Genomic DNA, 68,983 nt, shown 5'->3' on the forward strand with positions numbered 1-68,983 from the left:
TCGGGCTCTCTGCTCAGCGGGGAGCCTGCTTCCCTCTCTCTCTCTCTCTCTGCCTGCCTCTCTGTCTACTGTGATCTCTCTCTGTCAAATAAATAAATAAAATCTTTAAAAAAAAAGATAGAGAGAGAGACTGAAAGGCAACCCACAGAGTGAGAGAAAATATTTGCAGAGCATAATTCTGATAAGGGTTTAGTATCCAGAATATATAAAGAACTCCTGTAATTCAATAATCAAACTACAGATAATGCAATTAAAAATGGGCAAAGCACTTTGATAGACATTTATCTAAAGAAAATATTCAAATAGCCAATAAGCACTTGAAAGGAACTCCAATACCATCGGTCATGAGGGGAATGTAAATCAAAACCACAATAAGACGCCACTTCATACCCACAAGGGTGGCCACCATTTAAAAAAAATAAATAAATAAAAGAACAGAAGCAGTGCTGGGGAGCATGTGGAGAAAATTCTGGAAATGTAAAATGCTGCAGGTGCTGTGAAAGCAGTCTGGCAGTTCCTCAAAAGTTACACATAGAATTGCCACCTGACCCAGCCATGCCACTGCTGGGTATACACCCGGAAGAACTGAAAAGAGGCACTGAAACAAAAACTTGTACACAAATGTCCGTAGCGGCCTGATTTGCAACAGCCAAGAGGCGGAAACAACCCAAATGTCTGCTGACTGGGGAACAGAGAAACAAAATGTGGTGAACGCATTTCCTGGAATATTACTGAGCCAGGAACAGGAGTGACACACAAGCACACGCTACAACACAGATGAGCCTGGAAAACATCACACTCAGTGACCGGAGTCAGACATAAGAGGCCATGAACTGTGTGATTCCTTAACATGTGAAAGGTGTGGAATAGGCAAATCCATAGGGACAGAAAGCAGATTAGTGACTGACGGGGACTGCAGAGGGACTCCTTCCTAGTTCAGGATTTCCTTCTGGAGGGACAAGAATGTTCTGGATTTAGCTGGTGATCACGGTTGCACAACATTGTGGCTTTGCTAGACGTCACTGACTTGTACGCTTTTAAATGAATGGAATTATACATGTTTTATATATTATGGGCTCAATCTGTAAAAATCATGCCTGCTGGGGGTTTCCGGGAGTGAGGTCTCCATACTCAGCAGCACTGGAAACTATTAACATGGTAAATTTTGGTTGATCTCGTGAGATACTTATGTTTTAATTTGAGAACAGTTGGTCATTAATGAGCTCAAGTAGCTTTCCATGTGCTTATGGGAATTCTGAATGTTTATGTTTTGAATTTTCTATTTGATTCTTTTGTACCCTCTCCGCTTTAGTCATGGGGACTTTCGTATTTTCATATTCACCTTTCAACCATCACACATATTGCCAATATTTTCTGGTAGTTCAATATTCTCAATTTGTATTCCAAAAAGATTCCCTTTCGGTTTTGAAATAAAACGATGGATTGTCCCCAAATCACCCCCCCTCCATGCCCACCTCCTCCAGATTAAACCTCAGCCCACCCACAGGGCCCCATCAGGGACCTGCCTCTGCCAGGACCACTGACCATAGGCTCCAAGGAAGGAGCATTAGGACCCAAAGGTCAGTCCTTGAATCCGGTCCTCCTAATGACCTACGGAGTGAGGCCTCACTGGGACATTGTGGCTTCTTCTGGGGGAGGGGATATCCAGTCCTTGCGACGGGCATCCTCCTCCTGGTCACTGACATTGGCTGACACCGAGACCACGGAAATTCATTAGTCCGTCCAGGAAGAATCAGCCCCACATTGCCTGTGCCCTAAAATATGCACTTCTGTCCTCTTTCCTCCCAATCAGAGGCCAGACCAGCTGTTCCAAGTGAGGTCCTGCACACCCAGGCAGGGTACACACGGAGCAGTCCCATGAGCCCATGGCCATCACCCAGAGCCCCAGCACATGAACTGCCAGGTGGAAGCCACAGAGGTAGCCACAGGGAGCCCACACCTTCCCAACAAGTGTCCGGGGAAACCAGGCTCACACCACGGACAGCCAGCCCTGCCCGGAACTGTCCAAGGTTTACAAGCTGAGCAAGATCATGTCCTGACAACAGAACAGGCGCTAATGATGGTCCTCACAACCCAAAACACCAACAAGCAAGGGGGCGTGGTGAGCCTTCACCTGGACAACATAAACATCCGGGAGGGTATAAAATCCGCCAGCCCAACACCTCATACTCACACTCACACTCACACTCACACACACTCACACACTCACAGCCTCCTCCAGCCCCACTGCCCCACCATGGCCGCATCCACCCTGTCCGTCTGCTCCAGCGACCGGAGCTACGGCAGCCGCGTCTGCCTGCCCGGCTCCTGTGACACCTGCTCCGACTCCTGGCAGGTGGACGACTGCCCAGAGAGCTGCTGCGAGCCCCCCTGCTGTGCACCCACCTGCTGTGCCCCCACCTGCTGTGTCCCTACCTGCTGTGATTCCAGCTGCTGTGCACCCACCTGCTGTGAGCTCTCCTGCTGTGCCCCCACCTGCTGTGCCCCCTCCTGCCTGACCCTCATCTGCACCCCTGCGAGCTGCGGGTCCAGCCCCTGCCAGTCAGCCTGCACCAGCTCCTGCCAGCCCTCCTGCTGCAGCTCCTCCCCCTGCCAGGAAGACTGCTGTGTGTCTGTCTGCTGCAAGCCGGTCTGCTGCACCCCTGTTTGCTGCCAGGCCTCACCCTGCTCAGCCTCCTCATGCTGCCAGCAGTCTAGCTGCCAGCCCTCCTGCTGCAGCTCCTCTCCCTGCCAGGAAGACTGCTGCAAACCTGTCTGCTGCACCCCTGTCTGCTGCAAACCTGTCTGCTGCACCCCTGTCTGCTGCAAGCCCGTCTGCTGCACCCCTGTCTGCTGTAAGCCCGTCTGCTGCACCCCTGTCTGCTGCAAGCCCGTCTGCTGCACCCCTGTCTGCTGCAAGCCCGTCTGCTGCACCCCTGTCTGCTCCGGGCCCTCCTCCTGCTGCCAGCCCAGCCCCTGCTCCTCGTCCTGCTTTGGACCGTCCTCCTGTGTGTCCCTGCTCTGCCGCCCCGTGTGCAAGCCCGCCTGCTGTGTGCCCGCCTCCTCCTGCTGTGCCCCCGCCTCCTCCTGCCAGCCCAGCTGCTGCCGCCGAGCCTCCTGCGTGTCCCTGCTCTGCCGCCCCACGTGCTCCCGCCAGGCTTGCTGCGTGCCTGCCTCGGCCCAGAAGTCCTGCTGCTGACCAGCTTGAACTTCTGCATCTGGCACTGCTGTCTTTGCTCCTGGGCACAAATGTCCTCTCTCAGGAGCTCTTACGTCCAAGACCATCCCTCTGCCCGTTGGTGGACACACAGCTGCTGTCTACTGGGGACCTGAACATGCCGCCCATCCTTTCCTGAGAAGAGGTGCCCACCAGTCCCTCAGTGGGGGTGGACTGCGGCTCCCCGGGAACCCTCTTCTGTGGGGCCGGTTGCTCGTGTTCCACGTGACAAAGGCCAATCGCTATAATTAATAAAATGTTTGTGTCATGACCTAGAGACTAGTGTTTGTTTTCTCCTCCTCCTCGGACCCCAGAGACCACTCCAGACTGGAGCTCTTTCTGGTGGAAGCCAACAATAAAGACATATTCTCAAACTCCAAGTTCAAAGCCCCTGAGAGATGATGAGGTCTGAATGTGGCTCTGCACACTCCGTGTCCCTTCTCCACCTGTGGCCCTGCCCTCCCCGCAGTGACGAGCCCTCCAAGCCTGGGCCAGGGGAGGGGGTGGGCGTGGTTGCACAAGGGTTAGACCCTGAGGGGACTTTGGGGTCTAGCCCATGCCTGGCCCCCTACCCATGCAGGTTAAAGGTGAGCTGAGGAGCAGCACGACCTAACTGGTGGGAACTCAAGGGTCAAGTACCTAGCACCACGCCGACTCCCTCGGAGAGAGGTGCCGCCCAGAGGAATGCCTGCATACTGGTCTGGGCACAAGGGCTGCCGCCCTGAAGCACCAGCAAATCCTTGTAGGCCCCCAGAGGGGTGCAAGGGTCGGTTCAGACATCATTCATTCTACTCAAGACTTCAAGGTCTGATTGGGGAGACAGGGAGAAAAAGATGCCTTGATGACAAATCCTCAGAAGAGTGGAAGATGATGAGCCTGCAGTCTCAGTGGACCACAAGTGCTAGAGAGTAAAGCAGCACCAGTCAGACCAGCCAGGTCAGTATCAGGCTTCCTACTCATCCCTTGTGCCAGGAACAGATGGAAGAGGCCCCCAGGAGCAGAGCAGCAGAGGCCCGCCAGGCGGGAGGAGGAACAGAAGGTATCTACCTCTCCACAGCAGCTGGCTCCATCCCAAGTTAGCTCTACCCCAGGGAGGTGGAGACAGAGCAAAAACCTCAGGGGGCCTTTAAAGAGAAAGGGGCTGGGTTGAAAACCCACCTTGACTCTTAAATCCCTCGGTCTGCCTGAACTTACTGAAAACCTGTACCCATTACTTGCTCGTTTGCAGGGAAATGTGACCACCTGCGCAGGTAAATGAACAGGGACCTCGATGGATTCTTCACGGCACAGAGTTAAAGACGTGGAGGAAGCTCCCACCGCATCCGTAACCAAAGACTGAAGTGCAGGGATGTAGGCTCCCGTGGACACCAGCAAAGCACAGTGTAGCCAAAATAGTGCGTGGGAGGGATGGGGGGCCTGCAGGACGCTCCCTGGCTCTGAGAGTCCCTCTGAATTTCCCATCACGTATCCCGTGATCTCACGATAATGGACATTTCCAGAACATCTAGGACCTTCTGACGGCTCCTGCAGGAAAGTCGGTCACAGCTGGAAAAGGCATGGCCGGCCACTGGTGGCCAGGCTGCTCCTAGCCAGGGCGTTTACATGGTCGGCTGCACTGCTCACAGACGGGGTGTCTACATGGTCAGACTGCTCACAGACAGTGTCTACTTGGTCAGCTGAACTGCTCACAGACGAGGTGTCTGCAAGGTCAGCCAGGCTGTTTACTAACGAGCATCTACACAGTCAGCCACACTACTCACTGACGGGGTATCTACACAGTCAGCCAGACTGCACGCAGATGGGGTGTCTACATGGTCAGTTAGTCTGCTCACAGATATGGCGTCTATATGGTCAGCCAGATGATTCCCGGCTTGGGCATCTACACAATAAACTGTCTGCTCACAGATGGGGCGTCTACACGATCAGTCTCAGAGTTCACAGATGGGGCGTCTACACAGTCAGACAGACTATTCCTGGCTGGGGCGTCTACACAGTAAACTGTCTGCTCACAGGCAGGGAGTCTACACGGTCAATCTGACTGCTCACAGATGGGGTGTCTACATGGTTAGTCAGAGTGCCCACAGACTGGGCATCTATGCAGTCAGCCAGACTGCTCACGGAAGGGGTGTCTACACAGTCAGTCTGACTGATCGGAGTCTGACCACACGGTTAGCCAGGCGCCACTGCCCAGCGGTGGCGGGGTGGGGGAGTCGGAGGTGACAGGAGTCTTTACCTCGGGAGGCTTCTTTAACACGTGTACACAGTGCAGGGACAATGCCCGATGCTCTGAGACCCTCCAGATCTCGGGGAGCCCTTCTGCGGGCAGCTCCCTGGCCCCGGACACCCCATCACTGTCATGCCTCCGACCCAGACGGTCACTGCCCTCAAAAGCATCACTGAGGACCCGGGGCAGGCCTCCCCCGCTGTCTGGCGGATGGCGCCGTGGCTGCCGGGTGCCTGCGAGGTGAGGGCCTGACTCGCAGGGGCTGGACACCCGGGACGGTGACAGGCGGCCGGCGTGGGGTCTGCAGGGACCAAGGATGAGGCAGAGCTGTGCACAGTAGGTGCTCTGAGAGTCCCTCTGAATTTCCCATCACGTATCCCATGACCTCACGGTAATGGACATTTCCAGATCCATGGATCCGTGATCCCGCCGCAGGAAGGACCCCCCCCACCCAGTGCTCTTCTTAGACTACTTCTCGGTTCTCAGACAGCTCCCCTCTGGCACCCCGGTGTGCCCTGGCTCCCTCGTGCGGATGACCGTGCACACTCTGGGCGTCCCCCACCTCCCGCCCAGGGCGGCCCCAGCATCCTTGCTCTTGGGTGGCCCGGGGTCCGACCACAGGGGCTGAGCCCACGCTGTCAGGGGCAGGATCTGGGCCAGGTGTCCCGACCCGGTACAGTGCAGGCTCCACGCAGGGGCACACAGGAGGGCAGCCACCCGAGGCTGTGCCACGGAGAGGCTCTGTCAGTGCCGTGGCCCCCAAGACAGACTGCACACAAGCCACTCCTCCCGGAACACCTGCTCGACCCGGTCCCGGTCCCTTCCAGCCACTAGCGGCACCGCCTGCTCCCTGGGCATCTACACAGCCAGCAGAACTGCTCACAGGCGGGGCGTCTACACCGTCGCGGGCTACCATTGCCCGCGGAGAGAAGGAGTCGGAGGCGACGGGGCTCCGAGCCCGCAGCCCAGTGCCCCTCTTCCCGCGGCCTCCTCCTCCGCGGCCGCCCTTCCTCTCCCTTCTCCCACGTCCCTGGGCTGACGTGAGCCCCCGAACCAATCCAGGATGGCTCCTGGGGCAAGACTCTCAGTTCGCCCCACCTGGGGAGCTGCCGGGCCTGCAGGGCTGTGTTCACCGGTTCTGGGGATGACGGTGTGGACATCTCCGGGAGCTACGAAAGTCACCCACAAAGCCCTGTCCCCCCGAATGGGAGAAGGAGCCCTACTTGTCTGTAGGGCGTACACTTTAATTTTGAGACTGGGTTGGCTCTGCATATTGGTTGCTGAGCAGGGGGCCTTTTTACCTAAAAAGGGTCAAACCTCAAAGTTAGGGATTCGCCCTCAGTCCCCCCAGCAGAGTAAGAAATAACCTCGCTGCTTCAAGGGACCAAGGGGGACCAAAGGAAGCCCAGGGCCCAGGAGCCCTGAGCTAGGGGCGTCCACTCGCCCAAGAGGCCACCCCTGAGTGGCCGGTCCCCCAGGGTACAGACATCTGGTAACCTGTGGCCTCTCCGCAGAGGGAGCGTTCCTGGATTCTGGGAGCCACGACCAGAGGAAGCAGTTCAGGGACAGGCGTAAAGGAAAGACGGTGCACACACTCGGTGGGCTTCAGATCACTCTGGAATTTATTAGACTTTTGTGCGGGGGCTGCAGAGCTGGGCACCCTGCACCAGCCAGAGACACTGGGGGCGACTCTCCGCCTGGGTACCGGGGATCAAGTGGCTTTGCTGTAAGCTGGTCTAGTCGGGTCCGGAAGGTCTGAAGTGGGTGATGTCTGGGCTGCCTGGTAGGAGCTGGGAGAGCAGCTACCCCTGACCGCATGGAGGAGGGGTCCTAGGAGGCCGTGGGCTCAGCAGCAGGTAGGGGTGCCGCAGGGGGCAGGTCTGCAGAGCAGGGTGGAGCAGGAGGGCTGGCAGCCCCCAGAGGACTGGCAGGAGGGAGCCACATACACAACGGGCTTGCAGCTCACGGGCACGCACACGGCTGGCTTGCAGCTCATGGGCACACACACGGCTGGCTTGCAGCTCATGGGCACACACACGGCTGGCTTGCAGCTCATGGGCACGCAGCAGGACGTCTGGCAGGAGCTGGGCACACAGCAGGACGTCTGGCAGGGGCTGGACATGCAGCAGGACGTCTGGCAGGAGCTGGGCACACAGCAGGACGTCTGGCAGGGGCTGGACATGCAGCAGGACGTCTGGCAGGGGCTGAGCACATAGCAGGACATCTGGCAGGAGCTGGGCACGCAGCAGGCCGGCTGGCAGCCCGTGGAGCAGCTGGACTGGCACATGGTGGCGTGGGGCGGGAGTGGAGTCAGGGTGGAGGACGGGGCTGGTCTGGAGGCTCCTGCCCCAGGCAGCCTTTATACCCGGGCTGTGGCATCCTGGCAACAAGCCACACGGGGGCCTTCCTCCTGGTGGCCTGATTGTTTTCCTCCTCCTCCTCCTCCCCTGTGCGTCTCTTCCTGGAGTTTCCTGGTGGAAGCGACTCTGTTCAGGAGACTCTGTGACAGCTGGAGGCTCAGCGTGACCCAGCAGCCCCGTGATTTCTCAGCCCAGGTAGGATGGTGAGGGACCATCGGCTGGGGACAAGGACCCCCATATCAGGATGCTCCAGGTCCTCCCCGAGCTCATGTACCCTGCCCTCTGTCCACACAAGCACCGTCCTGCTCGCCAGACCGGGGATCCCTGTTTTGATTTGGAAACTCCATAACCCAAAAGGTCTTCCCAAAGGACCAGAGCCCAGCGGCTGGGCTCCTCACTGGGGACAGCTGTGGCCGTGGTATCCACCATGTCATCTGGTCCCGGCTTTGTGCCAGGTGCCACGTTATCTCTCGTCACTGACTAGTCACCAGTCCTTGCCACAATCCTAGGGGTAGGGGTAGCCCACGTACACGGATGCGCGACTGGATTCCGTGATGCGTGCGCGCTCTCCCACTGCGGCCAAGAAGCAGGCGTCTGAAGCTCAGTTTCACTCTGGGGTCTGCGGTCATTACCATTGCGCCAAATTATGCTGGGGTTTTAGGGGTTTTCTGAGACTCTTGGATCTGTAAGTTAGAATTATTTTTAAAAAATCTAATTTGGGAGGTTGCCTGAATGACTCAGCTGGTTGAGCATCTGATTCTTGATCCCAGCTCAGGTCTGGATCTCAGGGTCATGAGTTCAAGCCCTGCATTGGGCTCCAACTGGGCATGGCGCCTAGTTGAAAAAGCAGGGAGAATTGTCTATTATTTATGCTTCAGTATAATTCTCTTCTTCTCCATGGGTTGAAATTGATTCTTGTTGGACTGCCTGATATTGTCCATAGACCCCTTCATGATTCTTAATTCTGTTCTCTCTTCCTCCGATTGGGTGATTCCTACTGATGCGTCATCACATCGACAGTCTTTCTTATTCTATCGGCCGGGACCGCGAGGCCTGGACTCACGCTGTGCGGTCTGCACTTGTGCACCTGCGCCTGCTGCCCGGTGCCCGCACTGCAGGATTTCCCAGTGCTTCGGGAACGTGCGCATCTCTGCCCGGGTGTCCTCACACCCCCACAGCTGCTTCTGCTTGGAACCCCGCCCCTCCCCCCACCCTGACATCCCCCACGTCGTGCCTACTCAGCATCGCCTCCGCACACAGGTCCCCAAACCACTCGCCAGCACCCCCATTCCTGTCCACCTACTGAGCCCGTTTTCCTTCCTGGGGCTCAGCCCACCGTGGCATCACTTCATGCGTTAACTTCCATGTTCTCGCTTATTCATTGCCCCACGAGGCTCACGAGGCTAGGACGTCTCTATAGCCAGCACACAATATACATTTGTTGCATGATCAAATCAATGATTGATAGATTACTAGAAGGCAGAAGTTGGTCAACTTTCTATACAGGAAAGAGAGTAAGTATTTCAGGCTTTGCGGGGGCATGGTCTCGCTCATAACCGCTCCACATTATAGTGCAAGCCCTAGACAGCATGTAAGCAAATGAGCGTGGCTGTTTCCAATAAAGCTTTATTTACAAAGCAAGGAGAGGGCCAGATTTGTCCCACAGACTGCCCTGGTTCCCAGTTTGCAGATCCCCAGTCTAATGTTTTCCTGTGCCAAATAGAGGCTCAAGAAGCATTACTGCCTCAAAGCCAGCACCGACGGCTGTGAGACAAAAAGAATAAAGGATCCCATACCCAGTGGGGCCAGCGGTGCTGTGTGCACAGTACTGGTCTGGAGAAACGGCACGAGCCCCACGTAAAGCCAAACCAGAACATCCTGTTTACAGAAGAAGGAATCAGCCTCTCGGCCAAACTCATTATAGTGGAGCAAAACACAGGGAGCGCATCCCACGACAAGATGTTGGGGAACAACTATGAGGAAGTCAACAGCTGTGCTTCTGTGTTGCCGGGACGCCTACTGCCCGGGTATAAAGGCCGCCCCGGGCAGGAGCCTCCAGAACTCACCGCCCTCCTCCCTGACTCCACTCCAGCCCCACCATGTGCCACACCAGCTGCTCCACGGGCTGCCAGCCGGCCTCCTGCTCCCCCAGCTCCTGCCAGACGTCCTGCTACGTGCCCGTGAGCTGCAGGCCCGCCCTGTCCGTGAGCTGCAAGCCCGCCGTGTACGTCGTCCCCTCCTGCCAGTCCTCTGTGTGTGTGCCCGTGAGCTGCAAGCCCCTCGTGCTCATGGCCTCCTCCTGCCAGTCCTCCGGGGGCTGCCAGCCCTCCCGCCCCACCCTGCTCTACAGACCCGTCTCCTGTAGCACCCCGTCCTGCTTCTGACCGGGATCGCCCCCCACCCCCAGCTGCTCCCAGGGCACAGGGAGCCACATCTGCGACCCTCCTGGGGCAAGTCTTCAGTGGCCTCTGGGTTCTGCACAGGCAGATGAAGAACGTGCCCAGCGGACCCTCAGAAGCCCATGGCGAGGATGTGGCGGAATGACCCGGGCCCCTCTGTGACCCAGCGTAGGCCCTTGGGAGGCCTAGTTTCCGGGGTTCTCTGCCTCCAGCGGGAACCAGCCCTGTGTGATCCAAATAAATCATGCTTTCCTGATGCAGCTTGTCCCTGGTTTATCTTCATGTATTTCCAAGTTCTTTTCTCGAAGATGTATACAGCTATGAGCACAGCAGCCCCTCCTCAAAGAGCCCTCCCTCCAACAGCTCAGCTGGAGGTGGGGAGAGGGTCCATGGAGGGTGCAGGGGGAGGTGCCGTTCCCACGTCCAGCACCTGAGACTCACCTAGTAGATGGGGGAGGGCAGCGGAAAAGCTACCCCCATGGACTAGGGGACGGGAATCAGAGTGTGACCACAGGGAGGGCAGGGAAAGCTCACATAAACCCACCCCAACTACAGAGTGAAGTCTGGCCATTGCAGAGAAGAGCGGCAGGAAGGGAGAAAGCCTCACCTCACAAGACCCAGGCACATAGGGCCCGCTCAAGACTGACCTTGGACTAGGACAATGGAGCCCTCCTGGCTCCCACTCAGCCTGGCTGGACTGCTGCAGGAGCAACAGCAGTCATGGAGTGGGGGTGTGGTAGGGAGGAGGCAGGCATGTGGAGAGGTCCCTCACGCAGGGACAGCTGAAAACTTAGGGCAGAGCAGGAATGCTGTGCCTCCATCCCTTGCCCTAAGCACATGGCACTGGAAGCCCACCACAAAGGAATCCAAAGTCTTAGGTACCTTGAAGGTCATCGCAATAATGACAAAACCCAAACTAAGGTCAGCATCTGAGCAGATTGATCCAAACTTCTCCCCACCACACAGATGACCTGACAGAAGAAACTCACCCATTTCCCAGAAGAAACACTTTTTAATGTCCATTTCAATTAATACATGATATCTGATGTTCAATAAAAAATTAGAAGACATACAAAAAAAGTAAGGAAATCCATCCACTGTCAGGGACAAAGCAATCAACAAAACTGGACTCAAAAATGACCCAGATATTGGAACTATCAGACAGAAACAGTAAAATAACTATGAGGAGTGAAGTAAGTCAGAGAAAGACAAATACTGTATGATCTCACTTACATGTGGAATTTAAAAAATAAAATAAAACAAGGTCATAAATACAGAGAACAAGACTGGTGGTTTTCAGAGGTAAGGGGTGGGAGAGTGAAATGGTGAGGGTTATCAAAAGACACAAACTTGCATTCACAAAATAAGTAAGTCCTCATGATGTAATGTACAGTCTAGTGACTGTAAAAGAAAACATGTTATTATATTTAAAGAAATAAAGGAGAGAAATGTAAATAGAAGAACAGAGTGTTTATTAAAATAGAAGAAAGAAATGGACTTGAAGGAACCAAAGATAACTTCTAGAACTGAAAAAAAAAAAAAAAGTCAAGCAATGGAAATTAGAAACAGTGGACAACTTAAACAGAATATTAAACATAGCTGAAGAGAGAATTAGAAAAATCGGAAGGCAGGTCCAAAGAAAGTATCCAGAATGCAGCAAAAAGAGTCTAAGAAGTGGCAAATACATAAGAGATATAAATATTTATGGAGGACACATGGTAAATGTGTAGATAAAAGCATGAGAATGACAAATATTAAATTTAGTATCATAGTTACCTATGGGATGGAATGAAACATTGAATCATGTGGGACAAAGAAGGCTTTTAATTAATTAACTGTGCTTAATACATAAATTGGGTTCTTAGACCCAATTTTCATACCGTACCTCCAACAAACAGTGCTTTGGGATACCACTTGGTGTCCTAAAATTCAACTCAGTTCTGCCACTATCTACTTGGAGACACCATCAGACCCCCCCCCCCAGGTCAATGGCTCAACCTAAAAGACTGACCCCACACCACTTTAGATGCCAACTGCAAGCTTAGCTTGTCACCTGTGTTTCTGACCAACCAGCTCTAGATCTAAGGTCCTAAGGTTCAGTTGATTTGTTAGAGTGGATCACAGTACCCAGAGAAACTTTTACTTACTAGATCACCAGTTCATTATGAAAGGATACAGTTCAGACCCAGCAAGTTGGAAGAGATACAGAAGGCAAAGCATGCATGGGGAGAGAGTGTGACGCTTCCGTGACTCTCCAGGCTCACAATATCACAATATATAAAAGGATAGAGTATAAAACACAGACTACATATATGAGCAGATGGGGAATTTCAGAAGAGATGGAAATTATAAGAGCCAAACAGATCATATAAAATTCAAAATAGGTAGGAGACAAGATGGCGGAGAAGTAGGAGGAGATGCTGTTTCAACCTGTCCCCTAAAGTGAGCTGATTACCTACCAAAGAACTCTGATCACCCATGAAATCAGCCTGAGATCAGAATTATACAAGTCTGGATCCCTACGGGGGCAGAAGACACCAGTGGACAGATAAAGCGGAGGGGGAACATTGGACTGATATCGGAACATAAACAAAAGGGGGAGGGAGCCACCAGAAGCGACCCATTGGAAAGTAATACTCCAGTACGAGAGTGCTCTGTGGTTGGGGACCAGCATTAACTTGGAGTCTGCTTGAAAGCACTCAAAAAGAGCAAAAGATCTTAAGGGGAAATTGGTGGAATTGGGTGATTAGGGACAGGGGATTAAGTCCAAGGACCCAGGATGGCCCCACTACTGGCAGGGAACCAGAGAGAGCAGTGAAGAAGCCAGGCCTTGGTCCCTCAGACACCAGTGCACCTGAGAGCATCTGGGTGGCAGCATCCATGAGGGTGAAGGAGCCTGCTGTGGATGCCAGCCGGCAGAACCACAGCCTTTTGCACTCTGCACATGCACTGTGCGACTGGGGTCTGAGTCGCGCCCCACACCCTCCCCTGAGTGCGTGCAGGCGCCAGCCGGCACCCTCTCAGACCCGGAGAGTCTGAGCACTCTCAGCCCGGCCAGCGTGAAAATCTCAGTGCGCTATCGCTGCTTGGGACCTCTTTGGCGGTCTGGAGCTGCCCAGACAGCTGCGGCTAGTATTTCTCGTGGTTTTGGGTACAAGTGGGAATTCCTGTGACCCCAGAGACCGTGACTGGGGATGTGCTCTGCCAGTGGCAGAGGTGGAATTTATGTGCTCTGGAGCACCCAGAGGGGAATAGACTGAGGCCTCTTTCTCGGAGAGGGAGGTCTGGGTGCAGCTTGCTTTCCTCTAAACCTCCACAGAACCACTGAGAGCGGCTAAGGGGAGAAACAACAAACAAACAAACAAACAAACAAACAAAAACCTCCAGAGAACAAAAGCCTGAAAAACTAGTTTCCTCAGAGCCCAGGCCCTTGATGGGGGAAGGGGACTCAGTTCTAGCCAGACTCCCTGAAAACCATGCGGCAGGCCCCTCCCCCAGAAAGCCAGCCAAAAACAAAAAACAAAAAACAAAAACAACCACCACTACTTCATACATACAACTTTTATTTTTAATTTGTTCCCACTATTGTGGTTCTCTTCATTTTTTTTTCATATAAATTTTTAACCTATTTACCATCACAATGAGATGTTCAGTACATCAAATTCCATAATAACCTTTTAACCTGAACTTTTCTGATACATATACCTGTGTTTTTCTTTTCCTTTTCTATTTTTAATTTATTTTATTTTATTATTATTTTTTAAATATTCATATAGAGATAAGCTTCAAGGTAATCCCTTTCCCCAATCAATGCTACCCCTATAGATAAACCAGTTTTAATCCCCCTTTATCTCAGGAAAGTTAAGTCCTTTAACAAAGATGTCAATATACATCCAGGAGGAATCAAAATAACCTCCCTTGCACACACAGAATTTATAACCTCCCTCCCATCTTTTTCTTCTGCCAGTGTTTTGGTGTATTTGTTTTTGTTCTGGTAGTATATAAATCTTATACTTGGTGTTCATTTTGACGGTGTTCTTTTATTTATTTTTCTTCTTGTCATCTACTTTTGTCGATCTTTTTGTTTGTCTGTTTTTGTTTGCATACTTCATAAATCTTACCGTGGGGCCCATTTGGGTTGGGCCTTCTCTTTTATTTTACCTTTCTTTTTTCCTTTCTCTCTCTCTCTCTTTTTCTTTTTTCTTTCTTTTTGGTGGGGACTCTTGATTGCTCAGAAGTGTTCCAGGGTGCACCTTGCCTGCATCATGGTTGATACATTCAGATACACATCTGTTCAGCCATCTCTCACCAAAATGACTAGGAGGAGGAATGCCCAACAGAAGAAAAATTCAGAGACTGGGCCCTCTCCATCAGAGCTAGTGGATATGGACATAAACAGTGTGTTGGAAAGGGAATTCAAGCTAACAATCATCCAGGCAATAGCTAGGTTGGAGAAAGTCTTTGATGACAAAATGGAATTGATTAGGCAGAAGTGAAAGCCACCAGGGATGGTGTTAACAATGCTCTCAATAAGTTCCAATCAAATCTAAATTCTCTAAAAGCTAGGGTAACTGAGGCAGAAGATATATTTAGTGATCTGGAGGACAAACAGATAGAGAGAAAGGATCAGGAGGAAGCCTGGAACAAACAGCTTAGAAGCCATTAAAACAGAATTAGGGAAATAAATGACACCAAGAAATGTTCCAACGTCAGAATTATTGGAATCCCTGAGGGGGAGGAGAAAGAAAGAAGGCTAGAGGATATAGTTTAACTAATTCTCCATGAAAATTTTCCCAGTCTGGCAAATGGAACCAGCATTTGTGTACTAGAGGCAGAATGGTCTCCCCCCAATATCACAGAATCTAGAAGGACCTCGAGACACCTGATTGTGAAAATGATGAATCATAATTTTAGACAGGAGCTCTTGAAAGCAGCTAGGGGGGAGAAATCCCTTATGTACAGAGGAAAGCCCTTCAGAATAATGTCAGACCTGTCCACAGAAACCTTGCAAGCCAGAAAGGGCTGGCAAGATATATTCAGGCCACTAAATGAGAAGAACATTCAGCAAAGAATACTTTATCCAGCAAGACTGACATTCAAAATGGATGGAGAGACAACTAGCTTCCAAGACTGGCAAGGTTTAAAAGAGTATGTGACCACCAAGCCAACACTGCAAGAAATATTAAGGGGGGTTCTATAAAAGAGGAAAAAAACCAAGAATATCATTGAACAGAAATATATGGAAGCAATCTATAGAAACAAAGACTTCACTGGTAACACAATGTCAATAGAAACGTATCTCTCAGTAATCACTCTCAATGTGAATGGCCTAAACGTGACCATAAAACAACACAGGGTTGCAGATTGGAAAAAAGGACAGGACCCATCCATATGTTGTCTACGAGAGACCCATTTTGAACCTAAGGATACATCCAGACTGGAAGTAAAGGGATTGAGAAGCATCTTTCATGTCAGTGGGCCTCAAAAGAAGGCTAGGGTAGCAATTCTCATATCAGATAAATTATATTTTAAACTAAAGACTGTAGTCAGAGATACAGAAGGACACTACACAATTCTTAAAGGGACTATCCACCAAGAAGATCTAATGATTGTAAATATTTATGCCCCCAATATGGGAGCAGCCAATTACATAAGAAAACTGTTAATCAAGATAAAGAGTCATATTGATATGAATATATTAATAGTAGGAGATCTTAACACACCATTCTCAGTAATAGACAGAGCATCCCAGCAGAAAATCAATAAAGAAACAAGAGGATTGAATGACACATTGGACCAGATGGACCTCATAGATATATACCCAACATTCCACCCTAAAACAACAGAATACTCATTCTTCTTGAGTGCACATGGAACCTTCTCCAGAATGGACCACAAATCAGGGCTCAACTGATACCAAAAGATTGAGATTATTCCCTGAATATTCTCAGATCACAGTGCTTTGAAACTGAAGCTCAGCCACAAGAAAATTTTGGAAGGAATTCAAACACCTGGAAGCTAAAGACCACCCTGCTTAAGAATGCTTGGATCAACCAGGAGATCAAAGAAGAACTGAAACAATTCATGGAAACCAATGAGAATGAAGACACTTCAGTCCAAAACCTATGGGATAGAGCAAAGGCTGTCCTAAAGGCGAAATACATAACCATCCAAGCCTCCCTCAAAAGAACTGAAAAATCCAGAATACACCAGCTGCCTCTACACCTTAAAGAACTGGAGAATCAACAACAAATTAAGCCAACTCCACATACAAGAGGGAAATAATCAAGATTAGAGCAGAGATCAATGAGATAGAAACTAGAGATACAGTAGAACCATCAATGAAACTAGAAGCTGTTTTTTTGAAAGAATCAATAAGATCAATAAACTGTTAGCCAAACTAACCCAAAAGAAAAGAGAGAAGGCCCAAATTAATAAAATTATGAATGAAAAGGGAGAGATCACAACTAACACCAAAGAAATAGAGACCATCCTCAGAAATTATTATCAACAGTTATATGCCAGTAAGTTAAGAAACCTAGATGAAATGGATGCACTCCTGGAAAACTATAAACTTCCAAAATTGAACCAGGAAGAAATTAACAACCTGAATAGACTGATATTTTGTAATGAGATTGAAGCAGTGATCAAAAACCTCCCAAAAAACAAGAGCCCAGGACTTGATGGATTCTCTGGGGAATTCTACCAAACTTTCAAAGAAGAAATAACACCTCTTCTCCTGAAGCTGTTTCAAAAAATTAGAGCAGAAGGAAAACTTCCAGTCTCTTTTTATGAAGCCAGCCTTACCCCGATCCCCAATCCAGGCAAAGACCCCAGCAAAAAGGAGAATTTCAGACCCATATCCCTGATGAATATGGACGCTAAGATTCTCAACAAGATCCTAGCAAATAGGATCCAACAGCACATTAAATAGATTATCCACCATGACCAGGTGGAATTCATCCCTGGGTTTCAAGGATGGTTCAACATTTACAAATCAATCAATGTGATAGAACAAATCAATAAGAGAAGAGAGAAGAACCACATGGTCCTCTCAATTGATGCGGAAAAAGCATTTGACAAAATCCAGCATCCGTTCCTGATTAAAACGCTCCAAAGTATAGGAAGAGAGGGAACATTCTTCAAATTCATAAAGTCTATCTATGAAAAACCCATAGCAAATATTATCCCCAATGGGAAAAAGCTCACAGCCTTCCCATTGAGATCAGGAACACGACAAGGATGCCCACTCTCACCACTCTTGTTCAACATAGTATTAGAAGTCCTAGCAACAGCAATCAGACGACAAAGAGAAATAAAATGTATTCAAATTGGCAATGAAGAAGTCAAACTCTCTCTCTTCGCAGATGACATGATACTTTATACGGAAAACCCAAAAGACTCCACCCCCAAACTACTAGAACTCATACAGCAATTCAATAATGTGGCAGGATACAAAGTCAAAGTACAGAAATCAGTTGCTTTCGTATACACTAATAATGAAAATACAGAAAAGGAAATTAGAGAATCGATCCCATTTTCTATAGCACCAAGAACCATAAGATACCTGGGAATAAACCTAACCAAAGAAGTAAAGGATCTGTACTCAAGGAACTACAGAAAACTCATGAAAGAAATCAAAGAAGACACAAAAAGATGGAAGACCATTTCATGCTCATGGATCGGAAAAATAAACATTATTAAAATTTCTATACTGCCTAGAGCAATCTATACTTTCAATGCCATTCCAATCAAAATTTCACCGGCATTTTTCAAAGAGCTGGAGCAAACAATCTTAAATTTGTATGGAATCAGAAGAGACCCTGAATTGCTAAGGAAATGTTGAAAAACAAAAACAAAATTGGGGCATCACGTTGCGTGATTTCAAGCTTTACTACAAAGCTATGATCACCAAGACAGCATGGTACTGGCATAAAAACAGACACATAGACCAGTGGAACAGAGTACAGAGCCCAGATGTGGACCCTCAACTCTATGGTCAAATAATCTTCGACAAAGCGGGAAAAAATATACAGTGGAAAAAAGATAGTCTCTTCAATAAATGGTGCTGGGAAAATTGGACAGCTACCTGTAGAAGAATGAAACTCAACCATTCTCTTACACCATACACAAAGTTAAACCCAAAATGGATAAAAGACCTCAACCTGTGACAGGAATCCATCAGAATCATAGAGGATAACATAGGCAGTAACCTCTTTGATATCAGCCACAGCAACTTCTTTCAAGATATGTCTCCAAAGGCAAAGGAAACAAAAGCAAAAATGAATTTTTGGAACTTCATTAAGATCAAAATCTTCTGCGCAGCAAAGGAAACAGTCAACAAAACAAAGAGGCAACCCACAGAATGGGAGAAGATATTCGCAAATGACAGTACAGACAACAGACTGATATCCAGGATCTATAAAGAACTTCTCAAACTCAACACACACAAAACAGATAATCATGTCAAAAACAGGGCAAAAGACATGAACAGACACTTCTCCAATGAAGACATACACATGGCTAACAGACATATGAAAAAAATGTTCATTATCATTAGCCATCAGGGAGATTCAAATCAAAACCACACCAGTTAGAATGGCCAAAATTAGCAAGACAGTAAACAACATGTGTTGGAGAGGATGAGGAGAAAGGGGAAGCCTCTTCCACTGTTGGTGGGAATGCAAGTTGGTGCAGCCACTTTGGAAAACAGTGTGGAGATTCCTTAAGAAATTAAAAATAGAGCTTCCCTATGACCCTGCAATTGCACTACTGGGTATTTACCACCAAAGATACAGATGTATTTAAAAGAAGGGCTGTATGCACCCCAATGTTTATAGCAGCAATGGCCATGGTCACCAAACTGTGGAAAGAACCAAGATGCCCTTCAACAGACAAATGGATAAGGAAGATGTGGTCCATATACACTATGGAGTATTATGCCTCCATCAGAAAGGATGAATCCCCGTCCCACATGGACGGGACTGGAAGAGATGATGCTGAGTGAAATAAGTCAAGCAGAGAGAGTCAATTATCATATGGTTTCACTCATTTGTGGAGCATAAGAAATAACACAGAGGACATGGGGAGATAGAGAGGAGAAGGGAGTTGGGGGAAATTGGAGGGGGAGATGAAATATGAGAGACAATGGACTCTGAAAAACAATCTGAGGGTTTTGAAGGGGCGGGGGGTGGGACGTTGAGTGAGCCTGGTGGTGGGTATTATGGAGGGCACGTATTGCATGGAGCACTGGCTGTGCTGCATAAACAATGAATTCTGGTACACTGAAAAGAAATTTTAAAAATTAAAAAAAAGTTCAAAATACACTGACAGAGATTAATTCCTACCATGAGCTCATGAATATACTTCCCACAGCCAAATGTGGAATCATTCAATTTAAAGATAAGTAAATAGAAATTTCCCATACTAAAACAAAGAGGGGCACCTGGCTGGCTCAGTCAGTGGAGCATGCAACTCTTGATCTCAGGGTTGTAAGTTCTAGCCCCACATTGGGTGTAGAGATTACTTTTAAAAAATATTTAAGCACACACAAAGAGAAAGTGGGAGGTAAAACAAGAACAAAACATCAAAGAGCTCTAGGAAAACATCAAGGCATCACTAATGCGTGTAATTAAAGTCCCAGAAAGGGGCATCTGGGTGGCTCAGTGGTTTAAAACCTCTACCTTCAACTCAGGTCATGATCCCGGGGTCCTGGGATCAAGCCCCAAATCGGGCTCTCTGCTGGGTGGGGAGCCTGCTTCCTCCTCTCTCTCTGCCTGCTTCTCTCTGCCTACTTGTGATCTCTGTCTGTCAAATAAATAAACTTTTTTTAAAAAAATGAAGTCCCAGAAAAGCAGGAGAGAGAGAGAAGGCAGAAGGCAGAAGAAATATTTGAAGAGATAAGAGCTGAGAAACTTTCTAAAAATAATGAAATACATAAAACTATAGATGCAAAAAGTTCATAGTACCTCAAGTCGGATAAATATACCCCCAACCCCTATAAAATAGAATGACCTAGGCACATCATTAAAAGTCTGACTATAAAACTGAAAGAGAAGAGGAAATCTTGAAGGCATCTGCATGAAAAAGACATGCTCTTACAAAACAAAGATCATAAATTCTTCAGAGTCTAATTACAAAGCATAAAATTCAAAAGACAACAGAATGACATCTTTAAAATACTAGAAGAGGGTCTCCTCTTCATGCTCCTGGCCGCAGCTCCTTTGGGGACAGAGAGGAGAAGGAACACCAGGTCCTTCTCTGACCCCTGACACTAATTTTGCTCTTCCCCAAGCACCACCATGGGGCCCAGGGTGGTTGCTGGTGAACCAGCACAGGCAGGGTGGGGACGGCCACGCAGGTCCCCTGAAGGTGCTCCTCCGGCCAGAACACAGGAAGGTGCGGAGGGACGCACACATGCACCTGCTGTGCTCTCACCACGGCTCCCTGTTCTCAGCTTTTCTGATCTGGCCGGGCTGCCATCCCCTTCCCCACACACAAAGGGCAGCTTAGTACCCCTGTCTCCAGAGGCTTGGCTGCGGCTAAGAGCCCGTGCTGCACAGCTGGGTGTAGCTGGGTTAGAGTCACAGCTCTGCCATCTACAAACTCTGCCATCTGGAGCAGCCTCTCTGTAACCTCGGTGTCCCCATCTATAAAATGGGTACTGGCCAGCGCCTGAAACAGGAGGCTGGCATGAGTGCTCAGTGGGAATCTCTTCACACTGAGTTTAATGCCATTCCCCGCGCATGCTTTCCAGAGGCAAACACTTGCAGTCTGGGCTTTTCAGAGTCCACACAACGAAGCCGCTTGAGCATGACCACAGTCCCAGACACAAAACACATGAGTGCACACATCCACACATGCAGCCATAGAAACACAGACCCTGAGTAGCCCCGGCTGCACGATTCCTATTACACACGGGACATAGTGTGTTTGAAACATGGGTGCAACAAAAAGGCGAGATGAGAAGCATGGAAATGGAATAAGGCACTATCCTGTTAAAGGTATGTGTATTTGGGAGAACCAAATACAACTTCTAAAGCTAAAACCTGTGACATCCCTGATCTAAAAGCCTGCTCACAGAGACACAGCAGAGTGGATGGGATGCCAAGGGTCGACACAAAGAGGCCAACCTGCAAAGATCCTGCAAGAACCAAATGTGGCCAAGAGAATTGGAAGATAGAAGGGGAAGGTCTGATCTTCAATTATTTGATCTTCCAGAGGGAGAGACCAGAGAGAACTGGTTGAGGCAGCCCCAGGGGGAGGGGCTGTTTTCTACAGATGCTGAAGCCCAGCTGCAGACTCACAAAGTGCGGCACAGGTGAGTGAAAGAGACACGTGCCTCTGTCCAGGTAGTGGGCACTGGGGGCTCTCAGGAGAGAATATGCTGGAAGCAGCCAGAGAAAAGCTTGGTTTGCCCATAGGGGGTGGCTGGAGTGGACCCCAGAGCCACACGCGAGGAGGCAGTGAGGGAGACAGAAAGGTCAGCGTGCCACGATGTGTTCATCTTCACCCTCCAGCTGCGTTCTGCAGTAAGCTCACTCAGGGGAAGCACTCACTCAGCACAGGAGCAACTGCTGGACACACCCAGGAAGGACAATATCAGGGGCCATCTGAGAGGCAGACAGGGACAGTGACTTAAGAAGCTGGTAGACACATAGATGAACAAATCTTAACTGAGTAGAATTGCAGCAATGTGTACTAATTAGTGTGCTTAGAAAACTAATTAAGGTAAAACTAGAGCCCTGGACAGACAATGCCTGTATGTTGCAGGGAATCTGCTTTTATCTTCAAGGCAAGAAGGGACGTGACCAACACCAAACCACTGAAATTCTGAGGACCACTGATAAAAGACTAGAAGCCTAAGAATGTCACAACCGGGGAAGGTAGAAAACAAAACAAGACTTGTAAAATGTGAATGCAAACACAAGTAGAAAAAGACTTTTAAAAACAGCACGGAAAGGGAGGACAAAGAGAATCCCAAATAAGATGACAGAAATAAATTCAAATATATTCATGACCATAATAAATATAATTAGATTAAAATCTCCAGTTAAAAAGCAGGGATTGAATTTTTTTTTTAAATAAAATTCAGCTCTGCACTGTTGTAGTCTAAGTCAGGGTGTCAAGCCACAGCCCTCATTCAGGGTGCCCAGCATCTGCCCAGGTGTCAGTGTGGTTTCAATGGACACGACCACACTCCTTTGCTTGCACACAGTCTATGGCTATTTGTGCTGCTTCAGGGCTGCTTCAGGGCTTCATGGCTGTGGCAGAAACCAGGAGTCCACAAGCTGGAGAGATCTGCCGACTAGTCATTTACCCAAAGGGTATCAACCCCTGGTCTAAAACAGAACAGAAAGACCAAAAGTAAAAAAGTGCACCTAGCAAGCATTAACCAAAAACATCTAGTGAAAGTATTTTAATAGATGAAATATACCTTAAGATAGAAGGTGCTGTTATTAATGAAATGATGTCTTATTAGTGATAACAAAATTCAACTCAGTGGGAAGATATAATGATCCTCAACTTCTACATACCACAAAGAACAGCCTCAAATCACAAAATCTGGTGCATTCTAAAGAGGAGCCACAGTCCTTCCATTGTAGGGAAAGACTGTGACGCACATTGCATCAAACATGTCCTGTTTGACATGACAGGACAAGCAGAAAAATGATGGTAACAATCAATTTACTCAAAATTTGAAAAGTTGAACTTTTCTTTAGCTTATTTTTTAAAATTTTTTCTTTAGTTTAAGATAAATTGTGATGAAGTGAGACACTGGCAATTAGTGTTTTGTCTTGAAAATCTTCAAATATATGACATGCCATCATGTGCTTCATTTGGGGGCCATATAGATATAGATGTACATATACATATTAGATAGATCACCATGGCCTGAAACACTGAGCTCATGGTACATATGCATAGACTCTTCCACATCTATCATTGAAGAATTTCAACAAGATCAAAACAAACTGGTTTCTATCACAACAAATGATGCCCAGCCATGACAGGTTGAAAGCCTGAGTTTATCATCCGTGTAAAACAAGGGACTTCGATTTCCCTTTTTTCTTTGTTCCACTCTATGACCTATGGAAAGCATTTGTGCTTAGCCTTCTGAAGTTTTTCTATGGAAAGTGCTATGGAAGTGCACTTAAAGTGATCCCATGTAGAAATAGCAAAAGCACAGGCAGAAATTAATGAACTTGGAAAGAGTTACACCATGAAGATCAACAGAGTCAAGGATGACTCTATGAAAAAATAACTATTTTGATAAGACTGGCTGGTGGAATAAATAAGAAGGCACAAATAAAGACTATCAGGAAACCAGGAATAAAAATGTGGCAGGACTACAGATGAAATGGAGATTTTAAAATCAGCAATGACTATTACGAACAACCTAACCCCAATAAATTCTATAACAACATATAACTTTCCAAAATGAATGATTTAGAGCTTGACTAGCCTATAACCATTACAGAAACTGAGCCAGGAGTCAGAATCCCCAACAAAACAACACCAGACCCAGAGGGTCTATAAGTGTCTGCTGGCAACATTCAAGGAGAAAACATCTCCAAGCTTGTACAAGCTCTCACAGAGAGGACAAAATGAGACCACTCCCTTTCTTTTATTTATGAGCTAGATGAACCTGAACACCAGAAACTAACTATAGGTTAGCAGGAAATCCCACTCGTACAAGTTTAGAGACAAGGGAAAGTCCTCAAACATGCGGAGGTCAGGGTGGCAGCCACCCTAGGAAGATGGGGATGGATGGTGGGGGAGGAACCAGAAGGTCCGGACATGGGGTGTGCCCACTCCCTGGACCTGGTGGCAGTTACAGGGAACACTGTCCATCAAGCTGTGCCTTATGTTTTCTGTACTTTATGTAGGCATGTTGTCCTAATTAAAAAATTGAAAATAAAACTCCCAAGATGTGTATCACAACTACCAGACTGCCAACATGTGGATCATGTGACTGTAGTGGCCATGGTATAAGATGTGGACTATATCCCAGGACAGAGCTGGGCAGAATGACAAGATGGAAACACTCACTTCAAGAAAGAGAACAAGAGGCAATACTGACTGCCAGGGACCTAATCAATTTGGACATTAGTAAGATGTCAGAACTAGAGTTCAGAACAATGATTATAAAGATACTAGCTGGGCTTGAAAAAAGCATAGAAGATACTAGAGAATCCCTTACTGGAGAAGTAAAAGAAACTAAAATCTAATGAGATCAAAATTTAAAAGGCTATTATTGAGATGCAATAAAAAATGGAGGCTCTGCTGGACATATAAAGCAGAAGAGTCAGTGATCTAGAAGACAAAATGATGGAGAATAAGGAAGCTGAGAAAAAGAGAGAGAAACAACTACTGGATCATGAGGGAAGGATTTGAAAGAGCAGTGATTCCATAAAGTGAAAAAAATATTAGAATAATTGGAGTCCCAGAGGACAAGGGAAAGAAAGAATGGGACAGAAGGATTATTTGAATAAATTATAGCTGAGAAGTTCCCTAATCTGGAGAAGGAAACAGGCATTCAAGTCCAGGAGGCACAAAGAACCCCCCTTAAAATCAATAAAAATAGGTCAACATCTCCACATATAATAGTGAAGCTTGCAAATTTCAGAGATAAAGAGAAAATCCTGAAAGCAGCTCAGGACAAGAGGTTCTTAACCTACATGGCTAGAAACATAAGGTTTGCAGCAGACCGGTCCACGAGACCTGGCAGACACAAAGGACTGGCATGATATACTCAGGGTGCTAAATGAGAAAAATATGCAGCCAAGAATACTTTCTCCAGCTAGGATGATATTCAGAATAGAAGGAGAGATAGAGAGCATCCAGGACAAACAGAAACTAAAAGAATTTATGATCACTAAACCAGGCCAGAAAAACTGTTAAAAGAGATCCTTTAAGAGAAGAGAGAGCTCAAAAGTTACATAGACCAGAAAGGAACAGAAACAATATACAGAAACAGTGACTTTACAGGTAATACAATGGCAGCAAGTTCATATCTTTTGACAGTTACTCTGATGTAAATGGGCTAAATGCTCCAATCAAAAGACACAGTGTATCAGATTGGATAAAAAAGCAAGACCCTGGAGCACCTGGGTGGCTCAGTGGGTTAAAGCCTCTGTCTTCAGTTCAGGTCATGATCCCAGGGTCCTGAGATTGAGCCCCGTATTGGGCTCTCCACTCAGCAGGGAGCCTGCTTCCCCATCTCTCTCTCTGCCTGACTCTCTGCCTACTTGTGATCTCTGTCTGTCAAATAAATAAATAAGATCTTTTTTTAAAAAAAGGAAGCAAGACCCATCAATATGCTATCTACAAAGATGCCTCCAGATTGAATGTGAGGGGATGGAAAACCATTTATCATGCTATTGAGCATAAAGAAAGCTGAGGTAGCAATCCTTCTATCAGATGAATTAGATTTTAAACCAAAGATTGTAATAAGAGATGACAAAGGACATTATACCATAATTAAAGATCTAGCCAAAAAGAAGATCTAACAATTGTAAATATTTATGCCCTAACATGGGAGCAGTCAATTATATAACCCAATTAATAATAAAATTAAAGGAACACATAATAATACAGTAATAGAAGGGAATTTTAACATCCCACTCACTGCAGTGGACAGATCATCTGAGTAGAAGATCTACAAGAAGGGCTTTGAATGACACACTGATGGACCAGATGGGCCAGATGGACTTCACAGATATATTCAGAACATTCCATCCTAAAGCAACAGAATACACATTCTTCTTGAGTGCACATGAACCATTCTCCAGAATAGCTCACATCCTGGGCCACAAATCAGGTCTCAACTTGTACCAAAAGACTGGGATCATTCCCTGCATATTTTCAGAGCACAATGCTTTGAAACTGGAACTCAATCATGAGAGGAAATTTGGAAAGAACTCAAATACATGGAGGTTAAAGAGCATCCTACTAAAGAATGAGTGGGTCAGCCAGGAAATTAAAGAGGAATTGAAAAATTCATGGAAACAAATGAAAATGAAAACACAACCATTCAAAACCTTTGGGATGCAGCAAAGGTGGTCACGAGAGGAAAGTGTACAGTGATACAAGCCTTTCTCAAGAAACAAGAAGTTTTCAAGTACACAACCTAACCCTATACCTAAAGGAGCTGGAGAAAGAACAGCAAAGAAAACCTAAACCCAGCAGGAGAAGAGAAATAATAAAGATCAGAGCAGAAATCAATGAAATAGAAACCAAAAGAACAGTAGAACAAATCAACAAAACTAGGAGCTGGTTCTTTGAAAGAATTAATAAGATGATAAATCCCTGACCAGACTTATCAAAGAGAAAAGAGAAAGGACCCAAATAAATAAAATTATGAATGAAAGAGGAGAGATCACAACCAAAACCAAAGAAATGCAAACAATTATCAGAATATATTATGAGCAACTATAAATCAGCAAATTTGACAATCTGGAAGAAATGGATGCATTCCTAGAAACTTATAAACCACTAAAATTGAACCAGAAAGAAATAGAAAACCTGAACAGACCCATACTAGTAAGGAATTGAAGCAGTCATCAAAAATCTCCCAATAAACAAGAGCCCAGGGCCAGAGAGCTTCCCAGGGGAATTTCACCAAACATTTAAAGAAAAATGAATACCTGTTCTTCTGAAGCTGTTTCAAAAATTAGAAATGCCTCTCTGCCTGTGTTTGGAAGAAAAACTTCCAGACTTTTCTGAGGCCGTCACTACCTTGATTCCAAAACCAGACAAAGACTCCACCAAAAAAGAGAATTACAGACCAATATCCCTGATGAATATGGATGCAAAAATTCTCACCAAGATACTAGCTAAGAGGATCCAACAGTATTTTAAAAGGACTCTTCATTATGCTGAGTGAAATAAGTCAAGCAGAGAGAGTCAATTATCATATGGTTTCACTTACTTGTGGAGCATAAGGAATAACACGGAGGACATGGGGAGATGGAGAGGAGAAGGGAGCTGCGGGAAACTGGAGGGGCAGACGAACCATGAGAAACTGGACTCTGAAAAACAAACAGGGTTTTGGAGGGGTGGGGGGTGGCAAGTTGGGTGAGCCTGGTGGTGCGTATTGTGGAGGGCACGTATTGCATGGAGCACTGGGTGTGGTGCATAAACAATGAATTCTGGAACACTGAAAAAGAATTTAAAAAATAAATAAAAAATTTAAAAAATAAACATAATAAAAAAATAAAAATAAAAGGACTGTTCACGGGGCGCCTGGGTGGCTCAATGGGTTAAAGTCTCTACCTTTGGCTTGGCTCATGATTCCAGGGTTCTGGGATCGAGCCCCGCATTGGGCTCTCTGCTCAGCAGGGAGCCTGCTTCTCCCTCTCTCTCTGCCTGCTTCTCTGCCTACTTGTGATCTCTGCCTATCAAATAAATAAATAAGTAATCTTAAAAAAATTTAAAAAAGAACTATCCACCATGACTAAGTGGTATTTGGTCCTGGGCTGCCAGGTGGTTCAACATCCACAAATCAATCAATATGATACGCCACATTAAAAAAAGAAAGGGCAAGAACCATAACATCCTCTCAATAGATGCAGGAAAAGCATTGGACAAAGCACAGCATCCAGCGTTTTTTTATTAAAACGTCAGTGTAGGGATAGGGGAACATACCTCAATATCATCTAAGCCATATACAAAAAGCCCACAGCAAATATCATTCTCAATGGGAAAAAAACTGAGAGCTTTCCCCCTAAGGTCAGGCATCCAGCAGGGATGCCTACTGTCATCACTGCCGTTCAGCGTAGTACTGGAAGTCCTAGCCTCAGCAATCACACAACGAAAAGAAACAAAGTCATCTGAATCAGCAAAGAAGTCAAACTCTCACTCTTTGCAGAGGACATGATAATCTATGTAGAAACCCCAAAAGACTTCACCCCAAAATTGCTAGAACTCATACAGGAATTCATTAAGTGGCAAGATATGAAATCAATGCGCAGAAATCAGTTGCATTTTTATACACTGAGAAATCAGAAAGGAGACAAAGCATAAGAGACGCTAAATCATAGGAAACAAACTGAGGGTTGCTGGAGGGAAAGGGGTGGGGGTGGGCATTGAGGAGGGCACGCGACGGAATGAACACGGATGAGTCACTGACCTCTACTTCTGAAAATAATTATACGCTATATGTTAGTTAACTGAATTTAAATAAAAAAAATTTTAAAGACAGGGTATCCGATGCCATGGCAGCTGGGGTGTGAGGTGAGGACAGCCACTCTTCACAGTGGTTTCCACACTCCAGTGTAGGCGACGGCCGTGCATGAGCAGGAGCACTTCTGAAGAGAGGAGCACTGGTCACATGCACCAGAAACGTTAGAGGAAGGGAAACTGGCAGCATCCGAGGCAGTAGCTAAAAATTACGTACAACCTAAAGCCCATGAAGGAGAATCAGCAGACGCAGCAGATGCGTGCAGTGGAGTACTAGACAGCCGAGAACAGAGATGGCAAGGGCTACGGGTGTTGTCTGGGATGGATTGCTCCAACACAACGTTTAAGGGGAGAAAAGCATGTTACAAAAGGATGCAGGGCTTATGATGCCATTTAAATGCTTTATAAAAAAATGCCAGAATACACTGCTTTATTTCAGAACATGGGTGAAGACGTGCACTGGGTTAGCAACCCCAATCTCAAGCGGGTTCCTGCAAGGGGCGCTAGGGATGGCTTTTCTAACCCGGTAAAACTCCTTTCCCTTCCCCAGACTCTGCCAGCAGCCTTTCTCTTGCCACACGCCTCTCGTGCAGCAATAGAGCAGAAGGTACCCCACGCTGGCGTCAGGTGTCCTACCTACGCCATGAGCCTCATGGGAATTCCCACCAGCCAGTTTCACCAGGGAGCCTGGTAAGCCAGCAGAGTGCTGTGTGCAAGTGCCTCTGTGTGCATGTGTGTGTGCTTCTGTGTGTGCCCATGTGTGCCATATATGCACATGCTCGTGTGTGTGCCCTTGTGGCATATGTGTGCATGTGTGTGTGCATGTGTGTACCCGAGTGTGTCTGTATGTGTGTGTGCACGTGTGCACCTCTGTGCATACATGTGTGGGTGCTTGTTTGTGTGCCCTTGTGACCTGTGTGTGCCTGTGTGTGCTCATGGTGTGCGTGTGTGCATGCCCGTGTGTGTGCTCAAGTGTGAGCCTGCTCGTGTGTGTGCGGGTGCATGCCGTGTATGCACGTGTTCATGTCTGCATGTGTGTGTGTGTGTGCAGTCCCGTGTTGTCTAGGGCACAGGCAGGTGGAGGTGGGTGAGGCGGAAGACAGGGACAGACAGAAGGTGCCCAGTGGAGCAGGTCTGGGGAGGGACGCTCAGAGGCCTCTCCCAGGCTGTCTCCTGGTTCCCGGTCCTCTGATGTCCGAGACACTGGGGCAGGTTTGAGTCATGTCAGTGGTGCTGTCCACGCCACACCTGCTTGGGAGGTCAAGTATAGAACTGACCGGAAACAGAGGACCAGGCTCCTCCCTGTGGCGGGCGAGGCTGCAGAGCCTGTGACAGGTGTCGCGGGCCAAGCAGTGCAGCGAACACATCAAATACAGACACCTGGGTGGTAGGAATGTCCAGAGGAACGTCCAGGGGAATGTCTAGGGAGACGGCCATTCTGCTCTGTGTTGATGCCCCTGCCCGGGCCCGGCCCAGCCTCCAGCCCCTGTGCACCACGCCTGCTGCTCTGCCGCAGGACCCCTGGGTGGCACCCTCCCCCGGGCCAGGGGAGTTTCTGCTGTGCCCACTACATGGTGTCCCCTGCATGGCTGAGCCGTGCCTCCTGCCGGCTGGCCGGTGGCTGCCCGTCCCTCTGCTGCCCAGTGGCCGGCAGCCAGGCCCCCTCCTGCTACACACCAGTGAGGTGCCAGGCCAGTGGGTCTCAAGTGCACCCACTCTCTGACCCAGAAACTTCATCCCAAAACAAATCCCCAGAAACAAGGCATGGAGCTATGGTGTCTGCAGAGACCAGGTGATTGAGAAGCCAAATTCCCCAAATCTCCACCATGGCCCAGGGCTTCCAGATGGTGCCCGTTCTCAGGGTGGCAAGGGGGAAGCTGTGTCCCGCAACCACACAGCCTGGCCCCATGCACCCACCTGCCACACTGCCCAACACGCACAAGGTGACTGCCATGCCGCGGGGGGACACAGGGCGTCAGCTGGCCTTGCCGCAGGGGAACATAGGGCGTCAGCTGGCCTCGATGGAAGGGTCCCAGGCGGCAAAGGTGGGACAAGGCAGCGCACGGCCCGGCCCCCCTGCCCCCGTACCCCAGCACCCACACCTGCCCTTGTACAGCAGCGGCCCGGGATAGAGCAGCAGGGAAGTGTCAAGAGGATGCATGCACACGAATCCTCCCAAGAACGCATGCGGTGGAAGGGAGTTCAAGGCCAGTACATGCAGGACAGCCTCCTACCATCATTCGGAGGCTGCGGGAGAAAGCACGCCTCGCCAGGGCACAGAGGTGTGGCTCCACTCTGTCTCAAAAGGCAGCAGAGAGCACACAGATCCACCCTGAGAAGCCAGCGGTGAAGGGCTGATGCTGTCCCGGCATCCACATTAGGGAGTAGGTACCTGGGGGTATTATAATAACCAGTAACTGATCATCCATCGGCTAAAAACGGGCCACACATGGACCAGCAACAGAAGTGAGTCATGATCCAGGGGCCAGTCCTGGTCGGGTTCTGCAGATCTAACGTAACAAAGAGTTAGGAGCTGGACTCAACCTTCCGGAACACAGGAGCCAGGACACAGGACATCTGACGTGACGCCCCACCCCCCCAGCCACGTGCACCACCACGTCCTCCACAGGGGCTCCCACTTTCCATGAGCTGCTGTGAGAAGGGGCTTAGCCTTCCCCACTTTGTAGCACAGACAGGGTGTGCAGAAACAGAAGACAGGCACGCAGAGCTGCATCAGGAAAGCATGGTTTATTGGGCTCACAGATGGCTGGTTCCCGCTGGAGACAGAGGACCCCGGAAACTAGGCCTCCCACAGGGGACATGCTGGGTCACAGAGGGGTCCGGGTCATCCTGCCACATCCTCGCCATGGGCTTTCGAAGGTCCACTGGGCATGTTCTTCATCTGCCTGTGCAGAACCCGGAGGGTGCTGAAGACTTCCTCCAGGAGGGGCGCAGATGTGGCCCCCTGTGCCCTGGGAGCAGCTGGGGGGGATCCCGGTCAGAAGCAGGATAGGGTGCTACAGGAGACGGGTCCGTAGAGCAGGGTTGAATTCTAGAGGCGTTCTCACCGTCGGGGCGGGAGGGCTAGCAGCCCCCGGAGGACTGGCAGGAGGAGGCCATGAGCACGAGGGGCTTGCAGCTCACGGGCACACACACAGAGGACTGGCAGGAGGGGACGACGTACACGGCGGGCTTGCAGCTCACGGACAGGGCGGGCCTGCAGCTCACGGGCACGCAGCAGGACGTCTGGCAGGAACTGGGGGTGCAGGAGGCCGGCTGGCAAGAGCTGGGCACACAGCAGGACGTCTGGCAGGGGCTGAGCACATAGCAGGACGTCTGGCAGGAGCTGGGCACACAGCAGGCCGGCTGGCAGCCCGTGGAGCAGCTGGTGTGGCACATGGTGGCGTGGGGTGGGAGTGGAGTCAGGGAGGAGCGCGGTGAGTTCTGGAGGCTCCTGCCCCGGGGCGGCCTTTATGTTTGGGCTGCGGGGGTCTGGACAGCACGGGACACAGCTGCTGTCTTCCTTGTTTGTGCTTCTTCTGGGCTGTGTCCCAGAACTTGGATTCTGCTGCAGGTGTTTTGTCTGTCCGGCCCTAACCCTCATGACTAATTGGCCCCTCTCCAAATGCAAGTTACACTTGGAAACGTGCCCAGGTGTGTCACTGGCACCAGCCGGATTCTGCGTCCTTCCTTATGATTTCTCTGGAGCCACTTCTGTGTGACTCTGAAAACATGGGTGTCCCAACCCCTGCACACATGATGATGGCCCCTGGACGGCCTACCCCACGTCAGGAAGGCTCCAAGGCAAGTGCTCGGAGAACGGGTATGTCTGGGTCATGTCCAAGTGTCCCTTGAGCTTCTGGCTGCAGGTCAAGCATGGCCAACATGAAGGAAGGACACGGCGACCACCTGCCCACAGCACAAGCGTGGACGGAAGGGTGTGGGTCACAGAGAACTCCTGGTGGGCAACAAACTCGGATCCTTGTCTTGAGAAAGCCTCATTGTTAGAGAAGCACAGTAAACCAAGGCACGGACCTCCTGGCAGGAGGCACAGCCCCACCAGAAGCAAGGGTGTCCCTGGGAAGTGGGAGGGAACACCAGCCACACACATGCGGCCCACAGAGGTCAACAGTCACGTGGGACTCCGAGGAAGTCTGGCTGAGTCTGGTGGCGGGTCTTCCTCTCCTCCAGGGACTCTCACCTGACCTCTATCGCCAGAAAGCTGGCAGGGAGGTCCTCTGTCTGCCCCCCGGGGCTCTGGCTGGTAGACACTGGAGTCCACACTGGATGTACGAAGAACCCACAGTCTCTAGCACCCCTTCTCCACCCCACCCAGGTCGGTGAGAACGCCTCTAGAATTCAACACAGAAGATGGTATTTCTGAAAACACTCCTGCAAGATGCTGCTGAATTATAAGATTTGGGACAGATTTATAAGAGTTTTCCAGAATAGGGCCCAAAGATGGACACACAGGTCAGCGAGGTCCAGGCACCCCCACCCAGGCACACTCACAGTCTGAGTTCATTTGTTAGGGAGACACTGACTGTTCCCCATTCCAGGGTCTCCTCCATGAGGAGGGACAGCCATCTGAGCTCCCTCACCCCCTCCCCCATGCCATTCCTCACTCCTTGCACACAGAGATTCTGGGGCCCACCTGCCTGCAGACAGCCCCTGCTGGGGTCCACATGGACAGGGCAGTCTCAGCACAAAGACTGACCCCTTTGTTGGGGGGGTTGTCATTTACAATTTTCCAACACAGCTTGTCATGGACAGGAGAGTCCATCAGCTTCTGTTCTGGAAGGCACACACCTAGCCACGCACCTGGACACTTGCAGGTGATGGAACAGATCTTCCCCCGAACAAAGTGTAAAGCCAGGCTGTGCACGTCCAAGATAGTCGGTGAACAAGTGATCGTGTACCAGAACAGAAATCAACAGCCAGTAAAAGAGAACGCAGACGTCCTACATCTAGTGTCATAATTAATTTCAATATACAATAAAAAAAATCACTAGACATAAAAGATACAGAAAACAGAATCTGCAGTGAAAGAAACATGTCAATCAATAGTCATGCACCTTGAGACAGTCTGGACGTTGCTGGCAAACAATGGTGGGAGAGTGGCTCTTTAAATACGTGTAAAGAGTCTGAGGAGGATACATTTGAAGAATTAAAGGAAAGTATTATCTTCATGACTGAATGGAGAGGGAATGTTTGACAGATAAATGGAAACTGGTTAAAAAAAAAAAAGATGGCGGGAGAGAGATTCTCGAACTGAAAACACACAGTGGAAATGAAACGTTCACTGGGATGTTGAAGACAGAAGAACGAAGAGGGCACGAAAGTGAACACATGTTGAGAGAAATTATCTGACCGGAAGGAGAAGGAAGAGTTAAGAAAAATAAAAAGAGGGGCCCCGGGTGGCTCAGTCCATTGGGGGTCCAAGTCTTGACTGCAGTTCAGGTCATGAGATCGAGCCCCCTGTCGGGCTCTGCACTCCGCGGAGAGCCAGCTCGGGATTCTCTCTCTCCCTCTGCTCTTCCCCCTGCTTGCTCGCTCTCCCTCTAATAAATAAATAAATTTTCAAAAAAAAAAAAAAGTAAACTCTGGGCACATAACAGGTACCGTGATGAAAACCAAAAATGCAGAGCAAAGCCTTCAAAGCAGTGAGAGGAAGACCACTTCACAGACGAGGAGAAAAGGTGACAGCTGACTTCTCATCAGCAGCGGAGACCAGAGGACAGACGAGAACGGGGTGAGGTTGCTGAAGACGGGCACTGCCAATCAAGGATGCCACGCGTAGCAAAAGGAGAGAGAACGTCCTCTGAAAGGGGGTGAGACGAAACCCTCCCAGGATACAGGAAGGAAGAGAGCCACCCGCTGTGGAGTGCGGGGCAAGGGACCCCGAAGGGGGGCGCTGGGAGGAGCCCTACGGGAGGAGGAAGGAGCAGCCTCGTTTTCGTCCTTCTCGTGGTTGACAAGTGACCCATGGAAACCTGCAGCTCCGTCACTAGGTCACATGTAGACCTGTGGTCACGTGTGGTCACCCTGGATCCTCTTGGTCCTGATGGGTTTTAACCTGTTGTCAAGACGGAGGAGCGTGTGGATGGACATGGCTCACCCCCAGGTCTCAAGGTCACGCTGCTGTGTGGTCTCAGGTGGGCTCCAGGCTGTTCTTGTCTCCGCTCTGACCACGGTGGGAGCCCCCAAGACCACAGTCTTGGAATAACTTAACTAGTGTGGCTTGTTACTGGGCCAACTGAGGAGCCCTTCTGTCCACACCTGCTGTCACTGGGGGGGCCCATCCCTGTGCAGAGGGCCCAGTGGGCGCAGCCTCAGAAGAATGTGCTAGAGATGACACGACACGTCAGGTCAGGGGTCTGGGGACTGTGGGGGGTATCGACCGCCACCCCTGCCGCTGCCTTCTTTCCAGCGGATGGGTCTCATGCAAGGTCATGACAGCCTTGCTAGAGCCAGACGGACCAGTCGCCGGCATTGGGAGAGGAGCCCGGCGTGCGCAGCTCGCCCCTCACCGCCCCTCCCGGGCTCCGGCCAGTGCTGCCCCGTCTTGGAGGGCAGCTCTGCCATGTGAGCTTGGAAGCCACAGAAGACACATGATCTGCCCGCTCTTGCTCCTGTCTCTGCGAGCTGATTCGGGACTGTACGATATGTCACTACTGAACCCCTAAAACCCCAGCATAATTTGGTGCAACGGTAATGACCGCAGACCCCAGAGTGAAACTGAGCTTCAAAAGCCTGCTTCTTGGCCGCAGTGGGAGAGCGCACGCATCATGGAATCCAATCGCGCATCCGCGTACATGGGCTCCCCTACCCCTATGATGGCGGCAAGGACTGGTGACTAGTCAGTGATGAACTGACAGCGTGGCACCTGGCACAAAGCTGGGACTGGATGACAAGGTGGATGCCATGGCCACAGCTGTCCCCAGTGAGGAGCCCAGCCGCTGGGCTCTGGTCCCTTGGGAAGACCTTTTGGGTCACGGAGTTTCCAAATAAAAGACCTCAACGTGAGACAGGAATCCGTCAGAATCCTAGAGGAGAACATAGGCAGTAATCTCTTCGATATCAGCCACAGCAACTTCTTTCAAGATATGTCTCCAAAGGCAAAGGAAACAAAAGCAAAAATAAACTTTTGGGACTTCATCAAAATCAAAAGCTTCTGCACAGCAAAGGAAACAGTCAAAAAAACAAAGAGGCAACCCACGGAATGGGAGAAAATATTTGCAAATGACAGTACAGACAAAAGGTTGATATCCAGGATCTATAAAGAACTCCTCAAACTCAACACACACAAAACAGATAATCATATCAAAAAATGGGCAGAAGACATGAACAGACACTTCTCCAATGAAGACATACAAATGGCTATCAGACACATGAAAAAATGTTCATCATCACTAGCCATCAGGGAGATTCAAATTAAAACCACATTGAGATATCACCTTACGCCAGTTAGAATGGCCAAAATTAGCAAGACAGGAAACAACATGTGTTGGAGAGGATGTGGAGAAAGGGGAACTCTCTTCCACTGTTGGTGGGAATGCAAGTTGGTGCAGCCACTTTGGAGAATAGTGTGGAGATTCCTCAAGAAATTAAAAATAGAACTTCCCTATGATCCTGCAAATGCACTCCTGGGTATTTACCCCAAAGATACAGATGCAGTGAAAAGAAGGGCCATCTGTACCCCAGTGTTTATAGCAGCAATGACCACGGTCGCCAAAATGTGGAAAGAACCAAGATGCCCTTCAACAGACGAATGGATAAGGAAGATGTGGTCCATATACACTATGCAGTATGATGCCTCCATCAGAAAGGACGAATACCCAACTTTTGTAGCAACATGGATGGGACTGGAAGAGATGATACGGAGTGAAATAAGTCAAGCAGAGAGAGTCAATTATCATATGGTTTCTCTTATTTGTGGAGCATAACAAATAGCATGGAGGACATGGGGAGTTAGAGAGGAGAAAGGAGTTGGGGGAAATTGGAAGGGGAGGTGAACCATGAGAGACTATGGACTCTGAAAAACAATCTGAGGGTTTTGAAGGGGTGGGGGGTGGGGGGTTGGGATACCAGGTGGTGGGTATTATAGAGGGCACGGATTGCATGGAGCACTGGGTGTGGTGAAAAAATAACGGATACTGTTATGCTGAAAATAAATAAATTTAAAAAAAAAAAAAAACAGGGATCCCCGGTCTGGCGAGCAGGACGGTGCTTGTGTGGACAGAGGGCAGGGTACATGAGCTCGGGGAGGACCTGGAGCATCCTGATATGGGGGTCCTTGTCCCCAGCCGGTGGTCCCTCACCATCCTACCTGGGCTGAGTCAAGAAATCACAGGGCTGCTGGGTCACGCTGAGCCTCCAGCTGTCACAGAGTCTCCTGAACAGAGTTGCTTCCACCAGGACACTCCAGGAAGAGACGCACAGGGGAGGAGGAGGAGGAGGAAAACAATCAGGCCACCAGGAGGAAGGGCCCCATGTGGCTTGTTGCCAGGATGCCGCAGCCCGGGTATAAAGGCTGCCTGGGGCAGGAGCCTCCAGACCAGCCCCGTCCTCCACCCTGACTCCACTCCCGCCCCACGCCACCATGTGCCAGTCCAGCTGCTCCACGGGCTGCCAGCCGGCCTGCTGCGTGCCCAGCTCCTGCCAGATGTCCTGCTCTGGTTCCCTGGACTGCATCCCCACCTGCTGCCCTCCCCCAGGCTGTGGGGGCTCCTGCAGTGCCCCCTGCATGGTTCTGCTGTGCCAGCCTGCGTGCGGCTCAGCCGTCTCCTGCCAGTCAGCATGCGGCTGCCCGTCCCTGTGCTGCCCAGTGGCCTGCGGCCAGGCCTCCTCCTGCAGCTCAGCCTGCTGTGTGCCCAGCTCCTGCCAGACGTCCTGCTGTGTGCCCATGAGCTGCAAGCCAGCCGTGTGTGTGCCCATGAGCTGCAAGCCAGCCGTGTGCGTGCCCGTGAGCTGCAAGCCCGTTGTGTATGTGGCTCCCTCCTGCCAGTCCTCTGGGGGCTGCCAGCCCTCCTGCTCCACCCTGCTCTGCAGCCCTGTCCCCTGCGGCACCCCTACCTGCTGCTGACGAATCACTCTACTGACCTCTCCCACCATGTCTCATTACCGAATCAGTGATGGTGTTTTCTTCTCCATAAGAGCTTAGTGACCTATTAAAAATAAATCTCTCTGCTCCTCAGCACTGTGTCTTTCTGTGATTTCACCCTGAAGCTGTCTCTCCCAGTCACCTGCTCACTTGGACAAGCCAATGCCTGAGAAGCGCCATCCAAGGGTGGTTCTCCTGGGGCAGTCAAGCCCCTCAGCATGTTGGGGAAACCCAGCAAGAAAAGCTGTAATCCAGGCTCTTAGAACCTGAACAGGAAGGAATCCAGGCATTCCTTCCCACTGTTTCAAGTGAGGACTTCATGCATGGTTCTTTGATCCTAGAAAGTGCCGATGAGGCACAGATGATGGGAGGAGGAGACACAGCCCGAGGGACCCACAGTGGCTTCCCGGGGGAGCAGTTCATTGTGTGTTGTCCCAAAGGTTGCACCAAGGAGCCAGTGGGACAGGAACGGCGATCTCAGCTCCAAGAAGAGAGTTCCCTACACGCCGGAGCTACCCTACAGATAACGGGCACCTGGACGTTGTTGAGCTTCTGGGAGCCGAAGGCTTCAAGAGAAGCTACGTTCACGCCACTCTCCCCGTAAGACGCAGACCTGGAATGAACCCACAGGTCCGTCCACAGGGATGGAGAAAGCAGGCACGGCCGTCGTACGAGGGAGAAGGGGCCAGCAAGGAAGAGGAGCGCTGCGCGCGGACGGGTCTCAAGGCGCGGCGCTGGGCGGAGCTGGGCCGAAGCGCCCGCGGCGTGATCGCCTTAAAGTGAGGCTCCAAGACAAGCAAACGGGTTTCTTCTTTGAAAGATCAGAACAGCGGCTGCTTCTGGAGGATTCGGATGACGCTGGCTGGCAGAAGAGGCTATCTGGAGAGGGTGGTGGGGTCCACGGCCTGGGCAGAGGGCACAGGTCACATCCGGGGCCCTGAGAAGGTTGGAGGAAGGCCAGGATGTGTGTCCTGATGGGGCTTGGGCTGCTCAGACGAATGCCTTTGGCAAAGTTCATCAAGGGAAACACCCAAGATTCATATTATTTCACACACGAAAGCATAAAAATTGAATCCCTGTTCAGGGTATGCCTCCTAAATGTTTGAGTGGAACGTACTACTGCTTGTGACGTACTTTGAGATGCTCCAAGGAGCTACGAGGTGCGGAGGGAGGGTGGTGTGATGGGCGAGTGTCTGAGAATGTGAATGAGGCCCGGTGTTAGCGATGGGCTTGAGGAACGGGGAGCTGGATACGCGCAACGTTTAATTCTCTCCGCTTTTCTGTGTCTGAAATATTTCATAATAAAATGAAAATGAAAATAATCATTGAGCTAAGCAGATTACAATAAAATGTTCCTTTAAAGGAAAAAACAGAAGACACAAATGGGTTTCCTGCTCTGGATGGGAGATTAAACCGAGAGCCTGCGTGCTGTGGCCGTCTAATCGTCAAGGCACAGGGGCGCCCGGTGTTCCAATGCAGTAAGGGTGGACTGTGGGTTGGCCAAACACCCAGAATACTGTGCTGGTTGTGGGAAAGGCAACACTCCGCGTGAGTGGACACCACTGTTCGAGATGGCCGACTGAGCCCACCACTCTCATCCCAACCCTCCTGGGACCCACTGTGGGGGAGAAGTCAGCTTACGATGGGCGAGGGGCCCGGCAAATTCAATGGGAAGCAGCGAGTGTGCTGACCCCAAGGCAGGGGCCCTGCAGCGGGACAGGACTTGGTCCCCATGAGCAGGCCCAGTGAGGACGGGTGTGTCCTCAGTGGAGGGGAGGAGCCAGGGCCACCCAGCCAGGATCCCCGAAGGCTGAGTGTCCAGCGATCCACCTCCCCACAGAACACCACCAGCGGTATCTCTGGGACAGTAGAACACCTTACCCAGGAAGGGCTAAGGTTCCTGGAGAGCTATTGGAACCCCCAAAGACATAACTCTCATTCTGGCTTCTGGGCTCCCAACTTTCTTATCCCCAAGTGAAGCCTACCACCCAGAAGACCCCCATCCCAACCCCAGAGTGCCATGTCAGCCTCCCCACACGGGCGAGCTTTCTCTAACTCAGCACAGACTGTCACATGGTGGAGGAGGAGCCCAGGCCACCAAGGACCACCCCCGTGTCACCCCAGCACACGAGCAAAGCCAGTGGTGTGAGAAAGAAAACCCGAGACTGTCAACCTAAAAACACACCCCAGAGGAAGTATATAGTTTACAAAGAAGAAACCACCTTTGAAATGAAAATTTAAATTAAATTGAATTTAAAAATCTTAAATATACCATCAAGATGTTAGAGCCATAAAACGAGAGCAAGAGGTTGTGAAAGGGTACACTTTGAAAACTGACCCCAAAAAAGTCGTAGATATCAAATGTACTGTTGATATTTAAAATTAAATAGAAGGGCTTGAAGGAAAGGTTGAGAAATCCCTCCGACTTGGAACAAAACGTTGAGGAGGTAGAAAGTATGAGGGAAAAGAAAGCAGCATGAGTGACCCCCCCGGGGCTGTGGCCTCTGCCGTGTGGGATTCCCAGAGGGAGAACAGTGAGGACGAAGGGGGATGTGAAGAGCTTCCCTGGGGAGGAACCTGTCCCACAGTGGAAGACACAGCCTCCAGGTGTGAAAAGACTAACCGATGCCAAGAAAAATGAATGGGGAAAACCCAGACACATCCTGTAGAAATTGCTGAACATGAGGGATAATAAGTGGTTGCTAAAAGCTTCCCCAGAGAACAAAACAAACAGAAGTCATCTGCGGAAAAATAAAACTCAGACGGGCCTCAGACTTGCCATTAACAGCGCTGCGTGCAACAAACTTCAGGAAGGGAGCTCCCAAAGTCCTCGGACGGGGATGCAGCTTGTGCCTCCAGACATAAGCATGTCATAAACAGACAGAGGGGACAGCAGAGTGTAAACAGCGTGCAAGTGAGCAGCAAACACGACAGCACAGCATTGGTCATAGATACATTAAATAAGCACGTGTGTTTTTCTAAAGCTGAGTGACATGTCTTTTTTTTCATGCAGTCATCTGATTTTCAACATTTTTTTAAAGCAGGGAAAATCGCATCCAAAAGAATAAAATACCTGGGGATAAATTTAACCACGGGGGAAAGACTTGTACACAGACAGCTGTGGCACAGTGCTGCAAGAGCCGGGGACGACGGGCGTGGACGGGAGGACATCCCATGTTCATGGATGGGAGCCAATGTTAAGGGGAGAGGATCGCCCAAGGCGACCTGCAGATTCAACGGAATCGTATTGAAAGCTCAAAGCCTGATCCTCAAAGTCATACGGAATTGATAGGGGCCTAGAATAGAGTCATCTTGGAAAAAAGGAAGAAAGTTGGAGGACTCACAATCACTGATTTCAAAACTTACCACAAAAGTGCAGCAATGAACCAGGTGGCAAAGGACAGACATACAGACTGACGGAGTAGAGGCACCGCCCAGAGATGCACCCATGTATTTGTGTCCGGCTGGTGTTGGATGAGGGTTTCAAGACTATTCGGTGGGGGAAGAAATCATCTTTTCAAAAGTGCTGCTGGAAAAGCCAGATTTCTACATGCAAAATAACTAAGTTGGACCCCCCACCTCACCCATTTAACTAAAAATGGATAAACATCCCAAACGTAAGAACTAAAATCCAACTGTGTTAGAAGAAAACACGGGGGAAACCCTTTCTGACCTTAGAACTGACAATGCCCTCATAGCAAGGACGCCAAAGCAGGAAGATCAAAAGAAAAACATAAATTGGACGTCACCAAAATTCAAAACTTTAGTGACTCAAAAGACACCATCAAGAAAGTGACAAGACAATCTACAGGATGGGAGAAAATCTGCAAATCGTGTATCTGTAAGAGTTTGACATCCAGAATACACACAGAATGTGTACAACTCTGCACCAAAAAGACAAGCGCCTGGTCTGACAACAGGCAGAGGACGTGAGTGGACATTTCCCCCAAAGTTGGACGATGGTCAGCACACACATGAAGAGATGCCTCACGTCATTAGTCATCGGGAAACGCAAACCCAGCCACAGGACTGTTTCCCACAAGCAGGCGGGCGTTGGCGAGGATGTGGAGAGACTGGAGCCCGCAAACATTGCCCATGAGAACACAGAGGAGGCACCTCTGTGGGGGCACCTGGGTGCTCTCCATATGCCCCCAGGAGTTCCTCTCCTAGGAATACACCCCAAAAAAGATAAAGGGCTTTCAGACGACCTTTGCAGCGTTATTCACAACAGCCAAAATGTAAAAGCAACCCAGGGGTCCGAGGACAGGTGGGCGGGCCAACAAAACGTGGCCCATCCATTCCGTGGCGCGCTCTTCCCCCGTGAACTGAAAGCAGGGCCGGCCCCTGCTTCCTGGAAGAGCCTTGAGGACGTGATGCTGAGTGAAATGTCACAGAGGGACAGAGTCTGGTTCCACATACAGGAGGGACTAGAGGACCCAGACTTAGAGACAGAGAATAGGGTGGGGGGTGCTGGGGGGCTGGGAGACTGCGGAACAGGGAGGTGGTGTTTCGTGGGGACAGAGCTTCAGGTCAGGATGATAGTAAAGTCCTGAAGACGGAGGAAAGCAACATTGCACAGCGGGAATGTACTCAGGGCCCCTAAACTAGCCTTAAAAATACGTAAAATGGCAAATTTTATGTTACATACATTTTCCCGCAGTTGAAAGAATTTTTAAGGCGCGTGGACCAGAACACAGTTTTGGCAAATGTCACAGAACAACGCGTGCTTGTGATCTCTGAGACGAGCCGGGGACTCGGGGTGCAGAATGTCGGCAGAGGTCCCGTCCGTGGGCTCAGGGCCACGTCCAGGCGACTCAACTGGAGATGAGCTTCTGGCTGCGCGCACCTGCTCCCCAGCGGGCTGGGACGGCTCCTCGCCGTGGCCCTCGGAGGCCTTACCCGCTGGACGGCCACGGGTGTGAGCACCGCCGGCCCCCCTGGGTCCAAGTGCGCCTTCTGCGGGTGTCGGAAGAGGCATGGGCAGCTGCGGGCCGAGGCGAGGACAGAGAGACGGAGCAGCATTCGCCTCCAAGCGCTCGTCTGGAAAGCTCCGACCCCTGCACTGATTTCCCGCGAGCCCCACCCCACACTGGACAACAGGCCTCCCCAGAAGGCTGGCCCCTACGGCCCCCGTCTGTCCGAGGCAGCGGGCGTTTCTCACAAAGCCCCCATTTTGAAATGCCACATTAGGAAAGATGGGGCCGGCCGGATCTCTCTGGAAGCCAAGGGCCTCTGCCCAGAGGGCCCGTCGCAAACACAGGCGGCTGCCCAGCAAAGACCCTGCCTGCTCAGCAACACCAGTCCTACTGCGTGACCCTCCATTAAATCTGCCTTCCTCGCTGGTCACTCGTGTCTGGCCGTGTTGTCCACTGACGGTGGCCGCGTGTGTCCCATCCATGCCCTCTGGGAGCTGCTGCAGAGAACCCGGCCCCCGCACCCGCCTCAGCTCAGGAAGGAGGGGCCCGTGGACCAGCCACCCCCCCGCCCCGCACAAGCCATCATCAGTCACACCCCACCACGTTCGAACTCTGGGCTCCAGCCGGGCCCATGGGGGCCCCCAGGCTCCCCAGAGATGCCCTTCACCGCCTCCAGCAGGGACCCCAAACTGTGGGGAGCTGCCCGGCTCTCCCTCCATTCCTGAGGCCTCTGGGTGCTCCCAGTCCCTGGCGCCTCCCAGGGCCCCTCTCTCTGGACCCGAGGGGCCACTGCAGATGGGCCTGCCCAGCACAGACCGCGGCCCTGCGCTGTCTCCTGCACACTTCTCAGACCTCCCGCTGCGACAGGGGTCAGTCAGCGGCAATCGCCGCACAAAGCCGGCGGTCCCGGCCAGGCCACCTGCAGGGGCCTCCCCTGGCCATGCTCCACTAGGCTCAGACCCCTCAGGTTGGCCAGAACTCGGCACCCGAGACCCCTCCTTCCCCAAGTGCTGGTCCCCACTGTCCCTACTGTCCCCACTGATGCAGCTCGCCAGCAACCCTGCCCCACACCCAGGACCCCTGCAGGCGGTTCCCCTGCCCAGCTGCCAACTCTCTCTGACCACTCCTCCCCTCAGACTCTCCAGCCCCAAGCAGCTTCCCCCCTCCTCGCTCTCAGTTGGGCTTAGTCTCGCTCTTACCAACGTGACGACCTCATGTCCCACTGTTTGTGTGTGCTCCTGCCAAAACTAAGCCGAGTCCTGCTGCTCTCCTAGAAGCAGCTCCTTTCCAGGTGGTTCCCGCTGCCGGGCACCCGCCGGGCACCTGCCCAGACTCCAACACCAGCAGGTCTCGATGACCCTCTCCCAGAAGCCAGATGGCTCGCTGCTTCCCGGGGCACCGGCGTCCACGGCAGAGACCATGTGCCACAGTTCTGACCTGGCTCTTCTGCGCCCTTGTGTGGTGTGTGGTGCAAGTGCTTACTCTTGCCTCCGTTTCCCCATTGGTAGAGTGGGCACAGCAGGTTCACGAGGTTGTTGTAAGGGTCACTGGGTTGACATGTACAAAGCTGCTCAAAATACTTGCTGGCATGAAGACCGATTACACGCACACTTGCTGATGCGCTAAAATATACGGCTTCCAGCCATTCATGGGTTCAAGGACTCAGGAGAGAATTATATCCCCAGATAAAGCTGATATATGCAAAAAAAGAGAACAAAATATGTGTATGATTCCGCTGAGTGTAAAGGAGCCAGGGGATGAATAGGACAGAGTCCCAGAGAGATGCTGGGAGCAGGGGTGAGGGCGGGAGCAGGAGCCGCTGCCCCTCCAGGGTCATGAATGATGAGCACCTGCTGTGGGTGTGACTCGAATCCCCAGGGACCTGCTCCCACAACAAGGAAACAGGTTTTCCGGGGCCTCGTGACAGAAGCACACAGCCCTCAGGTGTATATAAGCCCAGACACCCCAGTCGTCTCACACACACACACTCACACACACACTCACACACACTCACACTCACACCCTCCTCCAGCCCCACCACCCCCACCATGGCCGCATCCACCCTGTCCGTCTGCTCCAGCGACCGGAGCTACGGCAGCCGCGTCTGCCTGCCCGGCTCCTGTGACACCTGCTCCGACTCCTGGCAGGTGGACGACTGCCCAGAGAGCTGCTGCGAGCCCCCCTGCTGTGCCCCCTCCTGCTGTGTGCCCACCTGCTGTGACCCCAGCTGCTGTGCCCCCTCCTGCCTGACTCTCATCTGCACCCCTGCGAGCTGCGGGTCCAGCCCCTGCCAGTCAGCCTGCACCAGCTGCTGCCAGCCCTCCTGCTGCAGCTCCTCCCCCTGCCAGGAAGACTGCTGTGTGTCTCTCTGCTGTAAGCCCGTCTGCTGCACCCCTGTCTGCTGCACCCCTGTCTGCTGCAAGCCCCTCTGCTGTACCCCTGTGTGCTGTGAGGCCTCCCCCTGCTCAGGCTCTTCATGCTGCCAGCAGTCTAGCTGCCAGCCCTCCTGCTGCAGCTCCTCCCCCTGCCAGGAAGACTGCTGCCAGCCTGTCTGCTGCACCCCTGTCTGCTGCAAGCCCGTCTGCTGCACCCCTGTCTGCTGCAAGCCCGTCTGCTGCACCCCTGTCTGCTCCGGGCCCTCCTCCTGCTGCCAGCCCAGCCCCTGCTCCTCGTCCTGCTGCGGACCGTCCTCCTGCGTGTCCCTGCTCTGCCGCCCCGTGTGCAAGCCCGCCTGCTGTGTGCCCGCCTCCTCCTGCTGTGCCCCCGACTCCTCCTGCCAGCCCAGCTGCTGCCGCCGAGCCTCCTGCGTGTCCCTGCTCTTTCGCCCTGTGGGCTCCCGCCAGGCCTGCTGTGTGCCCGCCTCGGCCCAGAAGTCCTGCTGCTGACGGGCCCGTCTCCCCCGGGGCCAGCAGGCTCAGGGGCACCCCCAGCTCTGCCCCTGCCAGCGTCCCGGCTGCTTTAGGGTCTGTCTCTCAGGAACCCCTGTGACATGTGGATAGCAGCCCCTCCTCTCAGGCCAGGAAAGGAGGTTCCCATTCTATTGAGGATGACCCCTCTCATACCCACTGCCTCACTGTTCCCAAGGTCCCAGTGGTCGTGCCTAGGGACCATGTCCACAATGGAGGCCTCACTGGTCTCACGTCCTCAGAAGCTGCTTGGATCAACCAATAAACATGACATGAACTTAACCCTGATGGCACGTGGCTCTCTTTGGACCATTTCTAGTTGGGTGACTAGCCAGTCCCCCATCAAGTTGGGGGTGGGGGCAGCTGCCCGGGGCCCTTGCAGCCCCGCCCACCCTCAGCCGCACCTGTGTCTCCTCCAGGCTCCGCCCTTCGCTGGCTTGGCACAGGACTCCTGTCCCACAAGATCAGGGCCAGTCCCCGGCATGGCGACTACGGCCACGGCCATGACACCAGCAGCCCCTGTCCCAGAAGCTGGTCCTGATGGGCAGAGCCTCAGGGATGCAGCGGGAGCCAATCCCGGGCACAGTGACCCTGGCATGTCTCCCCCTACAGGGAGCCTGGCAGGACACAGGGTTCACAGGGATCACAGGGAGGGCAGGAGGATACGGGGCCCCAGCAAGCACCCTGACTCGACCACCCGAGCCCCCGGCCCTCCTTCCTTCTCTAGCCTGTCTGCGGAGCCACCGGTCCGGTGCATAGGCACAAGCCCTCCCTACCTTAATGCCGGTTAGAACTCCCTGCTGTCCCGACCCGGCACTGCCTGTGCCCCCTTCAGAGCAGAGCCTCCTGCTCTCCACTGAGACACCCTCCCCCCACCCTCCCACACCCCAGCCCCTGCCCCTGCCCAGCCCAGGCTCCAAAGCCCTGATGCTAAAGTTAGTCTCTCCTGTCCCCTCTCCTATGGGGCTGTCCCTGCAGAGCCGGACCTCGGGCTCCAGAACACAGTGCCCTCCTGCCCCTCACTTCTCTGACTTTCCCGGTGCTCTTCACCCTGACCTCCGCACCCCTACCCTGCTATGGCATTGAGACCTTGGCTCGCTCTGCTGACTAGTCCAGCCAGGAGCCTCTCCTGGGCTCCAGGCCACATACCCACCTCCAGATGTGATTCCCACCCAGGAGCTGAGCCTAGCCTCCCTGAGCTGAGCTAGCACCTTCCAGCTGGCCTCCCCGGGGCGTGGCAGCTCTGCAGGCCAGCTGGCTCCAGCCCCAGCCCCTCCCCAGCGCCCGGCTTGTGGCTCCACCAGGCAGAGGACTTTGGGGTCCGTGTCTGCCTCTCCCCCGGCCATTCCCCAGACAGCGGTCTCTCAGGGCAGGTACAATGAGGACCCCAGAGGTGCCAACAGACCAGGCGGGACAGGAAAAGCCACCTGCTTTGAGGACTCCCAGGGACCCGGCCACATTCTTCGACAGAGTGAGTTCTGGGAAGAACATGGACACTGTCCGCAGATGCCGATCTTGCAGAAAGACGATGGGAAGCCGATGGCTCAGAGGGGACCCCGTCTTCCGGGGTGGCTCACCATCACGGCAGTGGCCGGGCAGGGAGGAGAGCCATTGGCATAGGAGCCACGAAGACCACGAGCGTCCCCCTGTCCTTGTGCGGCCCTGCCCTGGACCTGAGTTCTGAGCGTGAAGAGACAGCACGGACCTCCCCGGGCTCAGCATTAGCCGAAGCACGCCACGGGCCAGGGCCTGTCAACGGTTTCCTGTTGCAAGAAGCCCCAGCGGGGCCCAGACAAGGACCTCAGGTTCCCCAGAACCTGCCCCATGTCCCAGAATTCCCTGTGAACCTCCCCTCAGGGCTAGACAGGGACTGCCCTTGGGGACCCGAAGCCCCGGGCCCTGCCACGCACATTCTGGTCTGGACAGCAGCTGCGAACTTTCTAGCAAAATGCATCACGGCTTTTCCAGCTTCGTGGGTACCCGGGTTGCGCCATTCCACACGACACAGTCTCGGAGCCAATTCAGCGCCAGCAGGAGTGGCCTGCCCCTGCCTTCAGGAGGATTTGGGGACCTTCAGGCCCTGCTGTGTTTAAATCACATCCTCCTCAGATGACCCTATGACACGGGCGCCCTGGGATCCCGTCCTGCCAGGGAGGGGACAGAGACAATGAAGCCGCAGCCGCGGCAGGCACGGGGCCATACAGAGAAAACGGGGCCCACTGTGGGGTGAGGCACACAACAGCCCCAGAGACAGCTGCACCTGAATCCCACACCTGCGGGCATGACCTTGTGCGGAAAGAGGTCTTGGCGGGGTGACTGCAATGGCTGCTGCTCCGGGCAGATGATCCCAGGCCAGCCAGGGGGTCCTAGACGCCAGCACCGGTGTCCTCATACCAGAGAGGTGGGGCCCCCTCCTCCTTTTCACACAGACGAGGAGGCGACAGGACCACACGTGACAGCACGCCAGGGAGGCCGGAGCCACCAAGCTGGAGGGGGCAGGAGGGAACCCCACCCTCCGCAACCTTCTGAGGGGGCGGGGCCCTGCCCACTCCCTGATCGCGGCTCAGCGGAGCCGGCTGCACACCACCGGCCTCCAGAACTCGGAGCCAATTCAGCGTTCAGACGAACGTTTTGTTGTTTTAAAGCATCAAGAGTGTGATCATGGGTCAGAGCAGCCGCAGGAAACAAATGCACACATTTGGTCAAAGCTGTGACAAGCAGAGCTTTTGTGATTTCTAAGTATTCTGTTTAAAAGCGTCACTGAGACAACGTAAGATAAAAATTGCAATGAAAGAAATCCACTGCCCTGTAGGAATCGGGTCCAGCCGTCCCCGAACGCACTTGCGCGCGCACACATGTGTGTGTGTGTGTGTGTGTCCATGCCTGTGTGTCTGCAGCCTCCAAGAGTCCGCCTACTGTCCCAGTCACACCAGACCCCTCGGCAGGGCGGCCGGACCCCTCCACAGCGGCTGAGACGTCCCAGAACCCCACGTGCTGCCTCGCTGTTGCCCTGAGCCTCCACAAGCCCCGGCGCCTGCTCCCTGTCCGCTTTCCCTCCCCTACTCCAGCCTAGACCCCACCCCACGCTTGCCTCACTCCTCCCATCCCCGTGCCTGGTACGGAGAACCTTGAAGTCGCTGTGTCCTGGACACTGAGGGTCCCACAGAGGTGTCCCAAGGGCTCACGGACTGCCTCAGCCTCCAGGGCAAAGGTGTGGGGAGTCTGAGCAACAGAGGGAGGGAGCTGGGACAGGAGGCAGAAGGAAATGCAGCAACACACCCAGTAGGACAGCCACAGGGGGAAGTCGGAGCCCGAGCCAGCCTGGGGGCGGGGCACGAGGGAGGGCAGCCTCTTGCCCAGCCCCACCATGCCGACCATGTGGTCCGAGCCACCAGGGTCCTGAGAGCCCACAGGTTAGAAAGAGACCCGCCCCGAGCATGATGGTGGCCTGGCCAGGCACAGGCCCACCCCCGCCACTGCCTACACACGTCACCCTGGCACAAAGCCAGCTCATCCCCCGGCCAAGCGGGGGTCCGAGGCAGGGACAGCCAGCCCCAACCTCGGGCGGAGCCCCCCAGGTATCACCCACCTCCCCTCATCTCTGTGGACTTGGTGACAAACACAGAAGCACGGGGATCACATGCCCCAGAGACGGGCTTCCACACTAGGAGCTACTCCTGAGCTCAGATTGCCAGTCACCACACCCCAAGGCCAGCGTCCGGGGGCTGGGAGACCCCTTCCCACGCTGCACCCACCTGCCCAGCTCCCCACTGCCTGGTGCTCGCTTGGCCCCTCAGCAGACTCAGCCAGGACCCAGCACTCGTGCAGACTTTTACGAGCTGGATGGCATCTGCTGGGAAAATAAACCAGCGCTAATGAGGGGCCCCTGGGAGCCAGCCGCAGCGCCAGCAAGGAAGAGGCGGTGTCCTGCGCCTCTGCGGGGAAAACACGCAACCCAGAGGAGGGCTATAAAAGTGAGCCTGAGTGCCTCACACACTCGCACACACACACACACACACTCACAGCCTCCTCCAGCCCCACCGCCCCACCATGGCCGCATCCACCCTGTCCGTCTGCTCCAGCGACCGGAGCTACGGCAGCCGCGTCTGCCTGCCCGGCTCCTGTGACACCTGCTCCGACTCCTGGCAGGTGGACGACTGCCCAGAGAGCTGCTGCGAGCCCCCCTGCTGTGCCCCCGCCTGCTGTGCCCCCTCCTGCTGTGCCCCTACCTGCTGTGCCCCCTCCTGCCTGACCCTCATCTGCACCCCTGCGAGCTGCGGGTCCAGCCCCTGCCAGTCAGCCTGCACCAGCTGCTGCCAGCCCTCCTGCTGCAGCTCCTCCCCCTGCCAGGAAGACTGCTGTGTGTCTGTCTGCTGCAAGCCCGTCTGCTGCACCCCTGTCTGCTGCCAGACCTCCCCCTGCTCAGGCTCTTCATGCTGCCAGCAGTCTAGCTGCCAGTCCTCCTGCTGTAGCTCCTCTCCCTGTCAGCCTGTCTGTTGCACCCCTGTCTGCTGCACCCCTGTCTGCTGCAAGCCCATCTGCTGCACCCCTGTCTGCTACAAGCCCGTCTGCTGCACCCCTGTCTGCTGCAAGCCCGTCTGTTTCACCCCTGTCTGCTACAAGCCCGTCTGCTGCACCCCTGTCTGCTGCAAGCCCGTCTGCTGCACCCCTGTCTGCTGCAAGCCCGTCTGCTGCACCCCTGTCTGCTCCGGGCCCTCCTCCTGCTGCCAGCCCAGCCCCTGCTCCTCGTCCTGCTGCGGACCGTCCTCCTGTGTGTCCCTGCTCTGCCGCCCCGTGTGCAGGCCCGCCTGCTGCATGCCCGCCTCAGCCCAGAAGTCCTGCTGCTGACGGGGCCCGTCTCCCCCGGGGCCAGAAGGCTCAGTGGGCACCTCCAGCTCGCCCCCTGCCTCCTTCAGGATCTAACCCAGCACAAGTGCTGGTGTGCGTGTGGCACAAACCAGCTTCGGACCCTAATAACCAGGGCAGAGACCTCCTGCAGCCTCCGCACCACGCCAAGATGAACCGGACGCAGCCCTCCCCACTCTTGACCTCGGGGCCTCCTGCCCCATCTCTGCCCCTCCTGAAAGCCGTCTGCCTCCTCCCCGCACACACCTGAGCTAACCGAACACACTTGCAGGGACGCCGGGTGGCCCTGTCGGCCAAGCCTCTGCCTCTGATTTCAACTCAGGTCCTGGTGTCAGGGTGGTGAGATCGAGGCACACTTTGGGCTCTGTACCCAGCAGGGGGTCTGCTCGGGTTCTCTCTCTCCCTCTGCCCCCCCCCCCAAATCAATGACCAGTCTTGCATCGTGGCCTCTGTTGGTCCCCTCTCGCAGCCTGGCTTCGCTCGTGGTTCCCATCCTGCAGAGTAACAATCCTGACGTCAGCAACCCTGCTGACAAGCCTGTATCGGGAGCGTTTCCAACGGCACTGAGCTGAGGCCCACACTGGTGGTCCCCATCCGTCCCTCCACGCAACTCTGCGGTGGCCCCCCCGAGTGTTCGGGACTCAGGTGGCCACAGCCTCCTGGACAGCAGACCCCTGGGCGAGAGGGCCCCGTTGCCCCAGGCCTCTGTCTCCCCGGTCGGTCTGGCACCAGGAGGCGGGGCCCAGGTTCACTTCTGGGCGAGGAGGACGCTGGGCCAGGGCCGAAACGGGGCCACAGCCGGGCTGGAACATTTCTGCGGACCACTGGCTTCCCTCTGCCTCCCCTTGAACTTCAGGGTTTTATTCCGAGGTCTGGATCCTGCCATCTCTGCTGACACAGGCCCGGGACGCGTTCTGTCCCCGGCCCCAGGCCCAGCCTGGAGTGGAAGAGGTCAAGAGGAAGATGCCAGAGGATAAGTGACTTCGAGGGTCCACACTGATGTCTGAGGCCCAGGCCTGCCACCCTCTGGGGGCTTTCCATCAGGGCCAGTCTGGATGCGGCCCCCACCTTTCCTGAAGCTTCCTGAACCCAGGCCCCGCTCCTAGACAGTCACGTCCTAACGCCCCTGCCTCCGTTCTCCCAGGGCTCCCTCCCGCTCTAGATCCTGGCCTGTTACTAGCACACCAGCCTCCTCCCAGGAGGCCATGAGATGCCACAAGCCATTCCCCGAAGGGAGGAGGTCAACAGTGAATGCCCCCCCTCAGATAAGCCTTCCCACAGTTACAGCCGGCTCGTGTGAATGGCTGAGGACAGACTCGTGTCCTACAGTCCCCCTCCCACATTCTGGAGCTCCAGGCAGGTGGGAGTCCTTCCCCTGCTTCCCTGGGGCCTCTGCCCCTGCCCTCGTGAGACCCTACTAGGGAAGAGAGCGTGTGAGAAATCAATTCTCCCCGCAGTTATGGAGCCAGAAACCCCCCAGGACTCTGCCCACCTTGACCTCCTCTACAGCTTCAGCGGCCCCCAGCGGCCCCCAGCGGCCCCCAGCGGCCCCCAGCGGCCCCCAGCGGCCCCCAGCGGCCAGCTTCTCCTGCCCCCAAACCCCAGCGGCCAGCTTCTCCTGCCCCCAAACCCCGGTGCCCCAGGGACACCCGCCCGCAGGCCTTAACTGCTGATGAAACCCAAGACCCTTGCCGGAAACGGGTATTGAAATGCGTCCACACAACACTAAGATTTCGAGGGGAGATGAGTGTGTGAACACAGTTATCAAAATACTTTTAAAACAAGTGATGCCGTGAGAAGCTCGCTTTCCCACGAGGGCTCCAACAAAGGGGGCAGCGGGTTCTCCTGCAGATGGGAGCCGGACGCACACTTGTAACGGGAGGCAGGATGCTGGTGGCCTCGTGGGCACCCCACCCGGGGACTGCAGGTGTGGCTGCCCGCCTCACCTCCGCCTCCCTCCCGGGGCATCTGGGGTGGGGGATGGGGGCTGCCTCAGAGTTAGAAAACATTCAGGGCCCTAAATTCCGACCCCCAACACGGGGGAGCCCACTGCTCCCTGGGAGCACACACCCGGCCAAGAGCACCCACTTTAACCAGAAAGGAGCCCCAAAAGCCGAGCGGCCTGCACACGGGTGCCTCTGGCTCTGCAGGGACATCACCGGCACTCTGTCACCAGCACTGGGGCCCTGCCCCAGGGTGACCCCAGACACGCGACAAGGGGCCCTCAGCCTGCTGCACCCTGGCCGGTCAGCCGCAGCCCTGTGCCAGGTGCCGCCCGGGGACGTCCTACACCTGGGCCGGCAAAGGCCACCGGAGCCTCCACCTCAGTGGGGGTCGCCCCGGTTCTCCCCGCCGCGCAGGGTCATAGACGCGCACACACTCGCGGGCGCTCACGCCGCCGGCCCCGCCGGTCTTTCGCGCTGCCGGGGTCTGAGTCCACCCGGCCTCTGCCGCCCCGCCCCCGTCGTCCGGGACGCGGAGGCACCGCAGGGTACCCGCTCCCACGGCCGAACTCCCCCGCTCTCCGCCTGGGGAGCAAGGGGGGCATCGGCGGGAGCGGCGGAGGGGCCGCGGAGGGGCTGGCTCGCTCGCTGAGCCCCGGGCCCGCAGGCGCCTTCGGGCGGATCCGAGGGGTGAGGAGGCGGAGGGCGGCGTCCAGGGACCAGGTCCCCATCGCTCCCCCAGACTCGGGACGCTCTACAGCCCGCAAGCCGGGAGCTCTGAATCCACGGGGCGCGCGGGGGGCGGGGCGGGGCGGGGCTAGAGGGGCGGGGCCAACTGGTTCGGAGGGGCGGGGCTAACGGGGAGGAGGGGGCGGGGCACCCGAGCCTGGGGGGTCGGGCGCGGGCGGGAGCGGGTGGGCGGCCGGAGACCAGGTCCAGACCGGAAGTCGGGGGGACTCGCGGGTCTTACGGCGGGAAAGGCCCGCGGCGGACACAGATCCAGACCCGGGACCCGACGCGGCGCACGAGGTTCCAGTGAAAAGGAACCGACTTGCTTCCTAACGTTTGTGCAGACGGAAAGTGCCGAAGGGTCTTTAGAAACGAGCGTCGGGGGGCAGCCCGGCCCCCGTGGGACGCCCGGGATGGGGCTCGGCCTCCTCTGCTGCGGGAGCGCGGGGGGTGCTCGTCTCTGGGGTGCGCGTGGGAGGGACGAAGGCGAGGGGTGCGGCGGGGTCTCCGGCGGAGGACGAGTCGCCGAACCTGCACCTGCACCCGAAAAGCCTCATTCCGACCGCGCAGAGACAGGGCCCCCGCTGCCACCAGTTCCCAGCCCCGGGGGGCCCCGCTGCCCAGCGCCCAGCGAGGCTGGCCTGGGGGTGCGGAGCCCAGACGGGACTGGGGCTCCGGCTGCTCCCACCCCGCCCGGAAGCCCCCCCGCACCCCGCGGACCGCGCGCTCCCGGCTGAGCAGGAGGCCACCCGGGGCGCCGGACCCAGAGCCACCGGACACAGACGCGGTCTCCGGATGCAGGAGAGTGAGAGGCTCCCGCCGGCCCCCGGGAACCGCCGGGAGAGGGCGTCGTGCCCGCAGGAACCCGCGCGAGGGCCTCCGGGAGGGGCCGGGGTTCTCCGGGGCTCCCGGCTGGGAAGCACCCCCTCTTGCAGGCTTCCCAGGCCAAGAAGCCTGAGGACAAAGTCGGTGACTCCAGAGAGCAGCCCAGCGGTCGGGGGAGGGTTTCCTGCCCCACAAACGCCTAAGAGGCCCTTTTCTGCCCCCTGGGCCCCCTTCCCCGTGACCCCACACCCCCACACCCCCACATAGCTTTGAAAATGCGGATCTGGGGACGCCTGGGTGGCTCAGTTGGTTAAGCAGCTGCCTTCGGCTCAGGTCATGATCCCAGCGTCCTGGGATCGAGTCCCACATCGGGCTCCTTGCTCCGCAGGGAGCCTGCCTCTCCCTCTGCCTCTGCCTGCCACTCTGTCTGCCTGTGCTCGCTCTCTCTCCCTCTCTCTCTCTGATAAATAAATAAAATCTTTAAAAAAAAAAAGAAAGAAAGAAAGAAAATGCAGATCTGTACCCTTGTGTTGTGGGTCCTTTCTGCCCGCGTGAAGGTCTCCCCACAGGCACCCCGCGGGGGAGGTCTGACCACCCCATCCACTCCTGCACCCAGGCCTCTAGGGTCCCCCACGGTTCCCCAGAAGGTCTCCTGCTCTGAGCACCTCCCCCAGGCCCCTCCAGTGCTGGGGGAGGTGGCGGCCGCTGGGCCTCTGTGGGCTGGCGGGGCAGTGGTCTGAGCGAGGGGCGGGCTGCACCACTGGGGATGGCGGGCACAGCACCATCTGCCCTGGAGACTGAGCCGATGAAGGAGGCCAGAAGGGGTCGGAGAAGGGACGCTCTCAGACTAGGCTCTGAGCGCCACCAGGGCCGCGGCCTGGAGAGGAGCCCCCGCCCCCATGCGTGCTCCCGGGTATCCACATTCCGGGGAGCACCAAGCCGGGAGGAAACAGAAGGCAAGACACTGCCCCTGACCCCTGCAGCAGCTCCGATCCATGCCCCCTATTCCCAGTCCTTGTCCCAGCCCCTTGGAGCTGCCGGTGACCCCAGTCCCGGGTCCAGCGGTGCCCATTACGGCTGCCACAGACTCCCACCGCCCTGGCCTCCCGTCCCGGTGCAGACAAGCGGGGTGTGCGACGGAGGACACTTTGCCCAGCGTCAGCCCTCCCCGCCCACAGCTGCCGCTCCCCCCGACGAGCGCCCACCCAGGCGCCTCTCCCAGGACTGCCCGGCCGCCCTCCTAGCACCACACGCGCCAGGCGGCCCAGGAACACGGACGACGGGCAGGAGCTAGGAAGGGTCTGGGGGCCCCCATCTCGACCATCTAGATGTCCGAAGCAGGTGGCCCGGCCGGTGGAGCGGCTTTCGGGCCCGCGGTCAGGGAAGAGGCTGGCTCCGGGGTCAGGGAGGCCGACAGCTTAGCAAACGCATCTCACCCCAGCATCGCGCCTGTCCCGCTCATCCGCTCACCCCCGGGGAGCCCGAGCCCCCAGCCCTTCTGCCCCTTCCGCTCTCCCACCCTGAGACTCGGCTCCCCGGCCTGCTCCTCCCACCCGCCCCGTGATGGCCTCGTTCGTGCTGACCGCCCGCGCAGTCATCTGTCGCGCTGGGCCCAGGCTCTCGGACACCCGACCCGGCTGCTGACGCACCTGCGCCTGCGCAGAAAGGCGGTCCCAGGCCCCGCCCCTCAGCGGAGGGTGTGCACCACCCGCTGCGCAGACGCTGAACCCAATCTCCTCTCCCCAGAACCGCGACCTGTAGGGGTGTCTGCGAGCGGTGCGCCCCACCCCCAGAAGGGCACCAGCCCGAGCGCCTGCGTGACCCTGGCCGCGGTGCCCCCGCAAGCCCGGCCAGCTCTCCCGCCCGGACCCCAGGCCCGCCGCAGCTGTCCAGCACACAGCCCCTGCGTTAGCAGCCGCACACACGAGGCCCTCGCGCCACGCCCCAGCCCCGCGGGCTGTCCTCCCCACGCCTCCTCCACCGTGGACTCGAGGCCCTCCGGACTCAACGATCCTGTTCTCCCAATCGCTAGGCCGCTCTGGCCCACCGACCGTCCCCAGTGCCCCGTTAGCTCTTTCCGTCTTTCCGAGAGGCGGGTATAAGGGCGCTTCTGCCGCCCCGCGGGGTGGGGACACCTGAAACCGCAGCCCACGGCACCCCCACCGCCTTCCAGAAGGGCAGTGCGAGGCGGCTCTGGCCCAGTCCCCCAGCACAGCAACCCCACAGGAGCCCTTGGGAACGGCAGGTCACCCGCTCCTCACAGCTCCAGACTCATCGGTGTCCCAGACTCGGGGCCAGGCCTTCAGAGCCCAGTGTGGTGGCGGCCAAGGCGCCGGGTGCCTCCCCCAAGCGCAGCCCCACAGACCAAGCGGGAGGCCCAGAGGCCAACCCACCCCATCCAGCAGGGGAAGCTCAGGGGCCTTTCAAAAGGGAATCAAAGTGCTTTTTTTAACCATTTGAAGTCCTGACTTCATGCACAAATGTGTTGGACAGACTCCAAGCACAGTTCAATATTATTTACCGTCTTTTATCTGTCCCTCCCGAGTCCCCGGTGTTTATAACTGGGTCATCTTTTAACTATCTGCAGCAGCCCCCCGGGGCAGAGGGGGCGGGCTTTATAAATAAGCTTTATTATTACTGTGCGGGTTGACACCGTTCCCAGGGCTGACGGGAGCGTGAAGGTACATGTCAGTGAGTCATCCCCAGCACGGAGACTGCCGTGTGCTGGGGACAGCAGCTGGGCTCGCGGCTGCCCGGAGGTCCCGTGGGGCTGGTGGGCCCGAGCACCGGCGTGTGCCTCTGCTCTGCTCCGCAGCCTCTGTCCTCTGAAGCCAGGGGACTTGGCTTGGCCACAGGCTGACTTGGCTCTGGTGTCGCTTGCAAATCCTGAGTCCCAAGGCAGTCACTGTGGGCAGGAGCTCAGAGCAGGGGGCACGGGGGCTTCCGTCCTGCCGGCCACCCTGCCCACTGCCGCTGCTCCAGCACCCGCCAGGGCCTGCTCGCCCCCACCTGCCCTGGACACGCAGCCAAGCATTCCCAAGTGGGGTCAGCATCGGTCATCTCCTGGTCATGTCACTGGGAACCAAGGGCCATCCGCGCAAAGAGCTACAGCAGGGAGGGGACCCAGGACGGGTAATTTGCAAACAGAACTGGAAGCGGGCTGCGAACCGGCCGCCGCTGACCTGCGGGGGGAGGCCACACGCGCTCGGCGGGCCTCCGGCTCCCAGGCTCCTTTCCCTGTTGTTTTGTTCTCAATGCTGGGTTTGATAAATAAAATCTCTCGGGGGAAACTGCAGGAAGATGTGGCGATGGGGTCATGAACGCGTCGACGGGGACTGGGGGGAGCAGAACCTCCCCGCGGAGGAGCCACCGGCGCTGGCGTGAGAGCCTGGGGCTGTGGGACGGAGCAGCCAGCCCCGGGGCGGGGGGCGGGGGGGCTGGACTGGGCTAAGTGCAGACCTGGGGTTCTCTGGGCTTGCGGCCTGCGAGGGGCCGCCTCATTCCTGGAACAGGTGCGAGGCGCTTCCCCAGGACGCTCCACAGGTACATACTTGTGAAGCCTTCAGATGGTGGCGGGTTCTCGCTCTGAACCGGTCCCCGCCTGGTTGGCCTTTCCACGCCCGCGCCTTCCACCTCCGCCTCTGCCTCCCCTCCCTGTCCCCCGGGTGGGCTGCTGGCACCTCCGGAGCAAACCCGGGCACCCAGGGACAGGGGACAGGACGCAGTTCTGACCCAGCTCCCATCTCGGCACCCCCTTACCTGTGCAGGGCTCCCATCTCCGGGCGCCTCGGCCTGGGGTCACCAGGGCCGAGAGCACCACACACAGCATCAGCAGGACAGACATGAGGGGTCCAGGTCCCAAGCTCCATCCAGCGGCTCTGCCCTCGGCCCGTGGGGAGGCAGCTGCTCCTTGGACAGGTGGGCCAGCCCCCCGGGGGACAGTCACTGTGACGGCCACATGCCAGAGTTCCGTGACAGGGACAGGGCGGGAAGGCTTCTGCGGGCTCTGTCGGGGGCGGGGCAGCTGGTGCCGGCCGGACGCAGCCGCAGCCTAGCTCATCCCCGCACGGGCTCGGGTCCTGCCGCGCAGGTGACAGGTGACAGCAGCCCCACACCGCGGCGATGACTCATTGGCAAAGCACGCTTTTCCCAAAGGAAAGACAGAAATAGATCGTCCAGCGGAGAGCTGGGAGCAAACCAGAAAAACTCCGAGAACCTGTTTTCCTCGGGTGCAGGTCCGGGGCTGCCTGCCCGAGGACGCCCGCCGGGGGCCAGGGCGCAGAGCCTCTGCCGGGCTCTGCTGACAGCGGCCGTCCCCAGGAGGGGCCCCGCTTCGAGGACGGCTTTTATCTGGTGCCCGGCCCTCCCCAGGGTGTGTGGGTTTGCCAACTGCTGGGTTTCAGGAATTCCCCTCCGGAGGGGAGCCAGTCCTCCCCAGGAACAGCTAATGAGGAGACTCGGGGAGGACCGCCCGGGGGAGGGGAGCGCCAGGCACAGGGCGGTGGGAGCCTCCCAGGTCTGACCGCCCCAAACCGCAGGGGACACGACATGCTGCCCCAGGCAGGACGGCGCTTAAGTGTGTGATTGTTGTTTTTAATAAAGCACCAAGCCTGCCGACCCCTCTCCAGGGCGTGGGGGGCGTGGATGAACCGGGCCTGCCTTGCAGTCCCCGCTGGTGCCGGCGGCTCCCCCGAGTCAGGAGGACCCTCCTACGGGCCCCTGAAGGCCGTCTGCCTCCCTGCGGAAGGACTGTGCCGTGGCACCGTCCCCAGTCTGGGGCTTGCCCATGGGTGTCTGTGACAGGGGCAGGCCCTGGACTTGGGCTTGTTGGGGGCCTGGGGGCGGCCGAGATGAGAGAGACAGAGACAGAGAGAGGGCAGGAGAATGTCCAAGGCTCTGCATGAAACTGCCCGTGGCTGGAGAGACAGACAGACGGACAGACAGACAGACATCTCCAGCGGCTATGACAAACGCCTTCCTCCTACTCACCCAACTTCAGTCAGCTGAGGCTCTCGGAGGGAAACCTGGAGAGGCTGCCCGTGACCGGCCGGACAGCGCCCAAACCCTGGTGGCCTCCCTCAGCCCCGCCCCGGGACCCCCGCCAGCCCAGCGCCCGGACAGAGTCTTCCTGACCCCATCGGGCAGGCGCCCATCGTGGGAGGGCGGGGGGACGCCTCGGCCATCAGAAACCTCGCCTTGGAGGAAGGACAGCTGTCTCCGCGGAACAGAGTCTCGCTCTCTTCCTAGCCGTGGGCGATAATTTGGGGGTCTCAGGGGCCCTGGGTGGTCACGGGCCGGGAAGACAGGGGACTTCCCACAGGACACAGACCCAAGCACCATCCCTGTGACTCCCGCTGACCTCTGCACCTGACCGTTGACCTCTGACCTTGGACTGGCGGTAAGTGACCAGGCATCCCGTTGTAAGAACTGGGTCTGAAGAACCCTTGAGCCCCTCCAGGGAAGTGGCCCTGTCACGTTCGAGCCAGTAACACCAGCCGCGCCGTCATCGGGGAACACGGGCTCATCCGTGGAGATCCGTCCATGTTTACGGCTAGAAAAATGCGTGCCCGAACACGGAAGAAAGCTCAGAGCTTCCTTCTCTAGACTGGTTCCCCTGTCACCCCGGACAAGCCATCTAAATGCTCCAAGCTGTAATTTCCACATCTGTAGGACGGCGGGGAGGCCAGTGGGTGAGCGGCCGGATGTGACTCCCGTAGAGCCGCACGCGTGCAGGGCTGTGCTGCCCACGGGCTCGGAGACGCTGGTGAGGAGGAGGAGGGGGCACGTACGCCGGAGCCCTCGCCCCTCCCTGGGGCCCCAGAGCCCGCCACAGCGAGAAAGGAGGTCCTTCCAGCTCCCTGGCCTCCTACCCACCTGCCCCGGAAGTCGTGTTGACGCTGAGACCAGCGGGTCCCCCTACACACCCCAGATGGGGGGCCACCGTGTGATCAATCACACCTGCCGGGGGCTTACACAGCCGGGGTTCATGCTGGGGACCCAGATCAGTAGCTACCCAGTCGCTAGCAGGACGGGCGCTCAAGCTGCCGGGGACGCCGGCGGGAGCTCTCGCTGCCTCCAGAGGGGGACAGGGATCTTATCCCCCACGAGCATCTCCTTTGACTTAGGTGCAGGCGGTCGCTCTCTCGTCCTCCGTGGTGACCAAGGAGGGCCTCGGTCGCTCTGCGGGGGACCCAGATCCGTCCAGCAGCTCGCACACCACGGGCCTCCTTATGTGGCAACAGCGCATCGCCGTGGGCTCGCCTCTCCCAGGCCACCTCCCGCCCGGGGAATGACGCTTTCTCCAGGGAGGGGCGGGGAAGTCACAGGCTAAGAGGAGATATGAAACGGTCAGCCCGGGTTCGGGAAATTAGACGCTGAGGTCACCAACGGCGCAGTTTGGGGCTCTGTTGGACTAAGCTGTCCCTTGGGGGACATCCCTGAACCTCGGGGCTCTCCGTAAAGACAAACATTCGGTGACCCCGGCTCTAAGGATGTTTGAAAGGGTCTCTGGGGAGGGACGTGTGCCTGGCGTGGGACGGTGAGCTCAGACAGGTGCTGGCAAGCTTGTCCCCTCACAGCGTCCGGCCTTGCCCCCGTCGGCCGTGGGGCCGCTGTCCGCAGGACCACGGGCGGGAATCCTGCTCCAGAAGTGACGTGGTAGGACAGGGCCTCGTCGCCGACGGAGAGAAGGCGTCTGTTTTTCTCATCGCGGGATGAGTCCTCTGCTGCTGGGCGAGTGACCCTCTGTCCGGATAAAGCGTGGCTGAAAACACTCCCCTACTGCTTCTTTTTTGATCCATTGGGTGTAAACAGTTTTTCTGCCGCTTGCCAAGTGTGCAACATTTTTATTTAGTCACATCATGTCCCTGCAGACGGTGGGCCTCCGAGCACAGCTTCCAGACGCCCCTGCTGCTGCGCTGCTTCGGTTTGGCTGCCTGTCCCTTCCAGGGGTGATCTTGGATACTTGGAATGCACCGACCCGCGCTCCGCTCCCAGAAATGCTCTGCACGCACCCTGCCCCGAACGCCTCTCCTTCCCCCGCCACCCGGAGATGCGCAGCTACGACGGGTTAGGCCCCGCACATACTTGGAGCTCCTCCACGCATGTCCGTCCTGCTGATCTCCGGCCGCTGCCTCGGCCAACACTCCTCGTGGCGTGTACAGGAGGGGCCCGTAGCTCTGACCGAGGGCAAGCGCACCAGCTTCCTCGCTTCCAAAACGTGTCGCTGCTTCGCTTTCTCTCTTTCATATTTTCTCTCTCATGTGAACTTTGGAAATGATGGGTCCGCATTTCTACCTCCGAAGTCAAACAGCCAAGAACACCAGAGCATTCCTGCTGGCGCGGCGATACGTTTACAGAAGTGACGACACGACGTCTTCCCACTCGGACACACGGACGTCTCTCGTCTGTCCCGTCCTTGCACTAAGTCCGTCAAGAAATCTTTATAGTTTCGAGCGTAGACGTCCAGCTCATTTTCTGTCAAATTCTTCCTCCAAGTGTCCTCTGCGTGGGTTTATAATCCCATCATCATTATGAAGGTCCCCCCCCATTTCTGCCCATAATCGGTTACTGGTGGTAAAAAGAAAACTGGTTCATTTCAGTACAGCGGTCTCGTATCCAGCAACCCGAACCTTACTAAGGGTTCTAGGATCTCCTGTTTTTCTGGATGACGACCGTCCACCAAGAACAGTAACTTTGGCTCCTCCGTTGTAACACGTGTACCAATTTGTGTTCCTTCTCTGGGATGACCCTGCATCTTCTCAAATGTTTGCTTACTTGTTTATTTAAATTCAGTGTAGTTAACGCACAGTGCATTATTGGTGTCAGGGGCGGAGGTCAGGGAGTCCCGCTGCATGCAGCACCCACGGCTCGTCCCGTCACGTGCCCCCTGAATGCCCGTCCCCCCACCCCCCACCCCCCGCCCACCTCCAGCGACCCTGTTTGCTTCCTGGAGTTCAGCATCGCTTATGGTTTGTCTCCTCCTGATTTCGTCTTGTTTTATTTTTCCTTCCCTTCTTCTATGTCCATCTGCTTTGTTTCTTAAACCCCACACACGAGTGAGATCGTAGAATTGTCTTTCTCTGACGGACTGACTTCGCTGAGTGCAGTCCCCTCCGGTTCCATCCACGCCGATGCCAAGGGCGGGACGTCTCCCTTTCTGATGGCCGAGTCACGTTCCGTCGTGTAGACGAACCCCGTCCTCTCTGTCCGTGCATCTGCCGACGGACGTCCGGGCTCTTCCCGCTGTCCGGCTGCCGTGGGCGTCGCTGCTGTGAACTCTGGGGGGCAGGGGTCCCTTCGGGTCACCACGTTTGTTTCCCTGAGATGCTTTTGCACATCAACTGATACGACCTCGTGTGTTCTCTGTCTTGACTTGCCAGTGCTCTTAGTCACAGAGCTCTCGTCCCGAGTGCCGAGCCACCTTACGACCCCGGTGTAGAGCACAGAGATCGCGGTGCGACCCTGCGGGACCCCGACCGGCACCCCGTCTCGACGCTGCTTTCCTGTGACAGTCTCCTCGTGCTCTCCGCAGCTAGCCCTTCAGGCTCCCTCTTCCCCTAAATGCGGAAGGCTTGAGAACGTGTGCCGCAGCCCCGCCGCCGTCCTGAGCACGAGGCTCTCACCTGACGCCCTCCTGGGTGTCACGAAGCCACCCTCCAACGGTCCCTACCCAGGGCTCCAGGCCGGAAACCCAGAACTCATCCTTGACACCTCCCTCGGGGAGGCCCTCTGGGTTTATCCCCGAACACCTCTGCCCTCCCCCACCCTGTCACCTTCTGGTCCGGCCACTTTCACTCCACACTGTCAGTGCCCAGCTGTCTCCTGCACACTCTGGTCCTCCTCCTGTGTGGGCAGTGTCAGCAGAACCCAAACCTGGACAGACTGGTCTCCCTCCCGGCTTCAGTGCTCCCCAGATGGAGACAGTGCTCGGGGCATAGTCTACGAGGCCCTGGGGTTTGAGGCTGCCCGACCCCCCACTGCAGTGTCGCCCCCCCCCATACGGCCCCCTCCCAGCCCCAGACCATTCCAGTGTGCCTCCTCCGAGTGCCGGCTCTGCTAGTTACTAGCTGTGCAGACCCCGAGCAGCTCCCTGGCCCTCTCCGTGCCTCTGGTCACCCAGGAGTCACATGGGGATCGTGGGGCTCTACGTCCACGGGCCGTGGGCTGGGTCAACGTCGCAGTACGCACGGGAAGCTCTTAGTCCTGGACTTGGGAGCACAAGACACAGGAGCGGGTGGTGTCCTTGTCATTCACTCACACTCCAAACACCTAGACCTTCCGAGAGACACACGTACCCTCGTCTTTCTAGGAGCTGCTTCCTGGTTCTTGGAAGCGACTCTCCACGATGGCTGAAGAGGGAGAGGGCTTCCCGTGGCGCTGTAGCAGTTCCTGGACTCGGGATCGGAGAGCGAGCCCCAAGGACCACCGAGCACCTGGCGGCCGACAGGTCTCCCTGGGTCTCTGGTGTCTCCTCTTGCCCTTTGAGCCTGAGCGGTGTCGCGGGCCCTTGCCCTGAACCATCTAGCTGAGGATATCTGTCTGGGGAATGGCCTTGGAAGTCAGACATCCCGTCTCTCTCCAGAGAAGAAGGCCGTCGTGCACACCACGTGCTAGGGACCAAATCGTGTCCCCCAAGCTCACGTGTCGAAGTCCTGAGCACGGACTCAGAATGTGCCCTCAGTGGGTAAGAGACTCGTTGCAGGTGGTGTTGGTTCAGACGAGGTCACACTGAAGCAGGAGAGACCCTGGTCCGAGAGGACGACCCTGGGAGCAAGGGGAAATCCGAGCGTGCACTCACCAAGGGGAGCGGACTCTGGACGACGGTGTGGGCAGAGACTGGGTAGTGCATGCACAAGCCACGGAACCCGGGGAGGCCAGCCACGGAACCCCGGGAAGCTAGCCACGGAACCCGGGGAGGCCAGCGGACACAGCAGGGGAAGAGCCTGGGGCAGAGTCCCTCCCGGGGCCCCAGGGGGAGCAGGGGAAACTTGAGACGGGGCTTGAGGCCCGCAGACTACGAGAGTGGCCTGTGGCTTGTTAGGCTTTGTGACAATGGCCCCCACGAATAAGCTCCTGCCTTTGATCCAAGACCAGGGTTCCCCGTGGACCCTGCCCACGGCCCCTGCTGTGAGGGATGAACAGTCCTCTGCCTCTGGCCTGGGGCGCCATGGGCCAGCACCCACAGAACTGGGGCAGGGGGGCTGTTCGCGGGCTGGGCAGGGGCCCCGCTGCACCGCCCGGGATTCTGGATGCCAGGCTCTTCAAGTCCTGAGTGACGTTCCGGCTGAGGTTGCCGAGGACACACGTCCCGGGGCGGGAACCTGTCTGGCCACCCCTCGTTCCCCACCACAGCCGGGCGGCAGGGGCAGGAGAAGCCCAGGCGGTTCCCCCCTCTACCCCACCGGCTCCTCCGGGGCAGCTCCGGCTCTCCAGGCCGCTCTCGCCATGTGCCCACAGCGCTGGCCTCCGTCTGCTTTCACACACGCGGGCGCCACCACAGGAGGTGTCACAGAGCCCGCAGCCACGCTCTCCCTCTGGGCAGCTGGGGAAAGCGTCAGGACGGAGGAGACGTCCGACCAGTCCCGAAGCAGAAGCACGCGCCAGAACCCCCACCCACGCAGGAGCTCCGCCGGCCCGGGCCTGACGCCGGTCCATCCCCTTCTCTGTCTGTCCACCTCGAAGCCTCTTTACCAGCTAAACGTCCCGTGGGACCCCAGCTGTGTCCACACCACAGGACAGGTGCCCCATGGGACCTGGGCCCTGTCCATACCGCGGGACAGGCGCCCACCAGCTGGGGCTCAGGCCTGCCTGCTCAGGGCCTGCCAGAAACTTCCTCTTCCTTTGGGAGCGGAGTGCTGCTCCGCCGCCTGGCCGCGTGCGGTTAATCTGGGTTGGCCTGGCGGGGCCACGAGGCCAGAGCGTCTGGGCGCCGAGGCCTGCCCTTCCTCAAGGTTCCCGCTTACAGCAGGCGCTCTGGGTGCAGCCGGCTGCCCGCTGCCTAACCCAAGCGAGCTGGGCTGCACCCGGTAAAGGCCTTACGAGAAAGGGCCCTTCAAGGGGGCAGTTCTGCCCGCCGTCTGGCATCAGGCCGCGTCTCTAGCTCCGGCTGTCCCCCAGTCTCCGCCGGCCGCGCTCTGCTAACATCAGGCTGGGGACTCGTTGGTCCCCAGTCACGCCAGGGGTTCCCGAGACTCCCGCAGTCTGTCCCACGGCTCCATCTCCCTGGAGAGCTCAGATCACTGGAGGAGGAGCCAAGCTTCCTGCATGACCTTCCGGGCAGCCCTGGGTCGGGGAAGGTAGAGAGCAGAGGAGGGGCAGGGCTGAGGCTGGGAAAGCGGGGAGCGGATGCCTCTAGCGCTCTGGGAACCCGGAGCCCCGTGTACTGTCACTGGGGGCGGCTCTCCTACAGTTCAAGCGGAAACCGCTGTTCTCCGGACCTCGCTGGCGGCTGTGCGGATCCAGGTGGCGGGATAGGTTTCCAGGCGCCCCTCCGCTCCCTGGGTAGGTTATGACAAGCCTCGGGCCTTTATTTCCTGTCGCCCCAGCCCCCGCGGTTCTGCCCTATAATAACCCGGAGAAGCTTCCGAGAGACTCCAGCCCGACTCCACCCAGACGAGCCCGTCTAAGGGCTCAGGAGGCTGTCGTGTTTGCCCTTCGAGGAGGGCCTGGGAGTTTCCCTCAGAAGGGGCTGGGCTGGGCCAGGTTCGCTACAGGGGGCCTCAGGGTTCCGAGGCCGGTGGGGGGGCGGGGTGGAGAACAAAGGGGTGGCGGCTGAGGGGAGGCTCCGTCCTCGAGCAGGAGCTCGCACACCGGGAGGCACGCTAACCGTGACTTCAGAAGCACCAAATCCTCTGTCGTTACACGCATGGTGATTTCTAGAAGCATGGACAGGGGGAGCAGCCCCCCACGCCCACCCCCACCGTCCCACCCCCGCTTTGTGTCCTCCAGGACGACCAAACACTGCCCCCTCCAACTAAGTGGCTTTGGCTTGTTTCCAATGTCAAAAGCACATTCTCATAGTCAGTCAAGTTAGTTTTTTTTTTAAGGTTTTATTTATTTATTTGCCAGAAAGGGAGCACAAGCAGGGGGCAGGCAGAGGGAGGGGGGAAGCAGGCTCCCCGCTGAGCAGGGACCCCGATGTGGGACTCGATGGCGGAACCCGAGATCATGACCTGAGCCAGAGGCAGAGGCTGCACCGATGGAGCCCCCCAGGCGCCCCTCAAGTTGGTCTCATTAACTAGTTACACAGGGAAAGCGGCGCCGAGGGGCCGAGCAGGAGGGCTGTCTGCCTGGGGGGCTCCGGCAGGGAGGAGGGCGCTGGCGCCTCTGCCACCCGGCCAGCCCTGCTTCCTCGCCTTCCCCAAGGCTGTCATTCGCACCTTGCCGGGCACCCGGCCCGCCCCCCCAAAGCCTGTGGTTAACATTCCTGGCAGATGAGGCCGCACCGCTCCAGCCCGATGAAAGCCCGGGTTCACTCCAGCCGGGAGCTGCTCTGTAATTTCCCCCGCGACCTGCTGAAAAGACCCGGGGAACCTCCGCGGGCCGCGGCCCGGAGCTGCCAGCGGCGGACGAGGGGCGGCGGCGGCTCCCACTTCAAAGGCGCGCGGGGCGGGCGCGGGCAGGGCTGTAATTAGCGCCCGGGAGCAGCCCGAGCCCCGCGCACGCACGGCCGGCGGCAACAAAGGCGCCCGCTGTTTGATGTGAGTCACCCCCAGGCCGCGCCGGGCCTCCGCCCTGCACCGTGCGCGCCAGGCACCCCGCGGGCCGCCCTCCCTCCCCTGCCCCTGCCGCGGCCGCTTGCGGGCGCGAGGCCGGGCGCGCTCCCTGCCCGGCGCCCGAAGCGGGGTGGACAGGCACGTGGCCGAGCGCCCACACCTGCGGCCCCGGGGCTGTGCGCCTCCTCCCGGCGCCCAGGGTGGCCCTTCCCGTGGTCAGGATCTGGTGTCCTCACCGCCCTCTGAGATCGGCTTCAGCTCCGCCCTCCACCCCCACCCCACCCCCGCGAAGCTGGTTGCCTGGGGAGTCAGACTGTCCACCCCCAGCCCCTGCGCCTGTGTCCCCGTCCCCCTGCTGCAGCTCCTGCGTCTCAGCAAGGCCCCGAGCTCCCTCCCGGCTGCCCCCAGCCCCGCCCCCCAGGAGCTGCTGCCTCCGTGACACACCTGCTTGGCGATGCCACAGGGCCTCACCGCCATACTCGGGTCACGGCTGGGAGGGTGACCCAGGCACTCCTGTCACCAGGCCCTGGGCCCCCTCAGGTACCCGGCTGTGGTGCTTTCCAGCAGGGCTGCCTGCCCATGACCCTGAACTGCGTGTCCCTCATGTGCTCAGTCTCCACAGGGGCCCTGCTGGGGGTGTGGGGGCTTCAGGGGGGGCACCCTGCACCAGGGGGTGGCGGGCCAGCCCAACAGTGGGGAGAGCCCGCAGGCACAGCCACTGAGTGTAGCCCAGACAGAGGCAGCGGAGGGGAGAGACTGGGGAGGGAGGCGTGGAAGTCGGTCCAAGGCAGACGGAGAGATGGGGAGGGCGTGGGACCCCGGGAGGAGCAGCGTGGGGGCCAGACCCCTGCGGAACCCGGTGCTTCTCCCTGAGGCTGGGTCCCCCCTCCTGCTCTGTGAGGATGCCAGCCCTGTGGGGCCAGGCCCAGCCTCCCCATCCCGGTGACCCCATTTAACCTGTCACCCCTTCAAGACCCGGACTCCAAAGACCATCCATCCCTCTGAGGTCCTGGGGGTCCGGATTCCAACAGAAGACGTGGGACACAACTCATCCCAGAAGAGACAAGCTGTCATTAATTACAGTCAAGTGCTTTCAGCGGAGTCAGGAACCCAGCCAGGAACACGGTCGCCAGACGTGGGTCCTTCTGGAGCTTTGAGCGGGGGTGGGGGACCGTGGGTGTGCAGACCTGCGTGGGGCTGGCCTGAGGCTTGGCAGGGCTGCGTTTCTCCCCGTGTGGCTCTGGGGTGACGGCAGGTCCCCAGCCAGCCCCCACCCCCGCGCCATCAGCCTGCCCGTCCTCTCGGGGCTTCTCGGGGACAGAAGGGCCACCGAGCACTCCAGCCCGTTCCCCGCCGACAGGCCTGACAGGCCCGGGAGCTCGGGTGGTGCCTGCCGCAGCCCTAGTCCGTTACCCCCAGCAAGTGACATCACTTAGACACACATTTGCTTTTCCAAATAACTTTATTTTTATTACATAAGTAAAAATAGGTTCATTGTTGAAATTTCATCATGTTCTGATGAGAAAAAGGAGGAAATGGAAACTCTCCATCATCTCCCTGACACAATCTCTTGGCACCACGGTCAGAGCAGCCAGAACTGTGTGCACGCACACGCACACGTCTACACACGCACGCACACACACGACACGTGAGCCAGCACACGTGCAGACGCACCCTCTCATCACAGCTGGGGCTCCAGTGGACCGCACGAGCCTCCAAAAGCACAGAGCCAACCCGCCTGCTGCCCGGGGAGGGAGACGCCCCAGCCCTCTCCTGAGATGTGCGGGTGCGGCAGCCTGCCAGCCCCCCACAGGGGTTCCCTTGCTTCACGATGACCCACCCCTTGCTTGCTGACCTAAGGCCCTTGACCTGTAACAGAACTAACTGACTCCCTGAGATTTGCAGACCACGGCTCTGAGGCCAGAAGGACCAGAATGTTCTCGGCCACAGAGGCCAGCAAATCTGCTGGACGCCGCCTCGGCTTTCCGATTAGTCTGGCCATCTTTCAGCAAAATGTTGTTCGGGGCACACAAATGACTTAGGGACTCCCCTCTGTGCATCTGCAGACCCCACCCCCCTTTGCAGAAAGAACAGGGTCCTCTTGCGCATCACGGAACAAGAACCAGACCCCCCGGCCCAGCCCCCCAGCTCTGGGACGACTCTGCAACCGTACCCTCGGTCCGCAAGTGCCCGAGAGCCCTGCAGCCGCCGCGCGCCCTGTGTGGGCCGAGTCTTCTCCCTGGGAGCCGGCCTCCTCAATAACGCTCCAGTTCCTTCCCAATCCAAACTCCTCTCGAGTCCCTTTCAAGCGACGGGCTGCTGACCTTGGCTTTGATACAAGGAGGGAACGGCCCCGTGTGCGCCAACGGCCCCTCCTCCCGTGGCCGTGCCGACCTGACCCTTTCCCAGCCTCTCGCTCCAAGCAAAGCCAGGTCGCTCCCTGCTCCCGGGGCCTCCCTCTCCTGCCGTCAGACCCGGCAGCCGTGCAGCACGGGGAGCAGGTGGAAGAGGCCCCCGCGGCCACCGGTGTGCCGGCCCACGCACCTGCCTGACAAGGGCCCCTTGGTCCTGGACGGGCCAGAGCTGTGTTTCTCCT

The 68,983-nt window shown here is 55.5% G+C and overlaps 6 protein-coding genes across 9 annotated transcripts; 5 read left to right on the plus strand and 1 right to left on the minus strand.

The window, feature by feature from the left end:
• The first annotated feature begins 2,257 nt into the window (after positions 1 to 2,257).
• LOC116598311 (keratin-associated protein 10-12-like) lies at positions 2,258 to 3,199 on the plus strand. Of its 4 annotated transcripts, XM_032356976.1 has the most exons (4): positions 2,258 to 2,418; positions 2,503 to 2,627; positions 2,694 to 2,773; positions 2,861 to 3,199. In XM_032356976.1, exons 1-4 carry the CDS (start codon positions 2,258 to 2,260, stop codon positions 3,197 to 3,199), a joined length of 705 nt encoding a protein of 234 aa, XP_032212867.1. The 4 variants fall into 4 exon arrangements, with proteins under 4 accessions (XP_032212867.1, XP_032212859.1, XP_032212849.1 ...); XM_032356968.1 differs by having other exon boundaries at positions 2,258 to 2,403; positions 2,694 to 3,199; XM_032356958.1 differs by having other exon boundaries at positions 2,258 to 2,594; positions 2,694 to 3,199.
• A 3,847-nt stretch (positions 3,200 to 7,046) lies between these two features.
• On the minus strand, positions 7,047 to 31,921 carry LOC116592916 (keratin-associated protein 10-4-like). The gene is made up of 3 exons (XM_032346558.1): positions 31,473 to 31,921; positions 31,249 to 31,365; positions 7,047 to 7,784 (listed from the first exon to the last, which is right to left on the minus strand). The coding sequence occupies exons 1-3, from the start codon at positions 31,780 to 31,782 to the stop codon at positions 7,288 to 7,290; spliced, it is 924 nt and encodes a 307-aa protein (XP_032202449.1). The 5' UTR covers positions 31,783 to 31,921; the 3' UTR covers positions 7,047 to 7,287.
• Positions 9,740 to 10,449, plus strand: LOC116598363 (keratin-associated protein 12-1-like). The gene has a single exon (XM_032357063.1). It carries the CDS (start codon positions 9,901 to 9,903, stop codon positions 10,183 to 10,185), a length of 285 nt encoding a protein of 94 aa, XP_032212954.1. The 5' UTR covers positions 9,740 to 9,900; the 3' UTR covers positions 10,186 to 10,449.
• Positions 31,922 to 36,918: 4,997 nt separating the features above from the next.
• LOC116598369 (keratin-associated protein 12-1-like) lies at positions 36,919 to 37,468 on the plus strand. The gene is made up of 2 exons (XM_032357077.1): positions 36,919 to 37,050; positions 37,240 to 37,468. The coding sequence occupies exons 1-2, from the start codon at positions 36,986 to 36,988 to the stop codon at positions 37,466 to 37,468; spliced, it is 294 nt and encodes a 97-aa protein (XP_032212968.1). The 5' UTR covers positions 36,919 to 36,985.
• Positions 37,469 to 44,450: 6,982 nt separating this feature from the next.
• Positions 44,451 to 45,287, plus strand: LOC116598325 (keratin-associated protein 10-4-like). The gene has a single exon (XM_032356990.1). The coding sequence runs from the start codon at positions 44,451 to 44,453 to the stop codon at positions 45,285 to 45,287; it is 837 nt and encodes a 278-aa protein (XP_032212881.1).
• Positions 45,288 to 49,358: 4,071 nt separating this feature from the next.
• LOC116598334 (keratin-associated protein 10-4-like) lies at positions 49,359 to 50,156 on the plus strand. Its single transcript, XM_032356999.1, has one exon. The coding sequence runs from the start codon at positions 49,359 to 49,361 to the stop codon at positions 50,154 to 50,156; it is 798 nt and encodes a 265-aa protein (XP_032212890.1).
• Positions 50,157 to 68,983: the final 18,827 nt, after the last annotated feature.

This window comes from Mustela erminea, chromosome 1 (genome assembly GCF_009829155.1).
Source record: "Mustela erminea isolate mMusErm1 chromosome 1, mMusErm1.Pri, whole genome shotgun sequence".
In the NCBI taxonomy this organism is placed as follows: domain Eukaryota; kingdom Metazoa; phylum Chordata; class Mammalia; order Carnivora; family Mustelidae; genus Mustela; species Mustela erminea.

Bases quoted from the DNA above. Each gene is read 5' to 3' on its own strand.
- LOC116598311 (XM_032356949.1), top strand. From the start codon at position 2,258: ATGGCCGCATCCACCCTGTCCGTCTGCTCCAGCGACCGGAGCTACGGC. The intron at 2,478-2,549 runs TCTCCTGCTGTG...CGAGCTGCGGGT, and splicing joins TGCACCCACCTGCTGTGAGC to CCAGCCCCTGCCAGTCAGCC.
- LOC116598363 (XM_032357063.1), top strand. From the start codon at position 9,901: ATGTGCCACACCAGCTGCTCCACGGGCTGCCAGCCGGCCTCCTGCTCC.
- LOC116592916 (XM_032346558.1), bottom strand. From the start codon at position 31,782: ATGTGCCACACCAGCTGCTCCACGGGCTGCCAGCCGGCCTGCTGTGTG. The intron at 31,366-31,472 runs GCTAGCCCTCCC...GATCCCCCCCAG, and splicing joins CTGCCAGTCCTCCGGGGGCT to CTGCTCCCAGGGCACAGGGG. The intron at 7,785-31,248 runs GCGAGGATGTGG...TGCCTGGGGCAG, and splicing joins TGGACCTTCGAAAGCCCATG to GAGCCTCCAGACCAGCCCCG.
- LOC116598369 (XM_032357077.1), top strand. From the start codon at position 36,986: ATGTGCCAGTCCAGCTGCTCCACGGGCTGCCAGCCGGCCTGCTGCGTG. The intron at 37,051-37,239 runs GTCCTGCTCTGG...CTCCTCCTGCAG, and splicing joins GTGCCCAGCTCCTGCCAGAT to CTCAGCCTGCTGTGTGCCCA.
- LOC116598325 (XM_032356990.1), top strand. From the start codon at position 44,451: ATGGCCGCATCCACCCTGTCCGTCTGCTCCAGCGACCGGAGCTACGGC.
- LOC116598334 (XM_032356999.1), top strand. From the start codon at position 49,359: ATGGCCGCATCCACCCTGTCCGTCTGCTCCAGCGACCGGAGCTACGGC.